Source organism: Loxodonta africana, chromosome 19, assembly GCF_030014295.1.
Source record: "Loxodonta africana isolate mLoxAfr1 chromosome 19, mLoxAfr1.hap2, whole genome shotgun sequence".
NCBI lineage: Eukaryota > Metazoa > Chordata > Mammalia > Proboscidea > Elephantidae > Loxodonta > Loxodonta africana.
In genome coordinates, this window is record NC_087360.1 from 12,459,189 (window position 1) to 12,529,953 (window position 70,765).

At 49.5% G+C, this 70,765-nt stretch overlaps 1 protein-coding gene across 2 annotated transcripts; it reads right to left on the reverse strand.

Annotated features, from left to right (window-relative positions):
- Positions 1-4,079: 4,079 nt before the first annotated feature.
- TBX3 (T-box transcription factor 3) lies at positions 4,080-16,204 on the reverse strand. 2 transcript variants are annotated; one of them, XM_064272252.1, is made up of 8 exons: positions 14,892-16,204; positions 12,996-13,263; positions 11,998-12,057; positions 11,582-11,728; positions 9,597-9,673; positions 8,349-8,506; positions 6,299-6,975; positions 4,080-4,626 (listed from the first exon to the last, which is right to left on the reverse strand). In XM_064272252.1, the coding sequence occupies exons 1-8, from the start codon at positions 15,278-15,280 to the stop codon at positions 4,165-4,167; spliced, it is 2,238 nt and encodes a 745-aa protein (XP_064128322.1). In that variant the 5' UTR covers positions 15,281-16,204; the 3' UTR covers positions 4,080-4,164. The 2 variants fall into 2 exon arrangements, with proteins under 2 accessions (XP_064128322.1, XP_064128323.1); XM_064272253.1 differs by lacking the exon at positions 11,998-12,057.
- Between the last annotated feature and the right edge of the window lie 54,561 nt (positions 16,205-70,765).

The window sequence follows — 70,765 nt, forward strand, 5'->3', positions numbered from 1 at the left end:
AGGGGCGGAGGCGGGAGCTGGAGGGCTCGGCTAGCACCCGCACTTGTCACCTTAAATCTACATATCGCCAAGTCGCTGGGCCCCCGCAAGCCGCGGTAGCTGACCCCAGCTGGGGCCCTCACTGATTGCTGCTCCCGCGAACCCTGGCCTTTGTCCCTGTAGACGCAGCCAGATTACAAAATAAAAAATTCCAAAGTTATAAAGTAAGGAATGGGGCTTGCAGGGAAAGGGATGTTACATCCAGGGTAGATATCGAGGTGTGTATGTTGAGGAGAATGAAATTCTTTCTCTTGCCATCTATCCATCAGGAATTTAGATGCAGGGCGGGGGGGGGGGGGCTGCCGGAGATTCCTATACACAGCAGCAAGGTACTGGGGCCGAGGGAATAATGAGGGAAGGTCCCTTCCCTGAATTTCCTAACGTTCTTTGGAAATGCACGAGCTGGAAGGGCTGTTTTTCTCATCTGAGGCCCAAACAGGAGTGAAAGTGATATCCAGTAAAGAGACGACGGCTGCTTCTTCCGAGGCTGGGGCTGGGTAGGGGGAGAGCGCGGGCTGGGGGTGGCGGGGATAAGAAGGGGACCTAGGTGGAGCACCCAAATTCCTGAGCCCGGGAGGCTCTGGGGTGCCGGGCGAGCGGCGGCGACCGGGGCGCATTCGCGGATCAGACAGATAGGTGGCACTCGAAGCCCGGAAAAAAAAAAAAAAAAAAAGGCCAAGGCGCCGGTCCGGAGTGGCCTCCGCGGCGTCCGCCGCCACCATAAAGCCTGCGGCGAGATTGCGACCGGCGCCAGGTGAGTAATAGGCTACGAAATCCAGAGAGATTGCGAGCGGTTCACCCCTGTCCATCAGCGCCACAGGAGTTACTCATTAACATCACTATATACAAATAAGATACACAGGAGATTAAAAAAGAAAAAAAAGACCAGCCTGTAGGAGAGGCCGGACACACACGTCTGAGCACCATTCCCGATTTAGGGGGTGGGGAGGGAAAGAGGTGAGCGAATCTGGATCGAGAAAACCAAGCGTAGCTTTTCTTCCTTCTCTGAGGCTGAGCTATTTTCTCCGCCACCTGGGACTGCACCTTCTGGGGGGCGCAAGCACTGCGCGCGATGGTGGGGATAAGAACCTGCCCTGTCTCAAGGTGCCTCTGAGCATACGGCGCGCGCCCTGGGGATCTTCGGGCCCTCCTGGGTGCAACCTCAAAGGTCCCCATACTCTTGGCTCAAGTCTTCCGAGCCTCCCCCCCCCGCCCTTATTATCTTCCCTCCCACCTCTGGAGAGGCTGTGGGGGTCTCCACGCACTTGGCCGAAAATGGAAGGGGCTTTGCCCGCCTCTCCAAAGATTTCCCTTTCGGTCCCCTTCCAAGTACTAGATGGAAGAGCGGAGGGAGGTCCTCTTTGCCAGCCGTTCGGGCAGCTCGTAGGTGACAGGGACATGGGGCCGGGCTGGCGGGCTTTAGGGAGGGGGGAGGGAGGCAGCCGCCAGGCAGGCTCCGGCTGGGTCCTCACGTCACGGCCCCCAGGGCAAGAAAAGGCCGAAGGATTAACCCTCCAGAACCTTCCTGCCTCCCCCCACCCTAACACACACCTCTGAGAAGAGGCTGGGGGTGGGGAGGCTGAAGACCAAAAGACCGACACAGGCTTCACCATTTTTTATTGAATGTCTCTAAGATAAATTGAACTTCAAAAGGCAACTCCCCAAACTGCCTGGAGGCGGGTTGGAGGGGAGAAGTGAGGAGGGTGTTGGCCTCCAGGGTGACTTTTCTCCTGGAGAGGGTCAACTATGCGACCTGAAATTACCTTTCTCTTGCAAGGAAAAGTTCTCTCCTCCCTTGCTTGGCCCAGCTAAGTGTGCGCCGAGCGGGCCACGCTTCCCAAGCGCAACGTGGAGAAAGGATGCAGCCTCGTAGGGGAGCCTTGGGCCAGCCTGGTCCAACTGGGACAGCAGAGACTGCTGGGTTGGGGACGTAGTCTCGCCCATTTCTCCAACAACCTGGTCTGGCCGAGCGCGGATTCTGTTAGCCTTTTCCCGCGCCCAACACTGGCGCAGGGAGATATTTTTTGCCTTGGATTCCCCCAGATCGATGTGGAAAGGGAGAGCAAGCTTAAAACGAAAACGTCCGCAGTCCTCGAATTTATTTTTGGCCGTATTCGTGTGGGAAAAGCTGGCTTAGGGAGCGGGGCAGGGCAGTCTTTTTCCATTAAAACTTAAGTATCCGAAATTCTAATCAGCCTCTCCCCTTCCGTGTCCCTTTTTACTCCCAAATTTAACGGAAAAGTCATTTCAAATTGAAGCGGCTTCCCTGGCCTGAGTAAGGGACTTTTTGTTTTTAGCTTCCTAACTCCAGTGACAGTTCATCGCAGTTCACTGGGGGAGGTCTTAATTATTTAAGGGGGAAGGGAAGAGACGGAATCTCCTTCTTTCTTCACTCTTCACCTTCGCAAGTTTCCTAAAGAAAGCAATTAACGTGAGGCCCAAAGATATTTCAATAAAAATTTATTGAAATTTCAGTGATGTTTTTAGAGAGGGGGGGAAAAATACAGAAAACCAAAGAACTCATCAACAATTATAACACAAAATATACCTTCATGAATTTTTTTTCCTTCCAACCATCTCTCAAGCACCTGACTTTTGTACTGTGAATATCTCTCTGAGGCACTAAGTCAAAACACCATCGATATTAACAACAGCAAATTCCTCTTTGTTTTAAGGAAATCAGAGACCAGCAAATACAAATACAAAAGAAAAAAAAAATAGGAGAATCAAACCACCACCTCTGTGCTATCCCCAGTCCTCAGCAATGTTGGAATCACTCATGGGGAGTTCTATTTTAAGGAGCTGAAAGTGGAGCCTAGAAGTGGCACCCCCTCCCCAATTTTGGCTAAAAGAAGCAGTGGCATTTCTCCCTGCTCCTATTGGACATGTTTTAAAAATCGCTTTTTTTTTTTTTGCAGGCAACTCTTCTCAAAGTGTGTGGTGTTGGTGCAGAAAGTGTGTTTTCTCATTTTAAAAGCGGGTCAGGCGACCTTGAAAGAAAACTGACTAAAGGGAAAACAGAAAAGCCTGACAGTGTGAATTCTATTTACAGAAGAGCTATGTACAATGTCAATAAATTAAAATTTAATTTCCGAGCATTCATATTCCACCTATTTACAAGAGTTATCAAATAATTACATAAATACTTTGTCTAATAGTCTCGCTTCTTCTTTATTATTTTTAAAACCTTGTTATTGCATATACAGGAAAGAGAACTGCTGAAGAGGGAAAACAGGACTCCAGCTACAGAGCTTTGATAAAATAAATTCATTGGTTGTTGTTTCCCCCATCTCCCCCTTTAAGTTCCCCCCCACCCCCACCCCACAAATTGGCTGGGGTTGCCAATTTGAGGGCTAAAAATTGGAGAAAGGAGGGTTAGGGTCATGGTGTTTTTCTCTCTAAAAGCAAGCATTCAAAATAAAAACCACAAACTACATTACCGTGGGAACATGCAAATAGAGGCCTATAGCGGCTCTTATAACATCACAAGAATATGAAAAAGACACAGATTTCCTTAATATTGACTAAAAAAGGAGGGCAGGGGACCTCCCCCCCCCCAAGCAATGCTGTTCAGTAATTGATTTAGAACTGATAGGCAAGTCACAATAAACTTTTTAATCGCCACAAACAGAATCATGTTTATGTACTCATTTGTCCCCTCCCCCCCTTTTAAAAAAATTTGTGTGTTTTTGTTTTTCACTTGACACAGCGGAGGAAAAACAGAAATCCACCCTGGAGGAGATGCTTTCCCACATCTTCCCCTCCTTCCCTGGTGGGCTTGGCTACCTTTTTCTCCCTGGCCACAGCTCCCAGCCTGCCTCCCTGGTTGCTGATCTGGACAGAAATGCTTTCACTCCCACCCCCAATAGCTCAACGAAACAGATGCTTCTGGGCCCCCCAAATGTGGGCCAGATCCAGGATGTACACCCGGGGCATAGACGACGCCAAGAGGACTGGGTTTCTCTCTCTCCCACATTCTCTCAAGGGAGTCCAACACCCCTTCTTAGACAGGCCTGCCAAGAGGAAGGGCTAAGCTCATGGCACCCCCGTGGTTTATTTTACATCCAACAAAGTGCACTGCGAACTTGACTGGACTGGAATGAAGAGACTTTTCTGGGGAGGGGCTTACGGGGACTCGCTGCGGGACCTGTCCGGCTTGGCTTCCAAGCCGCTGACCAATCGCTGGATACTCTGGAGCTCGCTGGTGGCCGCCTCCTTCTCCCCGCAGAGTTTGGGCGACAAGGACACGGAACTGGAGGACAGCGTGGAGGAGCGGCTGTTGAGTTCCGAGCCCGAGTCCACGGCCACCGAGGCCGGGCTGGCAGCCAGGGTGGCGGCTTTGCCGTCCAGGGGCCCTGCGGCCGCTGCCATGGACGGCAGGGCAGTGGTGAGCAGGCTGCTGCTGTCCGGCACCGGCACGGGGATGGAGTAGGGGCTGTAGCGCAGCCGCGGGCGCATGGTGTTCAGGTTGAGGAAGGGGTGGCGGTGCACGGAGCTGGAGGCCGCTGCGGAGGAGGCGGCAGCCGCTGCAGCCATGTAAGTGTAGGGGTAGGGGAACAGGCTTCCGAAAGGCGACATGGCTAGGCCCTGGGGAAGGAAGAGAAACGCAGGCCGCGAGTCAGCCGAGCAGGGGCAGCCGGTGGGGACGGGCCCACTGCTCCCACCGCCGCCCCCATCCCTTGAGCAAACATTAATCCCTCTCCCTTAATGGGAAGGGGGTGGCAGGGAGGCCTCAGACTTCCCTAGGTTCAAATGTTAGCCCTGTCATCCCAGGCCTAGCTACTTTCCCTGCCCTGGGCTTCAGCTTTCCTGTGGGGGGAGAGGAACCCACAGGGGATTAATTCATATACTTATTGAGGCCTTGGGATATTGAATGAGCTTTGTCACTGTTGGTAGATGCTCTTGAGGCAATTTTGACTCATAGCAACCCCCTGTGACAGAACAGAACTGCCCCATATGGTCTTTCTGCCAGAGCCACTAGGTAGATTCGAACTAGCCAATCTTTCAATTAGCAGCCGGGCACTTATAGGCTTCATGCCATACTTGGCCCCAGGCCTGTTAAAAATTCTCACACAAGCGTGAGTTACTGTACCTGTTAAACAGAGCTACAGATTTAGATTTGGTCTACCCCACAAGGGTGGCTGAGGGGAAATCAGAGGACCTAAGTTATTTGACATAAATTATTTTTTCATTCTTGCTCTCCCCTCACCTCAATCCTAGAAGTTTCTCAAACGAAAAAAACCCAGGAGCGATCTTATGGAAAGGACAAACGGGCTGGGGTGGGGAATAAAAGGGTGTTTGCTACAAAGAACAACAAAGAAATCACCTAGCCTGGTATGCTTGTGTTACATGTGGAGAAACTGAGGCAAGCCTCAGGGGTGCAGGAAGTCACTCAGGTAATTAAGTGGCAGAAGCAGTATTTCAAATTCAAGGATCATGGCCGGGGCTAGTTCTCTCTCCGGTAGTGCTTCTTGGCCTGAACACCCCCTGGCCCACCTATCACCTACCCACCTACAACAGGGTCTCCAAGGGAAGCCAGCAGAGGAGATTGAAGAAATTGAGAAAGGCCAGAAGCCAGCTCTTTCCTCAGGGCACCCCCCCGCCCCCAGCCTCCCCATCCCTCCAGGGGTAAGCAAGATCCTGCCTCTTGGCTCAGAAAAGGGAAACGAATGTGCTCAGACAAAACAAAAGGCAAGAGGCAAGAGCCTGCTGCAGCCCGCAGAGCCTCCTCACCAGGTTCAGAGTGTTCGCAGCGGCCTCCAACTCATCCCAGCCACCCTCGTCCCCAGTGTCCCAACACAGCTGTCAGCCCTACACAGGCAGCTAGGCCTGCCCCAGCCCTGCCTGTCTCTCTCCTTTGACACTTCCCACATGTGCACAAATCCTTAACCCTTTGGAGAATAGACTGGCCTACTGGGGGAGGGGAGAGGAAAAAGCTATGAATTAGGTGGAAAGGTTGGAAGACTCAACCCCATCCAAGAAGTCACTCCCCCCCCCCCCCCCCGCCCCCCGCCAGGCCTCCTTTTCTTGTCCGATTCCTGGGGGAGGGCTGGGCAGGAGACACTTAGGAGACCTTTCAGCTCAGAAGTTCAAACAAACCTTGGAATGGGCCCTGGTGTCTGAATGCCTGGAGTTGTCTGAGCCCCACCACCCACCAGCTGAACGACCTTGGGCAAGTTACCCAACATCTCTGGGCCTCTGTACAGTGGAGGCGGGGGAGCAGTAGAGAAAGAGGAGGAGGGGAGGACGGTTCAAATACCTGAGAAGCCAGGACATGTTGCTGGAGGTGGAAGGGCAGGGTGGCTGCGGACGCTCCCGACAGTCCCTGTGCTGCGGCAGCGGAGGCCATGGCTGTGGAATCCAGGCCCGAGACTCCGGTGGAGGCCCCGGACACGGTGGCCAGCAGGGGCCCCATGCCGGCAGCCATGCTGGAGAAGGCGCCCCCCATGGCGAACTGGCCAGGGTGCAGGAAGAGCGGGTGCCCGTTGAAGAACTGCTGGCCCGCCAGGCTGGGGGCGAAGCCAAGCCCCGGCAGAGGGCCCTGGCCCAAGTGCGCGGCGGCCGCGTCGGTCTGCACGGTGAGTGGCGCGAAGGCCTCCTTGCCCGGCAGCGCGCGCGCCTCCTCGGCCTTTGCCGTCACCGCGCCCTCACGCCCCGGGCTCCGGCGCTCCTCCGCGCCCAGGCCACGGGTGCTGGACGAGATGGTAGCCGGGCTGTGGCGCGAATCGGGCGACGCCTTGTCCAGCCGCCCGCCGTCCCGGGGCCGGCCGCCGGGCTCGGCAGCGAAGAGGTGCGCCTTGGCTGCCGGACTGCCCTTGTCGCGGCACGGCTCTTCCGACGTGGTGGTGGAAATCTTGGCTGCGTCGCAGGCCTCCGGGCCGTGCTCCTCTTTGCTTTCAGCCTCGGCGTCGCTCTCGCCCTCGCTGGGACACAGATCTACCATCGGAGGGGGAAAGAGTGAGGCAGGAGGACATTTAGCTTCAGTCTGGGCCAGTGGGACTCCAGTTCCCTTTGAATCCCAGCTCTGGCCACTTACTAGCTGTGTAACTCCCAAGGAGCTCCTTAACCTCTCGCTACACCTCAGTTTTCTCATCTGCAAAATGGGAGTGATGGTATCTCCCAACTTTGCTGGGAGGATTCAATAAGCTAATAATGCATTAAAGTATTTGGGTAGAGCTGACCCCCACTCCCCCAAGTCCTCAATCACTAGGTCTTTTTGTTACAATGGATTTTTTTTAAACAAGCTCCTGCTGTGGTGGGCCCTGCCTATAGGTGCATTTTCTCATTTCACTGCAAATTCATTAAAAAAAAATTAAACAAAAAACTAGCTTACTCTAAATCCACTTCAGAAACCCACTCCAGGTACTTAGAAAGTCTTTGTTCAGTGAGTGATGCGGCTCTGCACCTTCCACCTATTTGTGAATTATTTCTGAAGGATTTGTTTGACCAGAACCCTGACATCTAAATCCGTAATTGCAGAAATGGGCACCTCTCCCTCCAGTGCACACACTCAATGGAACCTTCCCTGTGGTTGCCCCCTCACTGCAGACAGAGATGGGTGATGGGCCCATCGCTCACTGCCAGGAGACAACCACAGATACCTTTTTTTTTTTTTGCCTTCACCACACCCTCTGTGGGTGTCCTATCAGCCAAAAGAGAAAAGGGGATGCTATTTGATGTTCAAAGCTTAAATGGATTGAAGACATAAAGGACTCTTCATTTTATTTCACTTAGAAACAAGTTTCTTCTGTTGAGAGATAGTGTGTGTCTTTCCAAATAGAGAGTGCTCGCTCTTTAAACACAGGAAACCAGCTGGGGATTTGAACCATCTCACCCCCTCCCCACCCACCCCCAACTCAGATCTACCTTCCTCACCCCCCCAAACAGGTCAATTGTGGCTCTCCAGCTAGATGTTTTCTTGGCCACCTGTTCCAGGTGGCAGAGAATCCCCTCACCGCCCTGTCTCCCTCAGTCCAATACACTTTAACCTTGAGTTCAAAAATAGCCAAAAAGTCAGTTGCTTAGTTGATGAGACAGAGATAGTCCAGGCACATTTCAAAATTGTTCCCAGAGAGAGAATATACAGACACATCCCTACCCAGCCAAATCAAGGCGGGGAAAGTGGTTCTGAGTTCTCTTTGTACTAGCTTAGGGAGGGCAACACACATTATCACCCTCATTGATTTGGCTCCTGTTTATGGAACTGCTACAAGAGTTAGCTTTTGAAGGGCCAAGTCCCCTAGCTGGTGTCACCCACCACCCCTTCAACTCCTCCCAGGCCATTAGGACCTGCAGGTGACCAGGCTCACCTTTGAGATTTGATGTCCCCACTGTGGAGACTGCAGGGGACGAGGACTGAGCGAAGCAGTTGAAGGCAGCCTGCTCACTGGAGGACTCATCTGAGGTCCCATTCTCCTTCTTGTGCCTTTCATCAAACACCCTCATGGACTGAAGAGTCAGCTGTTTTCTGTGGCAAAACCCCACACCATTGTTACGCTTCCCCTCTTGGTTTTCCTCCCTGGTTTCCCAAAGAGGCATACACACAAGTCACCCTGCCTGCCACCCACTGACACCACCACTTCTCTGAATTGCTTGCCTCAGGCCAGCCACACTGACCCAACCATTGTCCCTGATCCACACAGGACAGGGTAGAAGACTGTGCAATGGGAGGACAGAGAAAAGAACGCGGCTTTGGTTGCATTGATCCAAAATCAGGGTTTCATTAAGGAGGTGGCATTTAATTGAGCTGTGAAATCATCTTTAAAAGCAAGAAAGGAGGTTGGAGCTGGCAAGAGACAGCTGAGCTGCCAGCGTTACAGAGGGAGGGGAACTGGGTTCCCAACTCTGAGAATAACGTCTGTCCCCAGCCTACCTAACTCCTGAATGGTTGCTAAGATTGCAAGGAAGTGGTTATTTCATGGTGCACTTGACTGTAATCGCTTCACCAACACATTAATCAGAGTAAAAATCTAGTTAGATTTTAGAAGCAACTCTGTAATGCTCACCTCCCCCACAGGGGATAGGTTAAAAATCTGGATGATTTTAGAAATTCTTGGAAGGATAAGGAGGAGGAGAACTTCTTTCATATACTCTTCAGCTGTCTCCATAATGCAAAATGATCCGTAGACACATCAAGGAGAAAGCCATAGATTTCTCAAGGGGCCTCAGTTCTGTCTGGTGGCATTTGGAAGACAAGATTGCAAAAATTCCAGGGCATTTTGTGAATGGCCTGGTCCTTTTTCTGGGACCTGCCCAGGATGAATTGAAATTAATTAGGAATTAATAAACCTCCTTATATAATCTGTTATCCCTGAGATTTTCTTCCAAAAACAGCTGTGGTCTGGGCTAGTTAATTTCCTTAAGGATAACACGTAAACCACCCAAAGCCCAAACCCATTGCCGTTGAGTCGATTATTGAAATCGGTAAGCTGTTGGCAGGAGGGAAATAAATTATATCTACCCACCTTCCTCACCCCACTTCTAGCACTTTAAACTTGGGGCCTGACAAAAGAGGGATTTTTTTCTAAGCCATCTGGCAAATAAATGTCTCAACTCACCTTTTTTCTCTCCTGCCATTTCCAGTGTCCCGGAAACCTTTTGCAAAAGGGTTGTTGTCTATTTTTAACTGAGTTATCTAGAAAAGGAGACACAGGGAAAAACAGACATTAGCCTTATTTTCCACAATGTTTTGGGGGTGTTTCCTCCAATCTAACAGTCTCCTAGAAATTTGACTGGCAACAAAAGTCACACGCATCCACCAAGTCCCAGGTTGAAAGAGAAAGGAAGAGGTGACGGACATATAGTTTGCAGGGGGCCGAGAGAAAAATCAAAGAAAATTCTACAACTGCTTGTGTCTCCCAGAGAAGGCCAAACCAGAGATCTGAGGGAGAAATTACCCAGCCTGGAAATGCCTCATTTTTTTTTCTTTGGGCAGACGACAGCTTGAGTTTGACATGGAAAAGTTGTTGAACAGGACAACCTGTAGATCTGAAAATTATGCTTTCGTTTTGATTTTTTATCCAGTGCGATTAATCATAACCTACATTATGGTGTACTCCCTGCCCTCAAACATGCACGCACGTGTGCATACACACACACACACGCCGATCTTTTCCCTGAATCTAATAAAATAATTTATGGGGTTTCACTACGCTTGCTTTTTTTTTTTTTTTGGCTTGGGCGAGGGAGGGTTTGAAGAATTACAATATTGACAAGTACAGATTAAAAAAGGACAGAATGACCACAGGACACATTTGTTTTCGTTTATATGTCCTTGCCACCGCCATGAAGTGGAGTCGACCAGTGGCCTCTGTCTGTGATCAAAAAAGTTCCATTTATTACTGTATTAACAACTCAGTTTTGCAGGATTCTGGGTCCTGAGGGAGAATGCACTTGGCACACTGAGGGAAAAAAAAAACGCCGTAGTATGTAATCTCTCCAATCTGTTACCTTTGGGGGAAAAAATTATGTACGCAGAGTTCCCCTGAGGTAGAAAAAGGGCCCCTCCGTTGGGTTCTTGTTCTTGGAGTGAAATGCTGTGTGCAAACGTTCAGATTTGCATTCGGCAGGCAAAGAGGTCAGGCTTAGTCCCTAGGCTACAGAAACATAGTTGGGACACCCCCATTAGCCGTCCACAGAGGACCCACCAATGGTGAGAGTGAGCAAAAATGCAGTGCTGTGGGGTGAGCTGGGCTCTCACTGGGGTCCAGCCTTCAGAAGTTGAAGAGCTGGGGGTCCTCAGTCCCCCGTCCCACTCCCGTAACTGCCACGTTGGGGACTGGTGAATCAGCTGCAAGGGTCATTTTCTCTATGTCTCTGGACTGCGTGGCCATGACCTTCAGGCCACCATAACCCTAGATCCCAGGGGCTGCCTGCCGGCCCCATTTGGGAATGGGCCTAATCCCTAGCCTCAGGCCCAACGGAGAAAAAACTTCAGATGAAGTGGTCCCTTTGGCTACCTCCTCTCAAAAGCCTCCAACAACTGGATTAGCATGACCCTGTGATCAGGGTAGGTTTTTCCAACCCCCCCCCCCAAACACACACACACAAATCATAAAAAACACAGCAGCATAAAAGGTAATAAAAACCAGACCAGCTACTCAGGATTTCTGGCTAGGGGAGAAAAGCTGGTCTCCACTAGGATTCTCCTCCCAGAATTCCCAAATGGCTTGGGCTTGAAGTCTTGAGCCCATTCATTTGGAACTTGACTTCTTGATAGTTCTTCTTGAAAGGGACATTAAATGAACTTCAAAACAAACAGGACAAAGGAGGGGGGCGGGGGGGCGCAGCACAAGCGACAACAGTTATAAGGGTTAGTTTGGCTTTTTTTTTTACCCATTATTGGAATCCTCGCTGGTCAATAGTTTTTTTCCTGCCTGAGAAGGGCCAGCAGCCCCTGCCCCAAAAGCCCTACGAAGGGTCAAATCGCAAAAGAAAACCCAGACTTCCATCCCAGCTGTCTCATAACTTCCTCATCCTTACCCAAAGCAGCTGAAAGGAGAGGCGAAATAGCAACATTAAAAAGAAAAGCCACTTTGGTTACCTTATCATTCTGGTAGGCAGTCACAGCAATGAATTCGGTTTCTGGGAACAAGTATGTCCGAAATGTACTATAAGGAAGCTTTAAGATGTCATTGGCTCTTACAATGTGGAATCGGGGCTGGTATTTGTGCATGGAGTTCAATATAGTCTGCAGGGACAGGGAAGGACAGAAAAACACATAAAAAGAGGATTTAGCAGGACAAAAGGGATCTTAGGACCCCTGCCAAGCTGACATCTTCCCCACCGCAGGGTACCAAGGTTGGACCGAGCCCACCTCCTTGGGGTACCTCCTTGGGTACATTTCGCTCCACAGATGTTATCTTCTGGAGAATTCAAATTGCTTCTCAATTTCCAAAGGGTCCCCCCACCACCACCCTCACCATCTGAGGTTCATTGATACCTTGAACCCTAGCCTACCTGAGTACCAAAACTATAATTCCCCTGCCACGTTGCGTGATCACTTGGGAAGGCCAAAGTCTTAAAAGATAGAGAAAAACATGCATTTTAATTTACAAAATGATTCAGTACTTTAAGCGCCCACTAATTGACGAGCCCAATCCACTTAAAGGCCCCTGAAAGGCTGAACTCTAGAGAGGAATATTTATGCCTTAATCAAATCAAGGCTGCAAATGCAATTCCTGCCCGCTGAAGATATTTCCGCTCCATTCATGTCTTCCTGGGTCTAATCTTTCTGCTTATTCCCCACTTATCACTTTGTTTGTTTTATTGAAATGTTGGGGAGGGGTAAGGGAAAGGGCAAAAGGTCCCTTGCCTTACTGTTCCAAGCAAACCAAGTTTGCCACACACTTCTAAGGACTCTACCACTGAACCTAACACACACAAGAGCACACGCATAATTCTTATACCCACGATCCGAGTCTCTCAATTCTAGTCAACCTGACTTAAACGTAAGCCCAATTCTTTTGTCATTGTTGTTTTTAATACCAGAAAACCAAACTTCTAAAAACTCCTTCACACCCTTTAACCAAGGTAGTCAAGGTTCGGAAGCTGAAAACTCTCCCAAGAAATAATATGGCTGGTTTCGAAATCGCAGCATAATATTTTAAAACAAATCCATTAGGAAATCCATTATGAAACTGATTTGAAAGTTGAACGATTTGTTTTTAAATTCACTAGCAGGTCAGGAATTTGCCAAGGACCTGCAATGACTGTAGAATGGGGGCCGGTAAGTTTTCTTGCCCCCCTCGCTTTTGGAGCGCCAGGCCTTCCATTATCCAAAGAGAAATACCCCGCAATTGCTTCTCTCGCTCTATTGCAAAGCAAGCGACTTTGCTACACTTAGGAATAGAAAGCAAGGGAGCAGAAACACCGTGATTTTAGAGGGAATTGGGGCGCACTACCGTGGCTGGAGGGCAGAAACAGGAAATTTTACTGCAGGGAACAATGAAACTTACAAATCCATGTTTGTCCGAAATGTTGTTGGTGAGTTTCAGTTTGTGGAAAGTGACGACTTTGGACATCCACTGTTCCCCGGTGGCGGGGCTGTCCGGGTGAATGTACATTCTCTTTGGCATTTCAGGGTCAGCCTTGCCTGCCACCATCCACCGAGAATTGTGAAATTTATATCGACAGTCATCAGCAGCTATAATGTCCATCAATAAAATATATTTGGCTTTTTTATCCAGCCCAGAACATCTCACTTTAAACGGAGGAAACATTCGCCTACAGTTGGAGAAAAGAAAAAAAGAGTAAAAAAAAAAAATCACTTCAAACCCCAGATTTGTATCCTAAAATATTTAAACCAAGTGGAAAACTTTCTTTGGTGAGGAAGGAGTTGAGCTTGTATTTTTTAAGTGTAGGACAACTGGGTTGCAACATTGTTCCCTTCTACACTCCTTTTAAAGGCCTGAGATTCAAAGCAAGTAAATTAGGGCACTGCATTTTTCTGCCTCTTCTAATAAGGTTTTTCAAAAACTTTTGCTCTGGATGATTTTATAGATTGTCCTTCTTTGCATGGAAATTCTTGCCCACCTCTTTTTCTGTAGGTGTCTAGTTCTACACAGCCTAGAGTAGGATTTAGCACAGTGGCTAGAATTTTCTGCCAACCATTGATAAGAAAATGTTCAACTTAGCAAGGGGAGAAAACGTCAAGCTCCACGCCTCCCTGCTGGGGAACAGCAGTCCCGCTGCTAGCGAAATGAAACTAACTGCCTTTCAGTGAGTTCTCAACACAAATTTTGTAGACTGGGGCTTACTCCGGGGCCTGATAACCCATCTGCCCGGCACGCTGCTAACCACATTCCCGGACTCCCCAGACCTGCCCCACACTGCAAGATTGTGCCACCAAATCGCCATTTACTTCATCCGAGTGCTGGTATTCTGTACTCTTGACTTAAAAAGAAACCCTTTGTGGGGAAATTGACAAAATAGCTTCTGGATTTGAGGAGGATTTTCTGCCAAATTTGTCCTCATTTAGCATGAAAGGAGACAGACCTGAAGATGTCAAGAGGGGGATTTTATTTTTGTTCTTTCAACTGTATGCCTTTCTAGATTCCAATGCCATAAAAAGAAAAATCAGCGATTTTGAATGACTGTCGTAGGCTCTTTTATTCCAGGAAAGTCTCAGACAGGCAGGGACATATAAACATTATATAAAACCCGGCTTATAATATCCCTACACAAAAAGAGCAGTGTGTATCTGTCCACCGGCTCCTTAGGTCTGCAAACATAACGTTAATTATCCAAAATTGCCTGCTGAACTCTCCCTCGGCTTGTGGACACCTGAAGTGGTGTGAGCAAACAGACTCAGACACCCTTAAGGTTTCTCCTCTGCCCCGTCCTCAGGGCCCCTCCAGACCCAGAAACCAGGCTGAAGGGCAGAAAGGGCGGGGGACAAGTGCCAGGCCTCCCACTACCACACAAAAGAAAAGGCCTTTCAGGTTTTTTTTTTCTTCTTCTTCTTCTTTGCAAGATAAAAATGAAACACACAAAACCCCACCCCCAACAAAGAAAGAAGGCTGTTCCAAAAAGGTTGAAGAGTGAACTTCCTGCAGTGGGGTGGTTTTCTTGCTTCCTGCAAAAAATGTCTCTGCTCCTCTAAAAAAAAAATCCTGTTCTGCAGGGAACCCAGGACCAAAACCTATGCAGCACAAACCGCCAGCTGCAGATGCCCAGGTAAGCTGAAATCTCCTGCGGCTGGGGCAGGGCCTGAGTCTCTGTACCCAGTTCTAGGGAAACTAAGTTTTCATCCAAGCCCTAGTAACTGGCAAACCCACTATTCTGGGAGGAGAAAAATAAAGGGAGGAAAAACCGCCAACAGCTTTGGAGAGGGGCCCCGGTAGCTTGCTTACCTTCCCGACTTGGTAATCACCATCTCGGTGCCCCGCTTGTGGAATTGATCCCAAAGTTCTTTAGCCTCCAGGTGCACCTTGGGGTCGTCCTCCACCTCCTCTTCGGGCTCCATCGTCTTCAGAGGCCTCAGATGCGCCTGTGGCCCCAGGGATGAGAAAGGGATGCCGGTCTCGGCTGCCCCCACCAATTGATCCATGATCGGCTTGGCCAGGGCGCCCGGGAGCGAAAGCGCGGCGGCACCGTTGGGAGGCAGAGTCAGCGCGGGGAAGAAGGGCGGCTGGTGACCCAGTACGGCGCTCATGGCGAAGTCCGGCGCCCGGTGAGGTAGGAACGGATGGTAAGCCATGCTTGTCCCAGGAATGACCGGATCTCTCATGGAGAGGCTCATCCACTCCAGGCGGGGCGCTGGGCTCCAGCCGGGGACAAGTCCGCAGCTGCTGCTTTTTTTTTTTTTTTCTCCCTTAACAGCAGCACATACTTAAAAAAAAAATGGAGGAAATAACAACTAAAGCACCTCAAAGGGAGGGGGGAGAGTGTCTTTTGGGGGGAGAGAGGACTGCCCCTTTTAAAGATTGCAAGGCGAGAAATCAGGAGACATAGTCGCTTGGGGGACTGTCCTTGTACCCTGCGTTTTTAAAAAGCCGCTCCTGGAAGTCGACCTAGCAGGGACTCGACTCGCGCCCGAGCTCTGCAGTTCAGCTCGAAATAGACACGCCAGCCCTTAGTCCCCGGAATCTCTCCCCAGCGCCCAGGTTCTTTGTTGCAAATGCGAGCGAATCTCCTAGAAGACTTTTTACCTTTTCTTCTTCTTCTTCCCCCGCCCCCTATCTCTTTTCTTTTCCCTGGTTCTCGCTAGAGGCGTCTGCCGTTGCGCTAGCCAGGGCTTTAACTCGAAGCAAGAGAGCGGAAAAAACTCTCTCTCCTTCGCAAAGAAAGAAAAATCAGATTTAAACGCCCTCTCCCAGCTCTATCGAAACTTGAACGGCACTGTGGCTTCGGTTCGCTCTTCTCCTCCTTCCTCGGCCCGGAGCTCCGGAGAGTGTCTCGGTTGCAATCCGAATCCTGCTGTGCTCTGCTCCCCGTGCCACTCTTCCTTGTCCTAAAACGTGAGCGAATTCACTTCCTAAATCTGCGTCCAGGCGCGTAGGGCAGGGAGGATCCAGGGGGGCAAAATGGCAAGGAGAAGAGGGAGCGCGAGAAGGAGAGGAAGAGGGAGCGCGAGGAGAGGGAGGGCGTGAGGGAGGGCGCGAGAGCAAGCAAGCGAGCGAGCGAGAGCTGCTCTCCACCCTCCTCGCCTCTACAATTCCCCGGGCGTCTGCTCGGCGGCTCTAGAAGGTCGGGCTCTGCTGTGGGCTGCGGGGAGCCGGAGGCCTCTTGATTGGCTCTTTGACGCTTTCGGACCAATTGTGTGGCTGCATAGGCGTGGTTTTCACAGGTCGAGTGCTGGGGGATAGAGCCGAGTTATAAAAAGAAGGTGTCGGAAACTGTAACGTCGCTGCGCCGCATCGGTACTACTGCCTGTCCTGTGAATATGTCAACATGATCAGAGGGAGGGCGGGGAGCCACTGGGGAGCGCGCGAGCACACAGAGTCGCCTCTAGGTGGCTTATCGAGAGATCACCGCAGCCCCTGAGCTTGCTCGGTCGGCCCACATCTGAAATGCCTCAGTCGTCCCGCCCGGAATCAAGGGGGGAGGCAGGGCTAGGGAGGAGCGAGCCAGCCAGCCGGCGGCGAGAGCAGGGCGGAGAGCGCGCCCCGGCGCCGGGCAGGGGCGCTCGCCTCCCGCGCGCTCGGCTCCCCTCTGCGCTTCTCTCGGCGGCTCTCTCTCTTCCCCCGGCCCCAGCCAAGCTGGGCGGGCGGCGGAGCCTCTTGCGAGCTGCCATTCGGCCGCTCGGCGCAACAAAAGCCGGCGGCGGAGAGGCAAGCGCCGAGACGCCGGGCTTGCCCGCTCTGCAGCTCCACGTGGAGCCAAGCTCCGCCAGGCGGCGGCTGAAGGGCTGCCGAGCTTTGGGGATCCTCGGTGTCGGCCTCCCCTCTATCTGCGCTCGCGGACACGCGAGCACACGAATGCGACCGGACCTGGGCACACGCGTGTGGGCGCTCCCTCTCTCCCCTGCCTCACCCGCAGCGGTGCCTGGAGACCCCAACGCCCCCAGCGCATCTGTACGCGATCACGCTCCAGCACACTAGGACCGAGCCACACGCCGAGAAACACGTACACGCCAACACTTACACAGCCTGCTTCACCGGCCCTGTGTGCGCACTCCGGGAGGCAGCCTCCGGGGTTTTGTGAAATGCGTTTAGCAGCCCTTTTAGCTGGCTTGGACGCGGGCTCCCCGTATTCCACCTGGATGTGTTGAGCGGGGTTGTAGAGGGATGATGATTGAGGATCTGGACAAAGTAAAAAGCGAAGGACTGAGTTCGAGGCCTGTCCCCGCCTAGCCTCTGCCCTCACCTCCGCGGCCCACTCTGTGCGAGGCTGCTCGTCCTAGGAGGTGGGCGAGCTGGGAGGGGGAGGTGCGCCGGTAGCCTTGTCTCTTCTCCAGGCATCGCACTTATCTCCCGGTGCCTCAGTTGTTTCTTCACCCGAGGACTTATCTCGGCAGAAGTCGGGGGCGCATTTGTAAAACAAACCGTGAAACGCCCCCAACCCAGAGTCGAGGTGACTGGTTCCAGTTCAGGTAGGGTGGGGGCCGCAGCGAGGGCGGAGGGGAAGACGGGAACCGATCATACTGATCAGACCTGTCGCGGATTTGGTCCCTCTGTTACCGCAGCTCCTTGCCCAGGTCAGGGGAGCCCCTAAACCCATAGGTCTCGCCGTTGCGGGGCAGTGGGTTGGGCCGTCGTAGCTTAGACCGAGGGAAATCTGTGTAGGATCGTTTTTTACCTTGAGTTGAGAATGCCCTCGGTTGAAAAGGGAAGGAGAAAGGGTTGATGGGGGGGCGTTAAGAGCCCCAATGCTTTCGATGTGTGTGTGTCTGTCTGTGAAATGCAAGAAACAAAGCAGTTTGGTACATTTTGCAGTGTGTATTTTTTTATCCCCTGAGTCCCTGGACCCCGGACTCCGAAGTGGGGGCAAGTGGAGGGTGAATATAATTCCATTGTGGGCTAACCGCGCCGAGATAGGGGCGGAACTGGTGAGGCGACTAGCTTTTCCAGCTTCGCATTTTTGACGCACATGCTTAAGAGCGCTTGGCGCCAGCGCGGAGAATTCCCTGAAGTCACCAGAGAGAATAAAGTGGTTCTGCGAACTCTGTCTGGCTCGCCATCCCTCTCCCCTTTCTTTCCCTTTCGGTCCCTCTGTCTCTGGTCTGCCCTCTCTTTCTGCCTGCCGGTGGTTGAGAGAGAGAGAAGAAAGGGGCGGTGGGGGCCCAGAGTGGTGGCTTGGTTGAAAGCAACTCACAAGGTTCCCTCCCGCGTCCCCGTGCACTGGATCCTGAAGGGTGCGAGAAGCCACGGAGGTCACTGCTGGGTTTCCCGAGTCTCTGGTGGCAAAAAGCACCCCCTCCCCACATTTCTCTGGGCCTGGGGCCACTTCGTTGCTTTGTGGAGCGGCCCAGACTCCTTGCGATCTGGCTTTGCGTGCACTGGCGGTCCAATGTGGGCCTGACCTCTTAGTGTGTAAGAAAAATAATTCTCTGCACCCACTCGGTGCCCCAAGCGTCCAGGTGCTTGGGAGAGCGGGACATTGCCACCCGTCTGTCCACACTCCCGCCTCTGTTGGGCTTTGGAAATAAAAGGGGAGTTTGCTGATTTCACTTGTAAATATCTCCACTCGCCTTTGGCTCTGCGGAGGACGGAGCGTGGCGTTTGCCCTTCACATGCCCCCTCCGTCAATTGGCTGTTTTTGCCTGTAGCTCTAACCTAACCCTGGGGTCATCCCACTTCGCCCCCCAGACTCCTACCCGCACTCTAGCGAGCATCGGACTGGGGAAGAGGAAAGTTTGCGGGGTTCTACCTCGAAAATGTCGACATCTTGCTAATGGTCTGCAAACTTCCGCCAATTATGACTGACCTCCCAGACGCGGCCCCAGGAGGCTCATATTATGCAGGGAGGCCGCTGTAATCTGGGATCAAAAGCAGGAAGGTGCGAACTCCTCTTTGTCTCTGCGTGGCCGCCGCGCCCCCCTCCCGGTGGGTGATAAACCCACTCTGGCGCCGACCGTGCGCTGGGTGATTAATTTGCGAACAAACAAAAGGGGCCTGGTGGCCACCGCTTTCAGGTTAAACATTGGCCAGCATGTTCCGAGGACTTGGGCCAGGCCTGGCCTCGAGAGAACCCACAGAGCTAGTGCGCCCCTGTCTGGGCTTTCGGCTCTAGCAGGGGTCTGTGCGTGGTGGTCTCTTTGCAGACCTCTTGGATTTCCGTTCCCTCCGCCTTATGCTCAACAAAAGCCGCGGAGGAAACCTCGACTGCGCCTGCCCTCAGGGTCTGAGGAGCCTTAGGGTGGAAGAAGGGGACCAAATTATGGGTCAGGCAGGATGCTCAGGCCTCCTGGTGTCTCCCAAATATTCCCCCAGCTTTTGCAAAAAAAAAACTTTTCCCTTAATGGTAGGCCCAGGTTTTTTTTTTGTTTGTTTAATTAAAAAAAAAAATCTGTAGATCAGCAGTGGCTGTGACTTTTATGGTAGGGTGTTGTGTGTATAGAGGTGTGTGTTAAGGATGGGGAGGGGACAGCAGGGTCTCAGAATAAAGTTTATATGTGAACACAACAACAAGGAAACACACCAGCTAACTCTAGCCAAGGCCACAGCCAGTGAAGAAGCTGGCCTTTCCCAAGAACGCTGGCAAAGTCTCTAGGAGAGTGACATTTTTCCCTACAGCAAGGCCAGCATCCAACCATAAGGGGGACAAAACGACCCTTTGGTGACCGAATGTTGTTTATCTGAAGTTAACAAAAAAGAGGGGAGGAAGGGGAGAGGATGGTGGGTGGGGGGCGGGGTCGTTTACTTTGGAGAATTTGCTGTAAATACTCTCTTCAGCGTGTGTGAGGTCTGATGGGAGACTGTTACACGCGTATTCTCTCTTCAACTTTCACCCCGTTTGCTGCTGAGCCTTTTGCGATCCAAGGTGTCGCTACATTGGGGACTCTGTTGACACAAGGGCATCCATATTTCTCCCGGGGTCTGGGGCCTGATTAAGAAGTTTCTTACGCGGGTCAGTCAGTGTATAAACTTTTGGGGCGGGTGGCTTTCTGGCCTTCTGGCAGTTTAGCAATGGCTTCCCCCCTGCCCCGTTCTGATCCCAGCTTTGAAACTTTCTAGGTGCCGGCGTTCAGTGTCTTCTCTTCCGTGCTCAATTTCTCCAACTGAGGACTTGATTTTTTTTTTTTTTTTAATTGCTGAGACAAGGGGAACAGCTCCCTCAGGGTGCCTGGTTTACTTCTTTTCTGGATTCCTCCGGCAAAATGCCAATAGCACACCAGCTGCTCCCCCCCATCACTCCTGTGCTACCCCAAACCCTAACTCTCCTCCAGGCAGTTCTAAACTCAATGGAGGACCCCTTTGTAGACCTGGGAGACTTGTTTTTCCTCTTGGAGCCCAGCACTCCCATCCCCTGCCCCTCCAGTCTTGCTTTAAGAGCTTAGTTCTTCCCAGGTCAGAAGGCTACTTGCTGGTCAGTCTGTGCTTCAGAGAAGGTGGGCTTCCCCACACTTGCTCAGGCCAGGGGCAGGCACAGGCTCTTGGTTGGACAAGGCATGGCACCCACAATCGGTTTCCTTTCCCCTTTCTCTTTTCTGTTTCCCTCTCTCTCCTTCTATTCAACTTGGGAGTCTGCGAATATAGGTCTAGGGTCTTTCTTCCTCTGTCTTCTTCAAATTTCTCTTCTCTCCCTTGCATCTTTCTGGTTCTTGGTTTTTATTTGCCCTTCTCAGCTGTCTCTGTGTCTAGCCCCCAGCCTCTGGCTTGTTTTGCTGTTCTTTTTAGTTTTGATTTAGTCGTTTCTCAATTCTTCTTCCCTCTCCTCCCTCTCTACTTTCACTGTCTTTCTTGATTCCCTGTGAATTCTCTCCTGTCTGACTCGGCCCCCCCTGGATTTACCCTTCTTTCTCTCCCTCATCTGTTCCAGAACCCTGGCAGCCTGGAGAACCTTTTCCCTGGGGCTCAAGCAAACACCTTCACCTCAATTCCTCGGCCAGGAAGAGAAAATGTTCTGAGAGAAAGAGTTGGGCTCACTTGTCTAGGTTTGAAGTTTCACCTTCTCTTGGCATCCACAGTCACCCTTTCCCCAGACTTGGCCCCCATCCCTGCTCCCAATGGTCAGATCTCTGTCACCCTCCAGGGTAAGAGCTCAAGGTGAGGGACTACATGTCCAGGCCCCTAAGCCCCCGCTTCTGGTTTCTGTCTTGCCCCAGCAGCACTGGGCTTTCCTGTAACACACGTTTCTCTGTCCTCTGACAGCCCTCTAAATTATTGATCAGGGCAATTCAGTGCAAGTCTGAAGCGTGTGTGTGTGTGTGTGTGTGTGTGTGTCCCTGTGAGAGAGACAGCAGATTATAAAAATTGTCTGTCTTGGGGGAGCAGTGTTTTTAGTCTAGAAGCACACCTTGGGGCCAGGTGGTTTAGGCTTTTCGTGGGTCATCACTCCTTATACACGTAATCCTTGCTTATCATACCTCCTTTTCATGTAAATATGTTTTTGGCAGAAGCGAATTGAAAAGATTTCACCCTCCATATTATTCTTATTAGCACCTCGCTTTCATCAAGGCTGATCGTCCTGCAAATGGCAAATTTGTACACAGCTAGTGATTGAGATCTGTTGGAAGGGAAACGGGAGGGAGGGCAGAATGAAGAAAGCGAGTGTGTCTGGGGAGGGTGCCCTTTATACATCTGCAAAGGTTTTCTTCCTCTCTCTCAGGAAAAGGAACTAATTGTGGTTTCCTAATTTCAAGCCAATCTACATCTTCAATGCTCTCTTTGTGTGTGTGTTTTACCCAATTACTTAAAAAAAAAAAAAAGATAACGCAATGGATGTTCCTTAGTCCGGCAGAAATGAGTTCACAAGGAAGGGGCCAAGAATTTCCCCTCTCATCTTATCTAACCCAGAATCAGCGAGATGCAGGCCAGAGCTGACTTTTGCCCCAGGCACTTCTGACCACCCAACACCTTTCTTCCTTCAACATCCTCTTTCCAGATTTGCGATCCCAGACAGGTAAGGGTTCCTAAGATTTGTGCCCGGAATTTGGCTTTGGGGTGGGGGTGGGGGTCAGAATATTTTGAAAGGGAAGAGGAAAAAAATATAACTATACCCTCTCCAATGCCTATCTGTAGATTGAGGGGACATTTGGACCAGAGACTTTGCTTTTGTGGTTTGCTGCTGTTTGAGCCTTTCATGATTATTGGTGTGGTTGTTAGATGCTGGGAGCATGGGGCCAGTGAGATCTGGCCTCGGGGGAGGATACAGGGCAGGGGGGACAGAGAGACCTGTAAGTGAGAGGGCATGGCAAATTAAATGGTCGCTACTGTCAGGAAGGTTGACAGGCCAAAGAAAGATCGGCTCTTCCCAATCTCCTGAACTAACTGTCCCTTCGTTGCCAGGGACACGTTTTCTCAATTTGAGCAGAATATCCATTACTATTTCCCGTACTGGGTTTCCATTAAAAAGGGTGAGAGCAGAGAGGGAAAGCAGGAGAAAAATGTGATACAGCTATCGGCCCAAAGGTTGGGTGCTTCTTTTTCCTCTGCCTTCTTCCCATTTCCTTCTTGTACCTTTGCTGCTGGTCAGCCAGCGAGCTCACCTGTGCCCCCAAAGTTAGAGAAGAGAGGGAAGGAGATAACACCCTTAGCAACCTTTTCATACCCAGAGGGAAGCCCCCAAAAGACATAGTTACCCCTGGGGTTGCTAATCCTTCCAGAAAGAGTTTACCTTCCTTTGGTGGACATGTATGAGCATTCGAAGGGTTCCACATTTTACACTGAAAACTGGTAAAACCCATCCTCCCTGGCACATCCCTCTGAAAGACAGACCCTTCAATGCAGTTCAACTTTTGCTGTTCTAGGACACGAGGTGGTGAGGGGGTGATTTCACCTGCTTCTCTGGGCTGGCTGGCAGGTTGGGGACTGGGAAGCCTGCAGCCAAGGCCCAGAAGCAAGTTCCGGATCCAGGACTCTGACTCCAGGCCCCAGCCGCCTCTGAGCAGCTGCCCAAAGCCAGCTACGCAGACTCTCCAGCTAAACTAGCTTCTCCCAGATTTGGACCCAAGCTCCCTCTCTACCCCCTACCTCTTCTGTGATCACTGACCCTGCACCCGGGCCACCCAGATTCTGGAAGGAGGGGTAGCTGCGACTCTGTGTCAGTCTTAATTATCTGACAGTCTGGATAGCTCCCCCACCCCCAACATGTCTGTAAAAGAAACTAGAGGCCTCAACACTGTGACTTTATTTTAAATCGGGGATTGTCCCCTTCAAACAATGCATCACAAAGTCCTGCATATTTTTAAATACCCCAAGTCTTGTGGCATACCCAGGGAGCGATGGGGTGACTTTCGGAACTGTTCTCTCTTTGTGGTCTGAGCTAGTTTCTCGGGTGAAGGTTTTGGGTTCCAAGATCCCAGAAGCCCTTAAAAGTTTCCAGCTTAGGCTTGGAATACAGGAGGACTAGGGATATCTTTCTCTTTCTCTCTCTCTCTTTTTTTAAAATTTATCTTTTAGAGGAGGGAGAGAAAGGGAAGCAGAGACACGCACATACATAGAATGTTTGGAATTGTGAGAGCGCTTTTCCTAAGGGTTGCTTTTGCTGACGCCCAGGCCGGGATTCATTTCATCTCCGAGCCAAACACTAAAAATTCTTCCGGCAGGCCGAAAGGAACGGCCTTCCCAGAGCGAGGAACCTGCCCTCGCCTTCCCTCGCAGCGTCTTTTCCTCCTCTCCCTTGGGAAAGGAAAACCTGGCGCTCCAGGAAGGAGTGGGGGCGCACGGCGGCCCAAGGCGCCCCGCAAGGCCCACTTGGCGAGGGGCTCCGCCCCGGGGGGCTTCGCCTACTCTGCCCCCTTACCCCCTTTCCAAATCCGGAAGCTGGACGTGCCTCGGTGCCGGGCCAGGCCTGGCCGAGCGCGGACCCGGAGCAGGGCGCTGGCTGCCTGGGATTACACTCGCATCCGGGAGTGGGCACGGGGCTCCGAGCTCGCCCCAAACAGCGCACCGGCCCGCGGGAGTGAAAGCGGGCCTCCGACAACCTGGCCTTGTCCGGGCCTCGGTCGCGACAAGGTCCCCACCGGCCCGAGAACCGGCGAGCCAAGGGCACTGGCTCCCTGCGCTGGTTACCTGCCTTCGCTCTACAGTTACCGGGGCGGGGCGAGGCGGGCGCCTGGAGTGGGAATGAAGAAAGTGCCGCCGACCCAGTCCACCCGGCTGAGGTCTGTCTTCGCTTTGAGAACGAAAACTGAGATTGCAACCAGCTTCTTGAGCGCAGAAATTCAGATAGAAACTCCCTAGAACATTCTAGAGCCCCCACTTTGCCCACCGTAGTTCGACTTGTCTCTTTTAGCTGCACTGATTCCTACCCACCCCCCAGCCACCTCCAGCCTCTTCGGTTGCAATGGACATATTGGGGGGTGGATGGCGAAGACCCTAGCTAGGGAGAAGAGGTGACCAAAAAATGAATGAGCAATGGAGCACTCATTTCTCCATCCCAAAGTGATGGAAGAAGCATTTGTAAGGAGAAAGCCTCCCGGGAGGGAAACTAGCTGCAGAGAAAAGCAAGCTCAGCCGGAGGAGGAATCTTGCAAACAGGGAGGGTGGGGTGGAGGGAGCGTTCTCCTCTTCCACCGCTGGGGTGTGTTTTTACATGTTTTCTTAGCAGCGAGTTCTGTAAACAGGTCAGCCCAATGCTGTCAGCCCAGGGAGTTTGGGGCTGTTTCTGGGGTCGAGTGTAGGCGCCCCCCTTTCCCACTCGCGCCCCCCAAGCCAAACGCGCAGCGGGCAGGGGTAGGGTGGGGAGAGGGACGCTGCCTCCCACTTCTGACTTCCAAGGGTACATTTGCTTTTGAAATGGCTCCTCTTGTCTTCAGACGGTAAAATATGAGTTCCCCCACATGTCTGAGTCTCGTCTTCTGGAACCTCAAGCATGGTTTGGGGAGGAGGGGGGTGCCTCCTGTAATTACCTCTAAACTGAGTGGGGGCGGGGTGGAGGATTCTCTCTTTTCAGCCCGGCCCTGCTGGGGTGCCGGGGCGCATTATTAAACCCAGACGCTGGGTCCAGGAGTTGGGGCCATGAGGAAAAGATTTACAATTAAGCCAATTGGGGCCGAATACAGCCATCCAGAGTTTGCAGGTGTAAATAACGCTTCGCTCGTTTTTTTTTTTTTTCCTTCCAAGCAAAACTTCATCCCCCCCCCCACGACTATGGTCCCTTGGAGAAAAGGGGGTCACAGGAAGAAGGGCAACAGAATTAGGATTTTCCTATTAGACAAGTTAAAATATGATGTTGCACTCACTTTTATGTGCTTAATACAATGCCGTGAATAACCGGGACGGCTGTCTCTATTTCATTTCTCCGTCTAGAATCCGAGAATTGTTGGAGTCAATGAAGGCCTTTTGACTGTGGGTTATGATTTTTTCTTTTCCAGGTAATGGGACAGATTCCTATGTAACAGGAGCATTGGCGTGGGATTATTACAAAGTTTTTTTTAAGCTGTACAGATGGGGTGAGAGAGGGATAAGGGGCAGAGGAAATATCCTTTAGTTGGGATACCTGGAGATGGTCCACGTGGAATCCTGAGAAATGGGCCTGGTTTTCAGAGTAGAGCTTGCTGAACTGTGTAGGTGTTCAACTTGGAGACTCTTCCATTGCATCATTGCAACACAAAAGAATATGCATGGATATTTCTAGCATGTTCTGTGTGGGCACAAGTATGTACACATGGGCATTCCAAGCTGCCCCAAATATGAAATTTAAATCTCAGATTAAAAAACACATCGCAGTCACACCCCACAGGGGGACTCCCATTTGATCAATATAGACAGAGTTAAATTTGTTTTACCGCTACACAGTTACTCCTTTTGTCTCCGAGCAATAAAGTCTGTCTGTTACAAATTACGGGGAATTGGAGAATATACCCCCCCAACCGTTGTTCGGTGTTTTTAGTCTCACAGTAACCCGCTCAATAATATATGTAATATGTGTGTACACAGGCACTTTTCCAAAAAATTAGCGATAACATTCCGGGTGTATGAAGAGTGGCATTTTTCTCCCCGTGCGTTGAGGAATCGGTGCCCACTAAGTTGCCACTCTGGGAAGCTATCAGCAGGAGGATGGACACCCAAGGGGGTACAGGGAGGAAGTTTGCAGTCTGGGCTAGAGGCAAGGCCCCCTGACCCCAGCCAGGGTAAGGTCATAGGTGTAGAGTTAGGAAGGCAAGACTGAACTTGTCCGCGGCGAAGGGAGATGCGAGCTTTACCCAACACGGGAGGAAACCGCGGAGGCGCCACTAGAAAGTTTGCATGCAGCGGTCGCTCAAAAACTTTTTTTTTCCTTTCTTCCCCCACCCCCTCTTTTTTTTTTTTTTTTAATTCCCTGTACAGTGCACATGTTTTGCATAAATAAGTAGTGGGGAGACTGAACGCTGGGTGAACCCGAATCGGCCTTAAGCAGGGCAGGGAGTACGTAGCGAGGCATAGGGGACCGAGGTGCCCTAACGGTGGGGGGGGGGGTGATATCGTGGGGGAAGGGATCGCTTTCCGTTTGCAAACCTCTGCGCCTCCTCTTCGGGAGAGCCTACCTAGGAACCTCTGAAGAAGGTGCCCTTGAGGTCTTGACGCTGGATGGCGCTCGGGGGAGACGTGGCGAGACCACTGTGGCTTTCTGTGAGCCTGGCAGGGTCTGCGGGAATCCCCGCCGACGCGCGGCGCTGGGGCGAGGCCTTAGTTTTGGCCTCTGTGGTGGTAGTTCCTGTTGCACCGGGAGACTAAAGCTGTTCCGGAGGCTGAGGCGGGAGAGGCCAAAGAAATCGCACGGGTCTGGGTTCACCACAGCCATCCAAATCTGGAAGTTGGGCCAAGAAAGGCTGGGAGAAAAGCGGGGTGTGGGAAAGAAGAGGGGCTGGGGGAAGGGGCCGTGCCGTATTTCCCAGGGGCCACCTGCACCAGCTCCAGTTTACTGGGAAAGCTGTGGGGGAGGGGGAGAGGGGAAGGTGATCTGGAAAGCAGAGCTGCCAGATAGGTGTGGAGATTCGCAAAGGACGCACGGTTTGCGGATCACGGTCCCGCGCCCCTACACGCAAAGGCCAACCCAGTGCCCGTCGAGTCCGTCCACCCGGCTAAATCTCAGTGGATGGCCTTACCTAGGGACCAGTCTGAGTTGTACTTGGAATTGGGAACCCCAGGGCAGGGGTACGCTCCCGTCCCACGGGCATTGGGCCCCCTGGAGACTGGGCACTGGGCACTGTGCACTGCCAGAGGGGCTGGAGTCGTCACTGGAAAGGCACGGAATACCTCAGACTGGCTGCTTCATAGGCAATGCAGGAGCTGAGGCTACAAAATTGAGGCAAACTTTTCACCTGACACTTATTGATAACGTACCAGGCACTTCGCTACACTTCACCATCTTGTCAAAGGCTACTTAAAGAGCTAGAGAAGAAAAAACAAACAAAACACAATCGACTGCAACTAAACGAAGTTCACAGGCTGCATGGTGTAGGTGGGAGTATCTTAGGTTAGGTCTCCCTCTATCTTGTGAGCAGTTGGAGAGGATGGGACTCTCTGTGTTCCCAGCTCTGAGCACAGTGATTAGGAACTAGTAGTTGCTTGATAAGTAATCATTCAATATAGGAATGAAATGAAACCCAGAAAGAGAGGAAGGAGGCTAAGACAGGGTTTCTCCATACATTTGAAAAACAAATAACCGTTTCTAAAGTCCTTTTTAAAATTCGGCATCAGACAAATTCCTTCCCCCAAACGGATTCTGATTTGCCCAATGAGCCAGGGAAAAGCAGACCTATCCTAAAATGGTAGTGGAAGAAAAGTTCGGTATAATGGGTAGAAAAATCCATCTGATCATTCTACAAGTATTTTTTCAAGGACTTCAGTGTGCCAAGTACTATGTTAAGCACTGGAGACACCATGGAGGAGTGCACTAGAGAGAGGTCTGAGTTGGTACGAATTTTTCCCATTTTGAAGATGAGGACAGTGGAGGCCCAGGAAGAGGAGGGTGGGGAAGGACTTCAGTTCAAGGTCTCAGGGCAGCAAGGCCAGACTCAACCTGGGTGGTTTTCCATCCAGTGAAGAGGCAGTGCCAGGGAGCCCTGGAAACCCCAATAGACCTACTGACCCAGCCCTGCGAGGTCACCGCAGGCACCAGGCATAGGCGGAAGCCAGAATCTACACCCATCCTGAGCTACTCAAAGGACTTCAGCAGACCTGCTCGCTGTAGCTCAAAGCTTGGAGCTGTAATGAAGGGTCTCTAGCCCCTCCCTCCGCTTCTTCCATTCAGCACATACATCTAGCCTGGGAAGCCGGCTGTGCAGCATGTCATCACAGCGGTGGAAACTGTGTGAACAGATAAGAGGGGAGTCTCCACAATGCTTCATTGCTAGAAAGTCACAGCCAGGAGGTCTTTACAACCCCTTCTCGTCCAGGGTTTTATGCTCCAGTATGGACCCCTTCCCCTGTTAGTACCCTCAATGCTTCCCCTGTTAGTACCCCCAGTGCTTCCCCTGTTAGTACCCCCAATGCTTACTTAGCAGCCTCTGGCACCTACAATACCTCCGTCAAAAGTTTGTTGATTGACTGAATAAACTAATCATTGTTTTGTTTTTCTGTTTTAAAAGTAAAAAGTAGAACAAAACTAAAAAATGAGTCAGTGATCGAATAAGGGGCACAGGGAGAGAAACTCGATTTCCCCGAGCGCGGCATGGTGGTGCCACCGGCTCTTTTCCAAACCCCGGGTTTGGGTCCCGGTGCGTCCTTCCGCATCGGCTGGGCCGCTTCCCACCAGCTTTGCAAAAACGAGCGTGACTTCCAACCGTCTGCATTTTTGACCTCGACTTCGTTCGAATGATCGATGAAGGAGACAAGCCGGCCCACGGGGAGGTCAATACAATCGATGCGGATCCCGCCAAGGCTCCGAAGTGGAGAAATCACCCCCCATTGCTGTGCGGTGGGTTCCACCCAGAAGGTTTCGGGATTTGCGGTTTCTCGGTCTTCGCTGTCATTAGGGACCTGGAAGGAGGATGGGGCCGGGTGGACGGGAAGAAGCCTCTGGCCCCACCCGGACTGCCCCTCTGGGACACCAGGCCCAGAAAGGCAACCCCAAATCCCCACCCTGAGGGAGGAGCGCTTGCTTTACCGTCGAGTCATTAAGTCTTCGGAGCTGACTAGTAGTTTTCGTTCTGGAGAGCGGGACATTGGGATCCGAGCCAGTTGGCTGTGCATCTGGTCTACTCTCCTTAGTCCTGGGTTCCTCATCTGCGAAGTGGGTTTGTTATGATGTGATTTTTTATTAGAGAACATTTGTGAAATAGTCAAGAGGACACTACTTGTTCTAACGGCTTTCCCACACATTGGCTTATCAAAAACAACAGTCTTAAGAGACTGGCACCTTCTCTGTGATCTCCACTTTCCAGATGAGGAAACTGAGTCATGCCAAGAGGTACAAAGAGTTGCCCCAGGTCATGTGGCTAGTTGGTTGAGCTGGATTCAGCATTGGGCTTGTCTAATTTGGAGTCTGACTTTTAACAAGCCAGTAGGGTGAGGGCACACACAGTAGGTGCACAGGAGATATCTGTTCCCTTTTTTTTTTTTTTTTTTTTACCCTTTAGGAGGAGCAGTTCCATTTGACCCTTTCCCAGGTGGCTCTGGGAACCAAACACAGTTTGTGGGTGGGTGGTTGGAGCTTGACAAAACCTTCTCAAACGCTGGAGAGCCAAATCTTTCAAGACTTTTTTTTTTTTTTTGCACTAAGGAAGGAGGGGGGAGTGTTTGTGTGTGTGTGTGTCTGTGTGTGTCTGTGTGTCTGTGTGTAGAATCAATATGGCCCAGACAGCCCTTTACAAAGGGGCTCCAGGCGGGCGCCTTGGCCACACGCTCCCCCCCCCCCCGCCCCCTCGCCGCCGCCCTCTGGCGGGTTAATTGGGCTCTGAAAGAAGGGGCAACGTGGCTTCCAGTTAATTAGTCAAGAAGTGAATCAAGCCCCAGCGACCTGGCAATGGCCCCTGGGGCGCGGGTTTAGTGCAAGTCAAATTGGTCGGTGGGGCGCTCCCTCTGGATGAGGTGGGGCACGGCGGGGAACGCAGCCTGGGCGCCTTGGGCTGTCCTGCGCCGGGCGCCTGGAGCCGGCCTCGCGCGCTCCCGCGGGCTCTAGCTTTTGTTGTCTGTTTTCCTTTCTCTGTCTCCCCTCGCTTTTCTCTTCTCTCTTTCCGTCTCGACCTCCCTCCCACCCCGCCCTCTGGTTCTCTCCTGCTTGTTGAACTTTGGCCCTGCTTCCTACCCACCCGCGCCCCCACTTCCTTGCCACGACCCTCTCCAAAATCTTCGCTGCCTCAGGGGACATTGTCTTCCTAAAGTCCCAGCCTCAGGCTAGCAAGATCTGGGCTAGGTGGTGGAGGACAGCTCTGGGGATGTCGGGAACCCCTGACTTAGGGAGGCTGGGTGGAAATGAACACTAGCTTCGGAACCTGGGGAACCGCTGTGTGGTCCTTCGACACCAGTCTCCATTCTGGGCTCACCTTAAATCGGGCACCTGACGGCTATTAGAACCCCCTGAGCTAATGAACTGCTTTGAAGGCTCTTGGTCATCGGTGACCTGTGTCCCCACACGATGGGGACTTCGAATTAAGGCAGACCTTCAACACGAGAGCTGTGCGCGCTTCCTGCGGTCACCTCGCCGCAATCCCAGCGGTGAAGATCCGGGCGTTTCCATCAAAAGCAGCTCTGTTGCAGGCGAGGCAGGGAGACAGCGGAGGAAGCGCAAATCTTAAACGGAATTATTTCAGGCCCTTTTGCGCCACGTGCCAGCTGCTCTCTCGTGAACTAAAGGGACAGAACTCGGCGCCCAGAGAAATGGAGCAATTGGAGTCACACAGTAAAGGGGAGAAGAGGCTGAGGATCCTACCCTCTACCCTGGCTCTGGTACCCCACGAGGGCCGCGGGGGGGCTAGGAGTTGGTGTTCTCCAGGCTGGCCTTGGCACCGAACGTTTATGAACAGAACGAGGGTCGTCGGAATTGCATCGCCTCCTCCGCTGGGCGCTAAGGCCGAATCTTACTCGTCTCTATCTCCGTTTCGTTGTCTCTGTGTTTCTCTCCCGTCTCTCTATCTCTGTTACTGCTTTGGCTTCTTTGTCTCTATCTCCCATCCCTCTTTTCGTTTCTCTGTCCGAGAATGTACACGGAACCCGGACTCGGAAGCTGAGGCCACAGCTTACCCTCTTGAAATTATCCGGGTAGCTGCCCCACGTCTCGCGGCTTGGGGCTGCGTAGACATCCATCTGCGGCCAACTGCCAGGATCCAAGAGGCAGAAGCAAACCCGATCGGATTGCTGGCCCTCCCAGCCGTGCAGACCACCCAACCTCTCCCAAAGCCATATTCAAGAGGTCCAAGTAGAGACTTAAGCCGACGACTCCGAGAATGCAAGCGTCCAAACAGCTCTTGGCTTCGCTTCCCGCTCCGCGCAAGCGGCCGAGGACTGTGGTTTCCTCTGCCATATCCCTGCCCAGCGCGCACGCAACAGCTTGGCGCGCTTCCTGCACGCACCGAGAACCAACTCTTTGAGCTTCAGTTTCTCCGTTTATTTGGGATCAGAAAAGCGATGGACAAAATGGCTGGGGAGGGGGGACAGTGAATGAATTGGTTGGTGGCGGGACCGCAGTTGGTGTGTGTGGCCGGGAGAAGAGACAAGCCTGGAACCTTGGCTACTTCCAAAGCCACCCTCTGGGAAGCTCATTCCTCTCAGGTTCTTTCACCCACCTCCATATGCAGGAGAAGAGATGAAAACATTGAGCTGTGTTGCTTTGGGTACTAGGAATGGAGCCCACTAAGGTCCATGGTCCAAGTCTCCCCCAAGTGGGACGGACCCACACCCTCGTGGAGCTTCAGCTGGCAGCATGGGTATGCCTAGCTACACGTGTAGGTGAGCACAGACCAGGTCCTAGCCAGCAGATTCACACTCGGGTGTGGGCAGGGCTGGCCAGGGTTTGCCAAGAGCAGCATTGATGGCGGGTTCCTTGTGTGGCTGCCTGCTCCATGGTGATTGCTGTTGGTATGGGTTCATTTGCAGACTCTAGGCTGTGCATTCTGGCGGTGGGTTTGCACACCTCCTGCTAAGCATTTGGATCATAGGAGAGGGCACATTAGAGACTTGAAACTTGGATGAGGCCATGACCCCTTCTAAGGCTCAGTTTCCTCCTCTGAAAAACGAGGATAGGAGGCCCTGTCATCTAGGACCATTGCAGGGAGTAAATGAGGACCTGTGTGTGCATAGCTCAGCCCAGCCCCTGCCACATAGTAAGTGCTCACTAAGCATTAGCTGTTAGTGCTTGTTAACTTCTCTGTGCCTCAGTTTCTTCATCTTTAAAATGGAGTTAAGTGAAAAATTCATGTTCTTAGAAAATTACCTGACATCTGTCAAGCCCTCTCTCTATTATTAATAGTCACTTGCCCAGTTCTGCTCCCAGCTCCCTCTTCCCATGTTGGTACTATAGCAAGGTCCTTCATCAAGCCTCCCAACTCAAGGCCTGGGACCACTGTAGGCCCCCTCCCCCAATCTGAGAACCTCGAAACTTCAAGGGACCATAGAGCCCACATGCTCCCCTCCTCCGGTGGCACTGGAGTTAGGGTCTCAGCCTGACTCGGAACCCAGGTGTCCTGGCTTCCAATCCCATACCTTTCTACCACTTCCACTCTGCCCTGGGTTTTCTCCCTCTCCTGAGGCAGAGGAAAAATTTTCTCTGCTCTCTGGTGGGAAAAAGAACTTACAGAGAATGAAGGAACATTACTGGGTGCCTGGGATCTGCTCTGGGTAGAACCCAAGCAGAGAGGTGACCCGTGAATGAGAAGGGGCTGGAAGGCATTTCTGGCTCCTGGAGGCTCCTAGCTCTTGGTACAGCTGTGTGTGACTGATATCCCCACTCTCAGGCCCAAACTGCAGCCACCCAACTGGTAGTCAGCAGCAGGAGCCCCCTTTCCCATCCAAATCCCTAGTCCTCTGGAGCACTGCAGACCCACAGAGGCAGGAGTTGTGACCACTCCTTCCAGCCTGAGAGCCAGGGAGGGTGAGGAGGGTGAGGGGAAGGGAGAGAGATAACTAAAGGAAGGTGGAAAGATGGCAAAGAACAGTGAGAGGAAGTGATAGCGACAGAAACAGAGAGTCAGAGATGAGAAAGGGAAGATGGAGAACGGGAAGATGAGGTAGGAGTTAGGTCTAGTGAGGAGCCTGGGCAAGGTAGAACTTCTCCCCAGCTTACTGCTCCAACTAGTTCAAATAAACTTCAGTGAGAGGAGGGAGGAGAGAAAGAGAACAGAGACAGGGAGAGAGAAAGAGAGAGGAAGCACTTGGGCAAAGGGAGGGGATAGAAGAGGGAGATAGACACTAGTAGAGGGACAGAGACACTGGGAGGGACACAGAGGGGAGAACAGATGAAGGAGAGAGACAGACAATGATAGTGGGAGGGAGACACTGAGACAAAGGAGAGAGAGACAGTCCAGGTAGGAGTGGAGGGTGGGACGACAAAAATCAAGAACAAAAATCAAGAGCAGAGTCAGGACCAGACACAGAGACCGAGAGACACGAGTTGACAAATGGAAGAGACAGACAAAGAAGAAACTAGAGGCAGGGAAAAGGGACTCTTGGTAAATAAGGAAAAAAAGGAAGGAGTGTGGAGAAGGAATGGCCAAAAGGAGACACAGGAAAGATGTGGGGGACTGGAAGCCTAGAAGAAACCAGCAGCCCCCCTCCTCTGGCCCCCTCCTGATATATTACTTAACATGCGTATAAGATTAGCTAGCACAGTATAAATGCCTCCATTAAATCATGATTGAGCTGCTCAGACCAACCAATTCCCGAAGCAGCCTTCAGCCCTTGGGGAATATGGTTTTCAAAACCATATAAAGCATCAGATACCAGCAACTTAGGAGATAAGTTATCGTTCATTAGGGGTTTCCAGGGGCCCCCTACAAGGCCTTTGGGGTGGTGGGGGAGGAGAGCGTAGCTGAGGTCTTGCGCTGCAATGGGAAGAAGACATTTCTCTCCTTGCCATTGGCTTTGAATTGAATAGAAACCTTCCTCCTCCCCCAGTGCACCACCGCTTAGACCCACAAGGGAAGTCTGGATGGTAGGGTCTAGTTGGCCAAGAAGGAGAAACCGGGATTCCTCTACACTTGTCCGGATTCCCAGAGTGCATTTGGCCAGATGGGGAAGGGTCGCACAATTTCCTAAATGTTCCCTGGGGAGTGATGGGGGCGGGGGGAGTGCCTGCTGCCCCCTCCTCTGCAGACCAGGCAGCAAGGCCAGGAGGGCAGAGATCGATGGGGGGAGGACAGTGGGGAGCAGCCCCCAGTATTCCTGGGAAAGCACATCTTGGTTCCACCAGGGCAAACTGATCACAATTGTTGGATCCACAACCCATCCTGGGGATGGCCCAGAACGGGGCAGCGTTTCGTTGTGTATGGAGTCGCCAGGAATTGGCATTCGCCATGAGTCGGGGAGGGTTAGATACTAGAGAGGAGTCTGGTTAAGTTAAAACCTCTCCCCAACTCATGGCTCCAATGAATTCAGATAAACTCCAGCTAGTCTGCCCTCTTGCTCCACCTCCTTCCCTCCCCACCTCCTAGGCTTCTGAGAAAGGTATTTTAAAAGGGACATTTTAATGGTAGGTAGCAAATAAAAGGATTTCTATTCCTTTTTTCTTTTCTTTTTTTGTTGCAAGAGCTGGTGTTTGCTTTGCTTTAACAAACAGCTGATGGAGTTTGCTTTAAAAGAACACTAAAAAAAAAAAAAAAATCGTACCCACGGGGCAGACCAAGAGTTAACAGCCAGCTCGTTTGTTTGTGTGAGTGTGTGTGTGTGTGTTTAGGCCTCTGAGCCGGCTTGTAGTAATAAATGGACCTGCTTCAGGTGCGGAAAGCTGGGAGGGGTCGAGGGAAGAATGCCCGGACAGATTTACACCTGTCCTTACAGCTGCCATCCACAGCACTTACAGCCTCCAGAAATGACCCCTGGTGCCGACTTGTCTGGAAGCTGTCAGTGTTAGTTTTGAAGGAGGAATCTTCAAGTGGACCAGAGGGCGAGCCCGGCTCACCCCCTCCAGCCCCATTGCGGTCCGAGAATGCTACCCCATCGAGGCAGGCTGGTTGCCTCCGGTCCCCACTGCCCACCAGCCCCTCCCTCTTTATTTCCTCTGTCAGACAAATCTTAGCACTGCCTTTGGTCCGCCGCCTAATGAGGGCTGGGCAGGGTGCAGGCTGCTGGTGAGCCCTGCCCCCTGCCCATCCCAGCCACCCTCCCCCCAGCCCCCGGGAGCTGGGTCTGGCCCCAGGAATCCATGTGGGATTCCTACTCCACCCTCCAGCCAGCGTCTGCCCCCTGCCACCAGCCCCACCCCAGCCCACTGGCCAGACAGTTGAGTGACTGATACTATCCAGACGCTTCTGGAATCTCCATGTCTGTTCTCCCAGCCCTGCTGCCTGGCCTGCGGAAAAGGGGGGAGTGGGCAGCAGGCACCCTGCCCTGAAATGTGTTGCCACCTCTCAGAGGCTGCTGAAAGCTGCACTCAGCTGGGCCCTTCAGGACTGGGGACCCTGGAGCCAGGGCACTCAGAAGGGATGTTTGACACCCATGCCGGGAACTTAGAGTCCCTGGCTTTCTACCTCTGGCCCCACAGAAGTCTAGGGGGGCCAAGAGGAGGCAGATTGCAGGCTGCCAGCTGTCAGAGAAGCCAGAGAGAAAGGCCCAGCGCTTTGCTGGGAACAGCAGGCCCTGGGCAAGGATTTGAGCCTCAACTGCCTTCCTTGTAAAAATGGGCGGGATTAGGCTATACCATGTCCTATGTAAGAATCCCTGGTCGCGCAGTGGTTAAACGCTCAGCTGCTGAAAAAGTTGATGATTGGAACCCACCAGCCGCTCCGCAGGAGAAGAGACCTGGTGATCTGCTCCCATAAAGATTAACCCACTGCCGTTGAGCTGATTCCGACTCATAGCAACCCTATAGGACAGAATAGAACTGCCCCGTAGAGTTTCCATCTGCCAACCTTTTGGTTAGCAGCCGTCATCACACTTAATTACTAGGCCACTAGGGTTTCCCGCATAAAGACTACAGCCTCGGAAATCTTTTGGGGCAGTTCTACTCTGTCAGATAGGGTCACTCACTGAGTTGGTATAGATTCAATGGCACACAACATTGACAGCATGCCCTATATATGTGATCTTCACGCTCTGTATCTTGATATTATCTTTATAATTATTTTCTTAATATGTATTTTAACAATCAACACACTTAAAAAAAATCACTAATCGAAAATGCCAGTTTTATATGCTGTTGCTATTGTTAGCTGTCGTTGAGTCAGCCCCGGACTCATGGTAAACTCCAACTCATGGCGACCCCATACACAATGAAACACGGCCCAGTTCTGGGCCATCCTGGTGATGGGTTGTGGATCCAGCCATTGTGATCAGAGGGTTTTCATTGGCTGATTTTTCAGAAGTTGCCAGGCCTTTCTTCCTAGTCAACTTAGTCTGGAAGCTCCGCTGAAAACCTGTTCAGCATCATAGCAACATAAAACATGAAAGCTCCCACAGACAGATGAGTCGTGGCTGCACATGAAGTACAATGGCCGGGAATTGAACCCTGTTCTCATGCATGAAAGTCAAGAATTCAACCACTGAATTACCACTGCCCCCAGGAAAATGTTATGTATTTATATACCCATTGCTGTTGAGTCGATTCCAAGCCATAGCGACCCTATAGAATGGAGAACTGCCCTGTAGGGTTTCCAGGGAGTAGCTGGTGGATTTCAACTTCAAACCTTTTAGTTAGCAGCCAAGCTCTTAACCACTTCGCCACCGGGGCTCTGTATATTTATATTTAAAAAAAAAAGCCTGTTGCCGTCAAGTGGATTCCAACCCATGGTGACCCTAGAAGCTACTGTAAGTTGAACCCTTGTGGTGCAGTGGTTAAAGTGATTGACTGCTAACTGAAAGGTCGGTGGTTCGAAACCACCAGCGACTCCTCGGGAGAAAGATGTGACAGTCTGCTTCCATAGAGATTTACAGCCTTAGAGACCCTATGTGGTAGCTATGAGTCGGAATCGACTGGACAGCAGTGGGTGGGTACTGTAAATTGAACTCTCGTCTCACTTCCCAGAAGTAGGAGGAACTGTAAAACAAGAATTGATGAAAACAAAGCAACATTATAATATTCGGAGCCTGATAGGTCAGCCACAGTTAGAAAGGCGTTAAAAACAGGTGAGCACTAAACTGAGACTGGATTTAATAGGCAGAATGAAAAAGAATTGAGAGAGCGGTCGTTCCATCTAAAGCCATGATGATTTCTCATACTTGTCCCCTGACATTTTGGGAGCATAGGTCATGTGTTTTTCTAGGACCTTGTTAGCATTAAGACATAGGTGTTCAGAATTTGGTTTCTACCTCTTACTCTTCTCAGGCTGTGTTTTTTCCCATCATCCAGGTAGGGCGTTGTCACCTTTTTGTGCCATGAACCCCTTGGGCAGTCTGGTGAAGCCTATGGTTGAATTACCACCTTGGAATTACCTCTTTAAAAGACATAGGAATTACCCAAGACCCTTGAAAATAGGGACTCAAACAGATACTTGTATACCACTGTGGCCTGCAGTGTTATTCGAAATAGCCAAACGGTGCAAACAACCCAAGTGTCCATTAGCAGATAAATGCGTGAATAAAATCGGGTATATCCATACCAAAACGAGTTGCTGTAGAGTCGATCCTGACTCACGGTGACCTTATGTGTGTCAGAGTAGAATTGCACCCTATAAGGTTTTCAGTGGCTGATTTTTTAGAAGTAGATTGCCAGGCCTTTCTTCCAAGGCACCTCTAGGTATACCTGAACCTCCAACCTTTTGGTTGGCAGCTGAGCTTGTTCACCGTTTGGACCACCCAGGGACTCCAAGGCACAGGTCTTGCTTGTTCTCCTGTGGTTTGTCACTTGCATTCGTAATAAAAGAAGTGCTAATTTTGCTGTGAGTTTAGTGAAAATGAAAGTGTGATCATTTTTTTTCCATTCAGATCCCTGAATCCTCTCCACGGCATCCCCCTGCCCCCAGGAAGGTTTATTGGAGGACACCAGGTTCAGAACTCTTAAACGGTGGAGGGATGGGCTTGGTCTCTAGGTATCATGGGCAACAGGCAGAGCTGGGAAAGCTGGTGCAACCTGCTAATCCATTACACCAGGGCACGTAGATGGAGTCAGTCTGTGGAATAGGGAAACCACTCAGTAAACAACATTTCAAGGACTATTTCCCAATGGGTCCAGCAGGGAGTGAGGTTTGGCTCAGGCCTGTCTTAGTTCACATCTGGGACCTAGGAAGGGTGGTTTCACCTAAAAGTGTCCCTCAACATCCCCGTTCCAACACACCCACACTCCACCTTTGGGGTGAAACTCTGGGCAACTCCAGCCCCCCTCAAACTTTAGTTTTCCCCCCTAGAATAAAAACCTCTGCCTCCACGCCCCCACTCACTCCCCCACTCTACCGCCCGTAAACATGTTTGTAGCGCTTTTGCCCCAAAGGATGTGTACACAAACCCTACTTTAGCATTGGGTAATCCCTTCACAAAGATTAAGTCCAGTTTTCTGCCTTTAAACAAAGCACTTAGTTAAAAGTCTTCGCTCACAGGAGGGATGTTGCAAATGGCCCCAGGACACTGGCTCTCACTTTCCTGGGTGAAATACAGCTTAGAGAACTGGGAGGCACTAGAGGCAGGCACCTGGAAGCTGATTTAAGGGACAGCTAAAAAGCAAGAAAGGTGGAAGCTACCAGAACAGTCACAGGTAAATCGAGTGTAGCCTGAAGTTGAAAGGGGTAACAGTGGATTCTGGGGCCCCCGGTGACAGGACAACAAAAGCATTTCTGCTCTGTGCCATGACCCCTGCCATGCTCTTTGCTTGTGTTAGCTAAAGATACCAGTACTATGTCTGGTATGCATTCATTCACAAACTCATTCATTCATTCCACAAATATTAACCCATGCCTATTAAACCTCTGTTCTTTTTCTTTTTGTAATTTCTTTTTCTTTTTGTAATTTTTTATTGTACATTAGGTGAAGGTCTACAGAACAAACTAGTATCTCATTAAACAGTCAGTATTCACGTTGTTCTATGACCTTGGTTAACAGCCCCACGACATGTCATCACTCTCCCTCCTCAACCTTGGGTTCCCTGCTACCACCTTTCCTGTTCCCTCCTGCCTCCTAGTCCCTACCCCTGGGCTGGTGTGCCCCTTTAGTCTCCTTTTGTTTTATAGGGCTGCTCAATCTTTGGCTGAAGGGTGAACCTCAGGAGTGACTTCATTACTGAGCTGAAAATGTTTCCGGGGGCCATACTCTCAGGGTTTCTCCAGTCTCTGTCAGGCCAGCAAGTCTGGTCTTTCTTTTTCGAGTTAGAATTTTGTTCTACATTTTTCTCCAGCTCTGTCTGGGACCCTCTATGGTGATCCCTGTCAGAGCAGTCAGCGGTGGTAGCCAGGCACCATCTAATTATATGGGACTCAGTCTGGTGGAGGCCTTGGTAGATGTGGTCCATTAGTCCTTTGGACTAATCTTTCCTTTATATTTTTAGTTTTCTTCATTCTTCCTTGCTCCCGAAGGAGTGAGACCAGTGGAGTATCGTAGATGGTCACTCACAGGCTTTTAAGACCCCAGACGCTACTCACCAAAGTCGAATGTAGAACTTTTTCTTTATAAACTACGTCATGCCAATCGAGTTAACTGTTCCCCGGGACCACAGTCCCCACAGCCCTCAGCCCAGCAATTCGGTCCCTCAGGGAGTTTGGATGTGTCTATGAAGCTTCCATGACCCTGCCTTGTACAAGCTGTGCTGACTTCCCCAGTATCGTGTACTGTCCTTCCCTTCACCAAAGTTATCACTCATCTATTGTCTATGTAGTAACCCTCTGTTCTTTTGACTGACCCACCACTTTACCAAGCACGATGTCCTTCTCCAGGGACTGGTCACTCCTGATAACATGTCCACAGTACATGGGATGAAGTCTCGCCATCCTTGCTTTTAAGGAGCATTTTGGCAGTGCTTCTTCCAAGACAGACTTGTGCGTTTTTTGGCAGTTCATGGTATATTCAATATTCTTTGCCAACATCGTAAGTCAAAGGCATCAATTCTTCCATCTTCCTTATTCATTGTCCAGCTTTTGTGTGGATATGAGGCAATTGAAAATACCATGGCTTGGGTCAGGTGCACCTTACTTCTAAAGTGACATCTTTGCTTTTGAACACTTTAAAGAGGCCTTTTTCGGCAGATTTGCACAATGCAAAACGTCCTTTGATTTCTTGACTGTTGCTCCCATGGCTGTTGATTGTGGATCCAAGTAAAATGAAATCCTTGACAACTTTAATCTTTTCTCCATTTATCATGATGTTGCTTATTGGTCCACTTGGGAAGATTTTTGTTTTCTTTACGTTGAGGTGTAATCCATACTGAAGGCTGTAGTGTTTGATCTTCATCAGTAAGTGCTTCAAGTCCTTTTCACTTTCAGCAAGCAAGGTTGTCTCATCTGCATAATGCAGGTTGTTAATGAGTCTTCCTCCAATCGTCATGCCATGTTCTTCTTCATATAGTCCAGCTTCTCAGATTATTTGCTCAGCATACAGATTGAATAGGTGTGGTGAAAGGATACAACCCTGACACACACCTTTCCTAACTTTAAACCACACAGTATCCCCTTGTTCTGTTCCAAAAACTGCCTCTATATGTTCAGGTTCTGCAAGAGCACAATTAAGTATTCTGGAATTCCCATTCTTCACAATGTTTTCCATAATGTGTTATGATCCACACAGTTGATTACTTTTTCGTAGTCAATAAAACACAGATGAACATCTTTCTGGTATTTTCTGCTTTTAACCAAGATCCAGCTGACATCAGCGATGATATCCCTCTTTCCATGTCCTCTTCTGAATCTGGCTGGAATTTCTGGCAGTTCCCTGTGGATGTCTGCTGCAACTGTTTTTGAATGGTCTTCAGCAAAATTTTACTTGTGTGTGATATTAATGATATTGTTTGATAATTTCCACATTCTGCTCAATGACCTTTCTTTGGACTGGGCACAAATAATGCCAAGTAGCTGTCTTCCAAATTTCTTGGCATAGATGAGTGAACACCTCCAGTGCTCCATCCGTTTGTTGAAACATCCCAGTTGGTAGTCTGTCAATTCCTGGAGCCTTGTTTTTTGCCAGTGCCTTCAGTGCAGCTTGGACTTCTTCCTTCAATACCATCGGTTCTTTTTTTGTTTTCTTTTTATTGTACTTTAGATGAAGGTTTAAGAACGAACTAGCTTCTCCTTAAACAATTAGTACACATATTGTTTTGTGACACTGGTTGCCAGCTGCATGGCACGTCAACACTCTCCCCTTCTCGACCTTGGGTTCCTTATTACCAGCTGTCCTGTCCCCTCCTACCTTCTAGTCCTCGCCCTTGGGCTGGTGTGCCCGTTTAGTTCCGTTTTGTTTTATGCGCCTGTCTAATCTTTGGCTGAAGGAACCTTGGGAGTGACTTCATTATTGAGCTAAAAGGGTATCCGGGGGCCATACTCTTGGGGTTTCTCCAGTCTCGGTCAGACCAGTAAGTCTGGTCTTTTTTTTTTCCTGTGAGTTAGAATTTTGTTCAGTACCGTAGGTTCTTGATTATATGCTATCTCCTGAAATAGTTGAACATCGACCAATTCTTTTTGGTACAGTGACTCTGCGCAGTCCTTCACCCTCCTTTTGATGCATCCTGTGTCATTTAGTATTTTGCCCATAGAATCCTTCAAAGTTGCAGCTTGAGGCTTGAAGTTTTTCTTCAGTTCTTTCCCCTTGAGAAATGCCATTCTAATTTTCTTTGTGACCTTGGACAATTACTTGTCCTCTCTGGGCCTCAGTTTCCCTAGCTGTAAGATGGTGCGGATGATCCAGAAGGGGGAATTTTACTCTTGCCTCCTCTTCTGCCAATCCTCCATCACTTTTCCTTCTCTTTCTTTTCTCTTCCTGGGTGTATGTTGGAGGCAGCCTAATGTGGATGAAAGAAAAATTGAGTCCTTGACTCGAATCCTAGCTCTACCTTATGCTTTCTGGGCAAGCCACTTAACCCCTCTGAGCCCTCACCTTCTCCAACTATAAAATAAGGGAGAAAATAATAATTACCATTTTGTATTGCTGGGATCATTAAGACAACGGATGGAAGATGCATGAAGCCAAGCACTTCATCTACTTTTACCTGGGCCACGTGGCCATCCTTCTGTTGAAATGTGGTTAACGCGTGGACTAAGCCCACATGCCCAGTCATCCAGCCAAAAACAATGACTGCAGCCTAAATTCCAAACACCAGAGACCAAGATCTTCAACCTTGCGACGGGAACACCTCCATCTTTGAACCCTTATTGTGGTTGTTTTGAACAGGGCATTCTTTGTACCCTTTTATTGTGGTTATAAAACCATTAGCAAAATGACTTACATTTGTCTTTATTTTCTATTGTATCCTTTTCTCCAGCCTCATGTTTTTCTTTCCTCCCAATTCATTCCTTTCTAAAAAAATAATAAATCTGTGGTGGTGGGGCACTGAGGAAAACAATGGATAAAGAGCCCCTAGCTCAGAGCCCAGTATATCACAGGTGTTCAATGAAAGGTGGGTCTCTTGTACCTGTTGTTCCTCGAGCTTCCCCCAGAAGCTCCCATGGCTCACCTCCCCCCCGCACCTCCTTCAGGTCTTAGCTGAAATGTAACCTTCTCAGTGAAGCCTTTCCTGACCACCCTTTAAACTCAAGTCCCACCCCTACCACCCCACATTCCCTTACTCCCTTTTCCGCTTCCTTTTCCTTCTATCACATACCACCATCAAATACATACTTCATCTATTTGTTTTGTTTATCATCTCTCTCTCCCCCACTAGAGTGTAAACTCCTTCGAGCTTCATTGCTGTCTCCTTATCCCCAAACACATAGTCAAGAACCAAACCAGTTGCTGTCAGTTCCAACTCATGGTGCCCCCATGTGTGTCAGAGTAGAGCTGCGCTCTGTAGGGTTTTCAGTGGCTGAGTTTTCAGAAGCAGGTTGCCAGGCCTTTCTTCTGAGGCACCTCTGGGTGGGTTCAAACCACCAGCCTTGCAGCTAGTAGCTGGGTGCTTAGCCATTGCCCCACCAGCGCTCCTTTCCTGTAAGCTAGTGGTTAAGAATAGATACTTGAGCCGATTCTTACATGAATCTTTTGGCAAGCCTACTTCATATGGAGGTGTGTACTTCTGTGAGTAGGCTAACAGTATTACTTTTATTTTGGTTAGCAGCCACTGATGATCATATTATGAATGGATCCATGATCTCATTAGGGCTTTGCAAAATGGTGATATTTTTCTTTTTTCCAGTTCTTCTTCATTTATTAAGTGGAATACTCCCAAATATCTTGAGAGGACACCTCTTCATTAAAAACTAAGTTTGGGTATTCATAGACCAATATCTATATATCTATGCATTTCTAAATTATATACCTAAGAAGCCCTGGTGTTGCAATGGTTAAGCGCTCAGCTACAAACAAAAAGGTCAGAGGTTCAAACCCATCAGCCACTCTAGGGGAGAAAAGCCCTGGCAACCTGCTTCTGTAAAGATTACAGCCTAGGAAACACCATGGGGCAGTTCTGCTCTGTCTTACAGGGTTGCTTTGAGTTGGAATCAGGGCTTCCAATCAGTTCGTTCTGGTTCTAGTCCCTGCTGAGTGTTTGCATTTTTAACAAGTTCTAATGCTGCTGCTTAGGGGCCAATTCTGAGAACCACTAGTAGAGCCAAAGCAAAACCAAACCTATGGCCGTCGAGTGGACTCCGACTCACAGCGACCCTATAGGACAGAGTAGAACTGTCCCATAGGTTTTCCAAGGAGCGGGTGAATTCAAACTGCCGACCTTTTGGTTAGCAGCCTGAGCTCTTAACCACTGCCCTGCCAGGGCTCCACTAGTAGAGCAGTGGTTCTCAAAATTTATTATACCTAAGAACCACCTGGAGATCTCATTAAACTATAGATTCGGATTCAGTATATCTGGGGTGGAAATGCAAATTCTCAGCAGGGATTCGAACCCAAATGAACTTGTTAGAAGCCCTGGACTCAATGGCACACAACAACAACAAAATTATATACCCATCCTGCTGGATTGATTTTTTTTTTCACATTAAAATTCATTGAAAATGGAAATTTAAAAAGGGAGAACATTTACCAAGATAATCAAATCTTTATTTAAAATTTTTTTTTTGTACTTTAAGGTTTACAGAACAAACTAGTTTCTCATCAAACAGTTAGTACACATATTGTTGTTTGACTTTGGTTAACAACCCTATGACATGTCAACACTCTCCCTTCTCAACCTTGGGTTCCCTGTTACCAGCTTTCCTGTCCCCTCCTGCCATCCAGTCCCTGCCCCTGGGCTGGTGTGCCTCTTTAGTCTTGTTTTATTCCATGGGCCTGTTCGATCTTTGACTAAAAGGTGAACCTCAAGAGTGACTTCATTACTGAGCTGAAAGGGTGTTGGGGGCCATCCTCTCAGAGTTTCTCCAGTCTCTTGTCAGGCCAGCAAGTCTCGTCTTTCTTTTTGAGTTAGAATTTTGTTCTACATCTTTCTCCAGCTGTGTCCGGGACCCTGTATTGTGATCCCTGTCAGAGTAGTCAGTGGTGGTAGCCGGGCACCATCTAGGTGTACTGGGCTCAGGCTGGTGGAGACCGTGGTAGATGTGGTCCATTAGTCCTTTGGACCTTGTATCTTTAGTTTTCTTCACTTTTCTTTACTGCCTAAGGGGTGAGACCAGGGGAGTATCCTAGATGGCTTCTCACAGGTAAAAAGGGAGAACATTTAAAAATAAATGTGCCTAGAAGTTTCTTCTGCGCTCAGTGGGCCGTTGGTGCATGATTCAGAGGGTGTACACACCCCACATGGGAGACAGCGGGCGTTCACAGCCTCATCACTGACGCCATAAATGGCAGGACCAGGCCAAACTCCTTTTGCAAACCATATGAAAAAGGAGGACTGTGGAACTGCGCGAGTGTTCATTGACTGTTTACACATTCTGTCCTGGGCAAGTGAAAGAAAGCCCCTTCTGAAAAACAGCACCCATCTGGGGGGTCCCGGGTGAGGATGTTTACAAATCCAAGGCTGCCTTATTAGAGAAGGAAATCCCCCTCCCTTTTTTAATTTTTAATTTGAAAACAGTCCCTTGGAGCAAACGAGAGGCAGGTCCATCGCTCAGCCAGAGACTTTAAACAAACCGCATTGCCCGCAGGTCTGCTTCGCACAGGAGGGACTTATTCTTCAGCCCTCCGCCTGACGAGTGTTAACAGCAGAATTAGGGCTGGGAACTTGGCAGGGTCTCTTCGAGGCCGCCTTGCTGCGGGGGAGGTGTGTCCATGCCTTTACATGGAGGCATTAATCACTTGCTTATAGAGGAAAAGAAAGAAAGAAAAAAAAAATGACCAACACAAGGAAGAAAGTGTGGGCTCCCGTGTCTTGGGTTCCCTCCGAGGCGAAGTCCTCCCCTCCAGGACTTCCCTGGGACAGCTCAGCCTGCCTTTGTCCTGGGTCTCAAAGCAGCGTGGGGTGGGGCAAACTCTGAGAGGTGGGGAGCCAAGAGGGACAGGGTCATTCATACCTGCACGGCTGGGATGGAGTTGGGTTGGTTGTGAGGGTGGGGGTGTTAGGGGGATGCAAATCTGCAGGTGTGAGCTACCCGGAGCACGTTTAAAGTACAATATGCCCCCCTCCTCCTCGTCCCCACCCCCTCACGCCTGTACTCCCCTTTTCATCTATGTACACTCACCATTATCAGTCTACATCTTGCCATTTGCAGTTCTGTAGTGCCGCTTATGGGGTGGTGCAGATGGTTAACACACTCAGCCACCAACCGAAAGCTGGGAGGTTTGAATCCACTGAGAGGCACCTTGGAAGAAAGGCCTGGCAATCTACTTTTACCTTCAAATAATTTTTATTTGAAGACAGTACTTCCGTATGGGGGGCCGAACTTGGAAACCGGACTTGGAGGTCAACCTACTCTTCACAGTAGATGATTTGGAGTTGTGCATCCTATGGTTGGAAACCCTGGTGGCGTGGTGGTTAAGTGCTACGGCTGCTAACCAAAAGGTCGGCAGTTCGAATCCGCCAGGTACTCCTTGGAAACTCTACGGGGCAGTTCTACTCTGTCCTATAGGGTCGCTTCGAGTCCGAATCGACTCGAGGGCAGTGGGTAACCTATAGATTACTATCAAAAAGAAACGAGCTTTTTTTTTAGATAAAAAAGTTAAACACAACATGATGGGCATAATTAATGTCACATGGGAAAATTGTAGACCTGGCAAATGTTTTGTTACCTATGTATTTGCCACAATTAAAAAAAAAAAAAGTTAGACACGCTCATTGTAGAAAATTTGGAATCTACAGAAAAACTCAACCACAATCCTAAAATTACATTTGGTTGACTGGGGCGTTTTCTTTTTTTCCTTATGCATATAATTTAAAAAATGCTGCTTCCTTTTGAGTAGGTTATATATATATAAGGTATCAAATCCAAAAGGTGCAAAATGATAAAGTGAAAAGTAGCTGTCCTTCCCGTCACTCTCTTGCAGTTCATCTCCATAAATGGCACTGTGTATCCTTCTAGTTATATTAACATATATGTGTATGTACATATTTCTATGGAGTCCCTGGGTGGTTGTCTTAGTTAACTAGTGCTGCTATAACAGAAATACCACAAGAGGGTGGCTTTAACGAACAGAAATGGATTTTCTCACAGTTTAGGAGTCTAGAAGTCCAAATTCAGGGTGCAGGCTCAAGGAGAAGGCTATCTCTGTTGGCTCTGGGGCAAGGGCCTTGTCTCTCTTCAGCTTCTATTCTTCGGCGATTGTGATGGTTAAGGTTTTGTTAACTTGGGTAGGTCATGATTCTCAGAGGTTTGGCAGATATTACATAATCATCCTCCATTTTGTGATCTGATGTGAGCAGCCAATCAGTTGAAAGGCCAATCAGTTGAAAACCTATCAATTTCCTTGGGGGTGTGGCCTGCCAGCCAACATATACGAATGTCTTGGCAAAGTTCTCTCAGGATCCTGCATCTAACTTGTCATCCTCTGACCTCTGGTTCTTGGGATGTGAGCCAGCAGCCTGCCGCCTGACCTGCCGATTTTGGGGTTGTCAGCCCCTGCAACTACACGAGTCAGGAGAAGCCTCCAGCGTGATGCCTTACCCACGGATTTGGGACTTGCTAGCTGCAACAACTACACGAGCCGTTTCCTTGAGATAAGTCTGTCTCTCTCTACACACACTCTTCATCGGTTTTGTCTCTGTAGAGAACCCAGCCTAAGACAGGGATCTTCATGTGGCATGGCATCTGCCTTCACTTATCTCTGCTTCTTTCCTAGCTTGTTTAATATCTTTTATATCTCAAAGATGGTTGGCTGAAGACGCACTCTACACTCATTAACGTAACAAAGAAAACGCATTCCCAAATGGGATTATAATTGCAGGTATAGGGATTAGGACTTACAGCATATATTTTTGGAGGGACACAATTCAATCCGTAACAGTGGTACAGATGGTTAACACATTCAGCTATAAACAGAAAGGTTGGCAGTTCAAGTCTACCTGTGGTGCCTCAGAAGAAAAGCCTGGCAATCTACTTTCAAAAATTCAGCCACTGAAAACCTTATGGAGCACAATTCCATACAGCAATGAGTATATGCATATATCTGTATGTTGTTGTTGTTAGCTGCCTTTGCGTGAATTCCGACAACAGAATGAAATGTTGCCTGGTCCTGATCCTTGGTAACCCTGAGTCTATTTTTGAGCTTTCTGTGTATTTTGAATTCTTTTCAACCTAGGGGGCTCATCTTCCAGGACTATATCAGACAATATTTGATATATGTACGCACACACGCACATGCACACACACAAACACATATGTAATTTTTAATGGTATGTCACTTTCCTTTATGTTTTAAAATACATCATTCATGCCAAAGTTTATACTCTTTTTTAAAGGATTATTTTTACTATCAATTTATTTATATGGAATATCTTTTAATAGTTAACAATTAATTCTGCATGTAAGGAAACGTCCTTATCCAAAAAGAGATTGTTGTTTGCTCTTGTTGGGGGCTGTCAAGTTGATTCTGATTCATAGCAACCCTATAGGACAGAGTAGAACTGCCCCATACGGTTTCCTAGGCTGTAATCTTTACAGGAACAGGTCGCCAGGTGTTTTCTCCTCCTGAGCTGCTGCGTGGGTTTGAACCTTCAACATTTCGGTTAGCAGATGAGCACTTAGTCATTGTGCCACCAGGGTTCCTTAAAAAGAGACTAAGTTAGACAAAATGGGCAGTTCATAGGGAAATGGTGTCACATGGCTACTGTGGGTAAATTACGAGTATCAGCTACAAAACCAGTAACAGTGCCAGGCCAGGTGTTATCAATAATAGATGTAGTCCCCCATCAGCAGGACCTCCAGACTTTTGCCTACACTGCAAGCAGATTTTGCTAAATGGACAGAAACTGCCAGGCTGAGCCAGTGAACAGAAAACATTTGGGTTTTGAAACCCTCAGCAATTTGGCCACGTATTTCACGGTGTCGGCCTCCCCGGGTTCCAACGGAATCCTTCGTGTTCTTCCTTGGCAAAGAGTACAACTTTCTTGTGTCCGTGATGTCGAAGGGGCTTTAACACGAGCTTCTACAATCCCTCCGTGGTCCGTTCAGCCTAATACCCTACTGTCTCCAATCCATTTTCTATGGCTGTAAAAGGCTGTCCACTGATGTTGGCAGTAAATCTTGCCCTTTCGTTGAGAAAGGCTGACAATTGAGAAAGAAGCAGCTTGAGCTTGCATCCCAGCCTTGCAAACATGCACTCCTGCTGTGGCTGCCTACTTTCTCACATTCGACAGTGCCCGAGTCTTTTTTTCCCCCCATGCTTTTCCCCCATGATGGGCTAGTGCACACTTGAGCCACCGAGGCTGGTGTGTGGTTTTTCATTCGTGGAAGAAAGAAGGTCAGAGGTATTCCTTGTTCCTCAGGCTGATGGCTCTTCAAATCACACGGCCCTTCTCTTTCTGTCTTTGTGAAAAATGGTGAAATGTTGCTGGCAAACAGGTTTTTCTGGCTGATTACCTTTAAGATGAATGCTTCTCTTGAGTGAGGGAAGCTAGGGACTGTCAGGAATGTTTGCATTTGTGGTGATGTTTGGAGGAGCCCGGGACATAGAGGCAAGAGACTTCACCGTAGGCTCATTTCTGAACCTAGCCTCTTAGGCTAGTCAGGTCTCCAACTGGTCAAACAGTTCTAGAAAAACAGAGCATCAGCTGGCCTTATTGATTGGAATTTCGTGACCAGGTCAGCCAGCCAAACTGGGTTTTGAGTGTAAAACACTGAGTTCAGACTCATCTATTTCTTTCGTGTGTGTGTTTCACATAGGTTTTTGATATTTTGGTCTGCATTTTAATCTCTCTGTATCCATTGGTAAAAATATATAGAGTGTGATGGTTAAGGCTGTGTGTCAACTTGGCTGGGCCATGATTCTCAGTAGTTTGGCAGTTATACAATGGTATAGTTTGGCAGTTATGGAATGATGTAGTTATTCTCCATTTTGTGATATAATGTAATCATCTCCATGATGTGATCTCATGTGATCAAGCTGATCAGCTGTAAGGTGAGTTTCCTCGGGCCTGTTGCCTACACCAATATATATGGAAGTTCAGGCAAAGTTCACTGGCTTTTGCTTGCTCTGGATTCCACATCTGGCTCATTGTCATTTGACCCCTGGTTCTTGGGACTTGAGCCAGCAGCCTGCCGATCTTGGGATTTGTCGGCCTCCATAACCTGTGAGCCAGCAGCCTACTGTCTGACCTGCCGATCTTGGGTTCGTCAACCCCTGCAGCTACATGAGTTAGGAGAAGCCTCCAGCCTGATGCCTGACTCACGGACTTGTGACTTGTCAACTCTACGACCGAGTGAGCCATTTCCTTGAGGTAAATCTCTCTGTATTATATATGCTTCATTTGTTTTGCTTCTCTAGAGAACACAGCCTAAAACACGCAGCAAAACATAAACCAGTTCAACAATTTCTAGATGTACGGTTCAGTGACATTGCTTACTTTCTGCAAGTTGTGCCACCTTTCTTGACAATGTTTTCCAAACTTTGTCACCATCATTAACACAAACACACGGCCCCCCTAAGCTCCTCACCTATCCTTTCGAGTTGCTGTTATCAATTTGATTGACTATGGTAATTCTCTGAAAGAATATACGGTACTGCTGTTAATGCAAACATTCTTTTTTAATTAGGCTAAACTCTGGTTTAAAGATGACTTCAGAGGATAGTTTTGGTTCAAGATTGAAAGATTTCCTCAGGGTAAAAGTTTTTTAGGGGGGGAGTCATCTGGCCTCAGTGGGTCCAGAAACACTCATCTCTTTCTGATATTTTGAGCGAAGCCAGGCAAACTCCCCAATCCTTAGTACCTCGTCTATGCAATGAGACTGAAGCTTCCTGCTCTATCTCCCCTGGAGAAAACCGTTGGAAAACTTCAGAGTGTGGAATGTTTGGGAGGGTATTGTTATTACGGTAATTACGACGCGAGGGAAAACACCTCTCTGGAGTGGAATTAATGGACATTTCTAAAACACGCAGAACTCTTCCAGCTCTCCATGCTGGAGAAGTGTGAGTCCCTGGGAGCTTTCGAGGTGAAGCGACCTAATGGTTGTTGTTCCAGTTTACGTGCAGATAAGCGGCTTTTGAGACATGTGGAAAGAGAAATCCTTCTCCAAGGAAGACCTAGGCATGTGGAAGTATAAAAATACACACGCCCACGCATGTTCACACACATGCAGAATGAAAAGCCATGGGGCATATGGAATCTTTAAAAAATTGACTTGATTTTTTTTAAAGCAGTTTTAGGTTGACGGAGAAAATTGTTCAGAGAGTACAGAGTTCTCATATACCCTGTCTTCCCCCCACACGCTCTTTCTCCTATTATTATCGTCTTGCATTTGTGTGGTACATTTGTTCCAACTGACGAACTGATGTTGATACGTTATTACTAACTAAAGTCCATAGCAAGGAGTCCCTGGGTAGCGCACATGGGCAAGCGCTGGACTACTAACAGAAAAGTTGACAGTTCAAACCCACCCAGAGGTGCCTTGGAAGTAAGGCCCGGCGATCTCCTTTTGGAAAGGCCACACTTGGGGTCGCCATAAGTCAGAATCTACTCGACAGCAGCCAACAACTACGAAGTCCATAATTTGCATTAGGGTTCCCTCTTTGTGTTACACAGTCCCATGGGCTTTGACAAACACATTATGTCCTGTCTCCGCTATTACAGTGTCATACAGAATAGTTTCAGTGCTTCAGAAATGTCCTGTGCTCCATCTATTCATCCCTTCCCTCCACCACCTGAGCCCCTGGCAACCACTGATCTTTTCACTGTCTTTGGTTCTGCCTTTCCCAGAATGTCATAGAGTTGGAATCGCATACTACGTAGTTTTTTCAGACTGGTTTATTTTGCTTAGCAATATGAGTTTACGTTTCCTGCATGTCTTTTTGGAGCTTGATCTTTTTTTTAATTGCTGAATAATACTCCATTTTATGGATGTACCACAATTTATCCTTTCACCTATTGAAAGATATCTTGCCTGCTGCTAAGTTTTGGCAATTATGAATAAGGCTGCTATAAACATTGGGTACAGATCTTAATATGGACATATGTTTTCAATATCATGTTGCTATGATGCTGAACAGGTTTCAGTGGCGCTTCAAGTCTAAGACAGACGAGGAAGAAAGGCCTAGAGGTCTACTTACTAAAATCAATCAGTGAAAACCCCATGGATCACAATAGTTTGATCTGCAACTCATCAAGGGGTCAACACAGGACCAGGCAGTGTTTTGTTCCGTTGTGCATGGGGTCACCATCAATTGGGGGGCTGACTTGATGGCAACTAACAGCGATATAGCACCATGCCTCTTCTTCATGGCACTTCTCTGAGTTACAACTTCATGTGATGATTCACTTGTCTCTCTTCCTCCTTAAAGCTTTATGACGGCAGGGACCCTATGTCTGGTTCACATTTCTATCCCCAGTACCTAGTATAGGGCCTTGCCAGGCACATGGCTGGTGCTCCATACAGTTTGCTGAATGAATGAATGAAGACATTGAGCACAATTTCTCCAGGGTGAAAATATTACAAGGAAAAAAATGCACAGCTTATATGGCCTTAAAGACTGGTATAGAACGAGACAACAAAGCATTTAACAAAGAGTACCCAGCAGCATGTCTATGACAGTGAATGAACCATGTTGAGGAAGATGTAGGGTAGAGAAGAAAATAAGATTGGGTTGGTTGCATTCATCATTCATTCATCAAGTAACTGTTTAGAGATGCCCATACATCAGCCCTTAGATTCTGCCTCACAATACTAGGGAAGGCTTCTAGGATGTGCCTCTAGATGCTAAGTGCTGCAGAGACTTGGAGGAGGGAATAGTGAACTCTGTCTAAGGACATCAAGGAAGGCTTCATAAAGGAGGGGCCTTTGAGCTGGGCCTTATAAATAAATTGGCTTCACCCAGTGTGTTGAGTGTGGAGGTGTTCAAGACAGAAGGAGGCACATTGAACAATAGATAGGAACATGAATGTATTGTGGTTGTGTGCCATCTAGTTGGCTCCAACTATAGCGACCCCATGTGATAGAACAGAACTGCCCATGGGGTTTTCTTGGCTGTAATCTTTACGGAAGCAGATCCTCAGGGCTTCTTCCCACATTGCTGCTGGGCCAGGTGGGTTGGAACCACCAACCTTTTGATTAGCAGCCAAGTGCTTCACCATTGCACTACCAAAGCTCCTTATGAATGTGTTGTTGTTGTTAGGTGCTATTGAGTCAATTCTGACTCATAGCAACTCCACGTGACAGAATAGAACTGCCCCATAGGGTTCGCTAGGTTGTAATCTTTACAGGAGCAGACTGCCAGGTCTTTTGTCCTGTGGAGCTGCTGGTGGGTTTGAACCACCAACCTTTTGGTTAGCAGCTGAGCACTTAACGGCTGCGCCACCAGGGCTCCTTATGAACGTTAGAGGATGGCAGATCCTTTGGTGGCATGAACCAGGGAAGCTGAAGTTATAAGAGCACATGGCTGGGGACTGGAATAGTGAATAATGAGGGTTAGTATTTATTGAGCACTTAACCTGTGCCGGGAGCCCTGGTGGCACAATAGTTAAACCATTCATCTACTAACCAAAATGTCGGTGGTTCGAACCCACCAAGTGCTCTTTGGGAGAAAGCTGTGGCAGTTTGCTTCTGTAAAGATTATATCCTTGGAGACTCTCTGGGGCAACTCCACTCTGTGCTACAGGGTTGCTATAAGTCGGAATCAACTGAAGAGCAGCGGGTTTGGTTTTGGATAACCTGTGCCAGGCACTGTGTTAAGCACTTGATATCTACTAACTTATTTAATCCCTTTAACCACCCATGGAGGTTGGTACTGTTGTCACCTCATTTTACAGATCAGGAAATGGAAGCACAGAGAAGTTGAGTAACTTCCCCAAGGTCACAAAGTGAGGAAGTGACAGGGTCAGAATCAGACCTCAACCAGCCTGACTCCAGGTCCTGTGTTTTACTCATTAGGCAATATTCTCAGGGGCCTTGACTGAAAGCTTGGCGGAGGGGTGGAAAGCCACGGCTGCTGGCTGAGGAACTCGCAGGCGCTGGGTTTTGGGGAGTAGCTCAGGGCATGCATTGGCTAAACTGAAACAAAAGGAAGGGGCTCTCAGGGGTGACGAGTCAACCGAGTTAAAGGTCAATTTAACAAGCAGCCGGGGCTCTATTGAGAAGTTCTCAGATGCAGAAGAGGCAAGATTGGCAGCTTGTTGGAGAAAAGGAGAAAAGAAGAGAGATGCCCAGGGATAGATAAGGAGGATCTAAGTAAATATTTCGATGGGAGGTTGCGAGGGAGTCCGATACTTTTTATGCCCAGACCTCAGTGCAGGAACTAATTGGAAAAATACTAACCCAGGGTTATGGAGTATGGCTGGAAAGTAGTCAGATGCAGAAGATAGAGGTATCAAAAAGAAAGGCTAAGGGAATGACATGGGAGATATTAAAAGCCCATAAATTTGGCCGCCTGCGTGGTATTCACCCAGGAATTCTGCAGAAGATGGTTAACGCTTCAAACTCTGCTCACCTGGGGCTCGGGCTGAATGGGGCCCCACCCAGGGCTCCGAGCAGGGGTTTGGACCCATTCTGAGAAGACTCAGACCCAAGAGATGTGTTTCAGCCTGGGAGACGCCCAGGGCATCTTGGAGGTAGAAGGGAGGACCAAACTGTGGGAGTCTGGGCTGGCCAAGGGGTTCCATCACCTCATTCACTGGGGGCCATTCCCTGTAAGAGTTAATCAGCCCCAGGGGAAGAGGGAACCAGGGGATATAATTTATTTACTGACTCCCTGACAAAACCCTTCCCAGAAGGCTATGGATGGTAATTCTCCGTAATTATATCTCAAGTGAGGTTCTCAAGGCTCTTAGTTAACTCATTAGTGCTCAGAGCACACCTAGGAAAAGTATGAGGGGCGGGTAATCAGCCTCACCAGCCACATAGGGAAAACGGAGTCACCTTAGGTGGGCAGAGTAGAGTTAGGACTTAAAAGGAAGAGAGAAAGCTATTTCATACCAGGGCCCTGAGTTCGTATCTCTGCTAGCTAGCTGGGCTCTCTGTGTGAGCTGAGGAAAATCACTTAACCCCTCTGAGCCCCCATGTCCTGATCTACAGCTGAAGAGAGCTGCTGGGCGCAACAGACATGAAGGTTCTTGACACAAGAGGCTGTTTGGAAATTTAACCTACCCATAAAAAATATATATTATTATTATTATTTTTATGAGTTATGGGGGGTCCCTGGTGGCATAAACAGTTAAGCACTCAGCTAGTAACTGAAAGGTTGGAGGTTTAAGTTCACCCAGAAGTGCCTTGGAAGAAAGACCTGGCAATCTACTTCTGAACCCTGTGGAGCACAGTTCTACTTTGCCACACAGGGAGTCTCCATGAATTAAAGTCAACGCAACGGCAACTGCTGGCAGGGTTAAGGGAACAAACGAGGGTTGCCGAGGACCCAGGGCCAGCAACGATGGGAGCCATTACCACCTTCAGGAAGGGCTGGAGCCATGGAAATGAGGTTGCCCCTAGTCACTTCCAGCGGGGAGGAGGCCAGGGAATAGAGACTCTGTCATGACCTCTCTGTGCATCCCTCTGCCTATATCCTGCTAGTGCCTCCCATGAGCTGACCCCAAACAGAGGCCAGAAAGCAAGGATGACGCACTCTAAGGGGCAGAGAGAAGAGAAGGATGGAGAATGGGCCTGTAGATGGGGGTGAGGGGTCAGAAAATAAGCACAGACTGGGTGCTATTCTCTTGCCCTCTTTGAGCCCCAGCTGGGAACACATCCAGTGACCTTGAGTCTGTTTTCTGCAAAGAAAGGGGACTCTTGGGTGAATTTCAATAGGTGCACTGAGAATTTCCTGGAACTGCGGCGCGTCTACTAAGCTCTGTGCAAAACACCCTCTCCACCTGTCAGCGCCCCGATAGGCTCAAGTGACTGACTCACAGTCGCACTTGGGGAAGAATTTGGAACGTGTGTCTCCAGCCCCCTTCTACTGAGAGTCTTGTTTTAAAGGTAGTGCTTACTAACTTAATCCGCTGATGCGTATTGTTTAATAGCTGTGTGACCTTGGGGTTGTCATGTAACCTCTCTGGGCCTCAGCTTTCTCATCTGTAAGATGGAAGACTATAATGACAATCCAATAAAAAGGTCCATGTATAGCATTTAGAACAGGGCCAGACATCTGTCAGGCACACAATCACTGAATCTCCTTGTTCTTCTCCTTCATCTCCTCCTCCTCCTGTTCCTTCTCTTCTGTCCACCCTTTTGTTGTGGAGGACAGACCTTGAGTATCTGAGAAAGCAAAAGAAAGACTCTGACATGGAAATCCATTTACCAATTTGGATAACTACTTAATAAAAAACCAAAAACTGGAGTTCTTAATTTGTTGACTCTTTTCTATGTTCGAGTCCTATGGTGGGACCTTGGTATATATGGTTTCTAAAAGTCCCTGGGTGTGCAAATAGTTAATGTGTTTTGCTGCAAGCCAAAAGGTTGGAAATTTGAGTCCACCTCAAGGTGCCTTGAAAGAAAAGTCTGGCAATCTACTTCTGAAAACTCAGCCATTGAAAACCTATGAAGCTTATGTACATATAACTTTAACCTCTGCACAGCCCTGTAAAGGAAGTGCCATCATTGTCCCTGTGCTACAAACGGGGAAAATGAGGCACTGAGAGATTACATCACTTCCTGTTGTGGGTTGATTTCTGTCCCCCCAAAAGCTATGTTGAGGTTCTTATCCCCAGTGCCTGTAAATGTGACCTTATTTAGAAGTAGAATCCTTGCAGATGTAACTAGTTAACATGAGGTGGGCCCTAATCTAATATGAATGGTGTCCTTATAAAAACAAAAGAAACACAGAGACAAAAGATTAGGATGATGATGCCACAAACCAAGGAATGGCTGGGGCTACCAAAAGCTGGAAGGGACAAGGAAGGATTCCCCTAGAGCCTTTTACAGAGAGCCTGGCCCTGATGACAACTTGTTTTCAGACTTCTGGCCTCCACAACTGTGAGAGAACAAAATCCTATTGTTTTAAGCCATCCCATTCATGAAGGCAGCCAAAGGGACCTAATAACACTTCCCTGGTAGTAATTGGCAAAGCTGGGCTTTGAACCCAGGCCGACTAGTTCTAGATGCTGTGCTCTTAACCACTAAACTGTACTACCTTTTTCAGGACTGATGAGTCCAGCAGAGGACATCAGCATGAGGACATGATGAACTTTGGCTCAGATAGGTCCTTGAGAGGCAGGATTCTCTTCTCCCAGCATCCATCTGAAGGACAGCTTTCCATGTTTTAGGACTGAATTTCCTCCAGGTCCTGTAGTCTCCGGGGCAACCTGCATATCCCTGGCGTCTTTTCTAGGGGACAGCGAGTGACAGCTGAGACCTGCTTAGTGACGTGACATCATGGGAATTGGAGAGCACAGGCTTTGGGGCTTTGAGGTTGGCGTGTTGAGAGTAATTACTAGCCTCAAAGCGTGACGGGAGGATGAATGAGATAACGCATGCAAAGAGGTTGGCGCACTGCCGAGCACTTAGAAGGCACCTGGTGTGGTGGTTCTGGTTGGGCTTTCAGGTTCTTCCTTAGTCTGCAGATTTCTAGGACTAGAAACCAAATTCTATGGCTTGATAGTATCTGATGGAACTGTTTTTGTAGGAAGGAAGGGGGAGTGTGGGAATTGAGATTTGCAGAGCACATACTGTAAACCAGGTACCTAGGAGGCACTTGGCATTTATCATCATCTTGACAAAAATTATAGGGAGCAAGATACCTATTTGACTGACAAGGAGATTGAGGCTCAGAAATGAATGTGCCAAGGTCACTGAGCTAGTAGGGAGTGGAAATGGGTTTCTAATCATCTCTTTTGTAGCTCTTTTCTTCAATCCCTTTCACAGCCAAGCAGAAACAGTTCCCAATGTCGGGGTTGTGGGAAATCTGGGTACTCGGACTTTCTTCTTTTGCTAACTCTATTCCATCATTTCTTTCAGCTTACAAAAGCACTCTAATATATCCAGAACTTTTTTTTTAATTGAGGAATTATTTATGTCCAGTAAGATCCACTTATTTTAATGTACAGTTCTATGAGTTTTGATAAATGCACACAGTGTATCCTCCACCACCACAATCAAGATCTAGAATATTCCCACCAGTCCAGTGTCAGCCCCCACTCTCCCACTCCCAACCCCAGGCAACCACTGATCAGATCTCTGTCACTATAAACCCATTGCCATCAAGTCAATTCCGACTGATAGTGGCCCTGTAAGACAGAGTAGATCTGGCCCATAGGTTTTCCAAAGAGCGGCTGGTGGATTTGAACTGCCGACCTTTTGGTAAGCAGCCAAACGCTTAACCACTGTGCCACCAGGGCTCCTAGTTCTGCCTCTTTCAGAATGCCTTATAATAAATGGAGTCATACCTGACCCAAGCCACGGTATTTTCAATCACCTCATAGGCATGCGAAAGCTGGACAATGAATAAGGAAGACCGAAGAAGGATTGATGCCTTTGAATCATGGCATTGGTGAAGAATATTGAATACACCATGAACTGCCAGAAGAGTGAACAAATAACTGTCCTGGAAGAAGTACAGCCAGAGTGCTCCTCAGAAGTGAGCATGGTGAGACTTCATCTCACGTACTTTGGGCAAGTTATCAGGAGGGACCAGCCCCTAGAGAAGGCTGTCATGCGTGGTTAACTAGAGGGTCAGGGAAAAGAGGAAGACCCTCAACAAGACGGATTGACACACTGGCTGCAACAATGGGCTCAAACATAGCAACCATTGTGAGGATGGCGAAGGACTGGGCAGTGTTTCATTCTGTTATCCATAATAAGGTAGCTGTGAGTCAGAACTGACTCGAGGGCACCCAAGAACAACAACAGGGTGTAGACTTTTGAGTCTTGTTTTTTTTAAATGCATTTGAATAGCCTCCAGTCTAGAAGGAAACAAAACAAGAGTTATTTCTCTTTTTTCCTTAACCCTTTCGAGCCAGAGTCTTATTTATTTGCTCCTCTTCGGAGTGATACTTCTTTATAAAGTTGTCAGGTCATGCTGGCTCTGCTTCCTCAGTTCCATTCTCTCCTCCACACTCTTGAATCTGATGTCTGCTCCTAGAATGTCACTGAAGGGGCAGACTAGAGTCACCAATAATAGGCTCAATGTGATGGGCTGTTTTTAGCCTTCGCCTTATACCCCAGAACCCATTGCTGTCTAGTCAATTCCAACTCATGGCAACCCCATGTGTTACAGAGTAGACCTGCTTCACAGGGGTTTCTTGGTTGTAATCTTTAAGGAAGGAGGTTGCCAGGCCTTTCTTCTGCAGTGCTGCTGGCAGGGTCCAAACTGCCAACCTTTAGGTTAGAGGAGTGCAAACCATCTGCACCACCAAGGACCTTAATCCCAGGGATGAGGCAATGCCTTGGCTTCCTCTTTGTGTCATTCGGTATCTTGTCTTGGCTGCTTTTCATCTCTTCTCCCAAAGCTTTTCTTCTTCCCATCGCAAGGATGTTATGCGACTGCATCTTTGTTTATAACGGCAGTGGAATAACTGAATGGTTATTGGTTTGGAAGGCAGTGAGAGCGGAGGAGAGATTTTTGCTAAATTATTTCAGTTTGGATAATGCTCATCTGCTCAGTTGTGATTTATGTCTGCTGTTTTTTTTGTTGGCAGCCTTGCTTTCTGGAAATTAATTCTTTTATTGGAATGGAAGGGGAAGTTGAATGGAGAGAGGGGAGCTTCCTCTTGGACATGAGGACTAGATGAAGTGTTAGTCCCAGTTTCTCTGCGAGTGGCTGAAGGTCGTAGGTGATCGGCTGTTGAGAATCTCAGCTTGTCCACTGCGAGCTTCCACCTTGTCTGGGCTGCACAACGTGTTCTCATTTCTGGAACCCAGTGGTCCTCAGGGCCTGGTCAGCTGCTATTTGCATGATGTATTGTACTGATGAGGTCATCTGCTATATGACGGTGTATTTGCATGAGGGCCACACACAGAGACAGAGATCTCTCTGAAATGGACAGTTAATTGTCTCCAGGCCTGGAAGACCTGCAGAATTAGGTGGTTTCCGGACTGGACCAGGAGACATGGTAGGCTGAGACCCTGGCCACTCTCATTTCCTTACCAGCTCTTCAGAAACCCAGGTCACTTACAAAGCCTGGGGCTGTAGTCGATGCGAGCATGGGGTCGCTTCCGGGGTCACTGGCTGGACAAGCAGGCCAATTTCAGCAGGAAATTTGGCATGTAAGAGGCACTGTGTAAGTCAGGATTCTGAAAGGTGGCTCTGACCTCTGGAATAATCTAGTATTTCCACTTCATTTTACACTTGACACACGCAAGTACTCCAGAAACTGCCATTGATTAAACACCCACGTTTATGCCAGGGACATTAGGAGGTGCGTCCATATAAGTCATTTGCAATTCTCATGACCCAGAGGAGACCTTTTTACAAATTCCCATTTTGTGGATGAGAAAACTGAGTCTCAGAATGCTGAAGGCGTTCAGTCAGGATCACTCAGCTGGAAACTGGCCAAGAGGGACTTGAACTCTTGTCCTTTGGCCCCCATGAATGGTCCTCTTTTTGCTTTAATCTTGAACCTCTGACCTTCAGAGCAGATAAGAGGATCCCGCTGGAGGACCAGATAGAAGAAACCCATCGGGTCGTCTGATTGCAGGTTCCCCTGCCACAGGGGCTTCCCAGGTCTAGAGAGGAGGGAGTGCAGGCACTCACTAGCTCGGCTCACCTAGCCACCTACCCGAGGTGCCATTAAAGTTAACTGCTTTTACTGCCAGTTTAACATAGTCTTGTAAATCTTTTTACGATGTGGCCTGAGAACACCGTGCTGCGTGCAGAACTCGGGGGACTAAATATAGTTCCATGACTGGACGCTCCGGCCCTACAACGACCTGACGACCTGGAGGGAGTAAGATGGAGGCTCCCTCTTCCCTCAGCCTGGTGCGGGGACTCTGGATGCACAAGTCTTCCCTGATGCCGGCCGACCCCGCCCCATTTCTGCCATTACCTGTCCGGCCTTCCCCTCCTGTCCCTTTAAGGGGCCGCCCCCCCACACTCCCCCCCCCCCGGCTTGGAGGGGTTGTGGGGAGCACAGAGGTTGCTGACTGAGCCCAGGGCATACTTTGGCTTTCACGTTCCTGGGGCCCAGGCTGACCCACCCAGAGCCTCGTCTCTCTCAAAATCAGTTCTTGACATCCCCATTCTGAGCCTCCGTTTTGGCACCAGCGAAACGGGGGCGAGTTACCTTCCAAGGCTGTGGCTAGCGTTAAACGATATATGCTACTCCGAGTGCACCCGGAACAGCACCGACACACTAACCAGCTGCAAACGGTCACCTCTTTAACCTTAAGGATTAACCCCGTTTACTTATTTTTAAGCACTTATTGTGTGCCCAGCCTTGCATTAGGCTCTGAGTATATAAGACCAGCGTCCTGTCTTCAAGGGGGTTTTAATCTACTAGTAAGGTACGCTATTAGGCGTTATGAAGAGAGGGGCCCAGACAGCAGCCGCGCAACACACAGAGCAGTGAGTGGCTTTCCGCTTGTATCCCTGGACCAGTAGCGTCGCCTGGGAACCCATTAGAAGTGCGAATTCTGAGGCCCACCCTCAAGCTATCCAATCAGGAGCTCCGGGGGTGGGGCTTAGCTGCGGTTCGAATCCCCTCGTTTTCTGTGAGGATCTGGTCGAGAAATGGAACGGAATTTGGCTGGGGGGAGAGGGGGGTGACACCAACCGAGTGAGGGTGAAATCAAGGGAAATAACCAGTTCTCTCCCCTCCAGGGCGCCCAGGTCAGAGGACGAATTTCTCAGGGGGATGGACCACTGGGTTCGACCCATTTAGGGTATGTCAGAAAGGTGCCTCAGAACGAGCCCTCATTTGAAACGTGTGAGCCCGGCTTTCGCTACAACTCCGTCTCTTCCAGACAGCGTGCCTTTGGGGCACGTCAACCTTTCCGAACCTCAATTTCCCACCTTTTGCGGGATTCCTGCGACACAAATGAGACTAGGAACTCTGGAAGCCCTTGGAAGCTTCCAAGTTCCAGGTCAAGGCCAATCTCTTCGTTACTCCGGTCAGTGGTTTCTTAAAAACTTCTCTCAGGCTGGGGCCAAACCAAGCCTGAGAGAGAGACATTCGCCGCGGGCGCACCCGAACAAGGGCCTGCGGGAACTTTCGAAGTGGCGCGCTTTGATTTTTGTCTGCCTAGAATAATCCACTTGGGGTGCTGTCAGGCAGTACGAGAGGGGCTTTTCTTTAAAGCATTCGGGAATTATCGGAGGAAGAAATCGAGTGTCTGTCAAGTTAAGGAATTGTACAAGGAGACCGAGGGTGGAGGCTTTGGTCCGGAGAGCCGGAGCCTCGTGCGCCTAGCGGTGCGCAGCAGAGGGCAGAAGGCACGGCGTGCGGTGAAGAATCGAGCTCATCTTCCCAAGTGAAAGAAAGGAGCGATGAAGAGAGAAATGTGTGTGTATGTGTGGTTGTTTGGAGGGCGGGGGGAATGTCTTGATCCTACTCCATGCCCCTGCCTAAAACCTTGAGGCTTTCCAAATGTGTGAGTAAAACCACACTCTACTTGACCAGCAAGAATGATCTAATGAATGATCCAGTGAGTGGCCCACTGAATGAATGATCTAGCCCCCGCCTACCGGTCAGAATTCAATCTTTACCCGCGACATTCAGTTGGGAAAGTCCTTCCCCAAACCCAGGCACAGCTTGGGTCCCAGCTCCGGCCATTCTCCTCGCCCCCTCTGGCTTCCACAGGCGAAGGAGGAGGCCAGAGGGGCGCTGGACCTCCCGGTTAGAGGAGATGGAGGTTTGCTCTATTTCCCCCTTCCAGACCCTGAATCTGAGAGGCCCAGGGGGCAGCGGCCTTGCCCCCGCGGCAGCGCCCATTCCCCGCCTCCGCGCCCCCAGCCGGGCTTTGAAGAGCGCGTTTTACGAACTTTTCCATTTTCCTTCTGGAGGCGTGTTTGTTCTTCTCAGTCACCTCGCTTTTTTATGAGCTTCAGAGCTGATCTGCACGTTCTTCCCTCCGTGTAATTTCAATTTGATCTCTCCCCGGAGCGGCCTTTCCCCTCTTGTTGCCTGCCAAGTCGTTTGAAGGCTGAGCGAACATTCTTCCTCCCTCCTGTGCCCGCGAGTCTCGGTCTACACCCGCGAGCGGAGGCGGAGGCGGTTACCCCTAGTTCGGCGGATTGGAGCCTTTCAGCCGACGCCTTCAGACCCTTTGGGAGGACAAATTGGGGGAGGGGGGGAGAGACATTGGAATAATGGCCCCCATGACCCCTCTTCGTGTGGTTTATGACGGGATGAAGGAGGTGTGGAAACGTTCATTAACCCATATTAAAAGTCTTGAGAATTCAGGAGACTCGAAAGGGCTAGTGCTCGGCCCCTATAGCGCACTTCTTTGGCTAGGAGGTGTTATCCTATTTTACAGACGAGGGAAATTAAGGCTCAGCACTGAGGTCAGTTTCTCAGCCACCCTGTTGAGATTCAAATTCAATTTTGGGCATATACTCTTAATAACAACCCAAAACTCAAACCCATTGCCGTGGTGTCAATTCTGACTCATAGCGACCCTATAGGACAGGGTAGAACTGCCCGATAGAGTTTCCCAGAAGCGCCTGGCAGATTCCAATTGCTGACTCTTTGGTTGGCAGCCGTAGCACTTAGCCACTAGGCCACCAGGGTGTCCTAATAAGAACCCAGGAACTTCTAATTATCATTACTTATGGCTTAATATAACATGATTAAAAAAAAAATAAGTACTTATAATAACTACCTAAGTGCCTACTATGTGCCAGGCATCTCCCTTGGTGGTGCAAATGGTAAAAACATTGGTTGCTAACCAAAAGATTACCGGTTGGCGTCCACCCAGAGGTACCTTGGAAGAAAGGCCTGGTTATCTACTTCCAAAAAACCAGCCATTGAAAACTCTGTGGAGCACAGTTCTACTCTAATACACATGGGTTTGCCATGAGTTGAAATCAACTAAATGGCAACTAGTCTGGTTATGTGCCAGGTGCTGTTCTAGGCTGTCCACTCATTTATTCTCATAATATCATTTTGGATTATGTACTTTTAGTATAATCCCCATATAACAGATAGGAAAACTGAGACACAGAGAGGTTGAATAACCAAACTCAGGCATAGGCACCTCTAAACATTAGTATTTCTGCTCTGACTTTCCTGGCTCTTTCCCTAGTCACATGAAAGAAACCCCAGGCTCACTGGCCTTGGGCTGCTTTTTCTTTCCCGAGGTCATGCTGGGGACAAACAGGAAGTTGGAGGGGGACAAGGGGGTTACGTAAGGCGGTGACTTCAAAGGTGGCCTCCACCAGGGTGCACAGCTTTGGCTCTGGGCGGCTAGCCATGGGCACCAATCTCCAAGCTGTCCACCCTCCATCTTCAACCCCTCTCCCTCTTAGGCCAAGCTTGGAGCAGGAGGAGAAGACTGAGGCTGGAGCTGTGGTGAGGGGCTGAGATCACGTGGGGATAATAAGAATAAGCCTAATTCGTTGAGCACTTACTATATCCTCTGGTGGTGTAGTGGTTAAGAGCTCAGGCTGCTAACAAAAAGGTCAGCAGTTCAAGCCTACCAGCTGCTCCTTGGAAACCCTATGGGGCAGTTCTGCTTTAGGGTCAGGAAAAGTCAGAATCAACTCAACAGGACAGGTTTGGATTTGCTATATGCTAATCACGATGCTAAGTACTTTTCTTATGCTCACAGACCTATAGTAGGGGCTTTCAATCTTTCCCTTTAAGGGACACAGAGAGGTTAAGCCACTTGTTAGAATCACACAGGCAGGACGGTGGTGGGCCCAGTACTCCAGCTGGGATGCCTGACTTTACTAGGAAAGGAAGGAGGCCCACAGTGGGAGCTAAACAAAACAAAACAAAAAAACCCAAACCCATTGCTACCCAGTGGATTCCGACTCACAATGACCCTATAGGACACCGCCCCGTAGGATTTCCAAGGCTGTATGAAAGGAGACTGCCACATCTTTCTTCTGCAGAGCGGCTGGTGGGTTTGACCTTTTGGTTAGCAGCCGAGCACTTAACCACTGTGCCACCAGAGCTCCTAACTCCATGTAAATTTGGCACAATCTGGGGCAACTAGGCTCTGATTCTGATATGAGCTGTGAAAGACAATGAGAGGATCTCAGAATGGCAGGCCCCGCCACCCTCTAGATGAGAAAATTGAGGCCTGGGCTGGCTGGGGGTGGACTACTACCTAAGTACCCACATCAAATCAGAAGGGAAAGGGAAGCAAGAGGGGAGCCCAAGGGGGCTGATGCCTCCCATCTGTGCTCAGGGTCCATCCCAAAGCTCTAAGCAAAAGAGCAAGGAGGTGGCCTGAGACAGGCCTTGGTTTTCATCTTTCCCCAATTTACTGTGTGACTTTATCCAAGTTGCTCAACCACTCTAAGCCTAACTTTCACCAACTGCAAATCATGGTGGTGCAGGAGGTTAGATTATTTAATTGCTAAGACATTCGGAGATCATAGGCTCTGAGAAGCTCATGAGGCCACAGCCAAAAAACAGACTCAGAGCCAAGCAGAAACAGTTCTCAATGCCGGGGTTGTGGGAAATCTGGATCCCCAGACTTCTGGAGGGTGGGTGGCAGCAGGAAGCTTGCTGGATCAGTGAAGAAGCCCTTTCTTTGATAGGCACCCAAAAGGCCTCTTGTTCTCAGCCTGGAGTTGGGTTATATGGGCTTCCACATGGGAAGTGGGTTATAACCACATCAATGGGTTTCCTTTGGGCCCTCCTTTTCTTGGGGCCATTGAGCCCAAGGTGGCCAGTGGGTATAAAAGGGCTTGGTGCGAGGCCTGGTGATCAGACTTGGCCTGGGGGTCTGCAAGAGCAGGCTGGAAAGCCCATAAGTTTTGCAGACCAACACCTGCGTGTATACCCTACCAGAGCAGCATATCGGAACATTCACCAACTTTAGGCCCAAATAGGCAGGCCCGGGACCCCTTCCCAACCCATCCTCCTCCTGCTCCTTACTATTATTATTACTGCTATTATTTAAAGGCTACACTCTTCCTAAGGTCCTTAGGTGGCATAAACGGTTTGCGCTCAACTACTAACTCAACAATCAGCAGTTCAAACTCACCCAGTGGCTCTGCGGAAGAAAAGCCTTGCGATCTGCTAGCCAGCTGTGGTGCAAGGTGAAGATATTTGACCGAGGTGTACAGCTGGAGAGTGGCCCAGGGACAAAGACTGCTGAGATAGTCAGAGAAGGCCAGAGAGGAGAGGAAACAGAGAAGAAAACTTCCATCTCCCTGACGTATGTCAGGTGCTGAGCTGAACCCTCCTGGACATGCTCACAGGTACCCAAAGCCAGAGTCCAAGGACATGGATTGTCCCTGCAACTATTAGTTTAATTGATGCTGGAAACAGTGTCTCCAAAACTCTGCAGATAACAGCTGATTCAGCCAGATATTTTCACTCCCAAGACTGTGTCGGGGAGCTGACCTTCTCACTACAGAAGCTGTAGTCTTGTGTCATCAGCTCCAGGAAGTCAGAGAGGGAGATGATGTCCCCCTCTCTGGGGAGAGGAGCCTCCCAGGGACACCTATGGTGGTTCACAGTGAATCAGCTACCCTCGAGGGCCGAACACTGGCTTGGGTGCTGGCGGCATGGGTTGAGCAGCAGAAAAACACCGTGTTCCTCTCCTCAGAGTCTCATGACCCAGAGAGGACACTGACTTGTCCAAGGTCATACTGGAGTCAGGCATGGGGTCCAGCCTCCAACCCCAGAGCCTTAATGTAAACTTGCCCTTGCTCAGCAGTGTTGGCTGCCCAGAGGTGTCTTGTGCTGCAGAGGGAGTGTGGTGGTGGGGTCTTCTTGATGGTTCGGGGGTCACATGGGGGGCGGCTCAGCTCTGTCACCTGTCTTTGGCCAGCTGCCTGCCACCCAACCACACCCCTGCCGGGTGCTGTTCCGATGGTGTGGGGGGCTGTTATGATCTCTGTGCCTCCTGCATGTGGAAGCTGGGGTGGGGGGACAGTGGGCATGCATTTTTCCACCTTCAGCTCTGGAGAGGGGGCCCCAGATCTCAGGCCCTGGGAAGGAGGAAGGGAAAGCAGGGCCTGGAAGGCAATGCGGGGGTGGGAGGGGGTGCAGTGGTGGGGAAGGGGCCGCTAGCAAAGGTGCCAGCGCTGGATCAGGCCGGCTGCTGAGTGATGATCCACAGGCCAGGGAGTGGGCTGGCTGCTGGAGCCAAGGGGGTGGGGGCTCGGGGAAACCCAGAGACAAACTCACATGGAAAAGAGAGACCCACAGCAGAGAAGAGATGGAGACAGAAGGTTTGAGAGGCGGACAGAGGGACCCAGGGAGATAGCGATGAGACAGACTCAGAGAGAGAGAAGCAGCTGAGAGACAGAGGCCCAGAGAGAGCCAGAAGGAAGCGTAACCCAAAAGAGGGGGAGAAAAAAGAAAAATTGAGAGAAAAGAAAAACCTAGAATTGATACAGCTTCCAGACAAAAGGACAGATTGAGTGAGAGAGAAACAGATAAACTAAATTAGACAGACAGACATGCACACAGACACACACACACACAGAGGCAACAGAGAACAGAGCTGGAGAAAGACAAGCGAACCAGCACTGATTTGTAGCCGGCAGTGGACAGAAAACTCGAATCAATGTAAATATGTTTTGGTGGCAGGGATTCGAGCTTATCTCTGCTGGGTTCTTGGCTGCCCCACCCCAATTCTAAGTTCCTGGGTTGGGGGACATCTGCCATCAGGCCCAGCTTAAGAATCTTCAGCCCCATTTCCTAATGGGGCTAATTTCCTCTCCAGACAAAGTGGGTTTTATAAGGGTTTTTCTTTTTACTTCCACTTCCACCCCAACAGACCCCATCGCCAGTTTTAAACTGCCATTTGCCAGGTCTGGAGTGGGCATGTGAGCGTGCCCAGGACTGTCTGCAGCTAGGCAGGGTCTCAAAGGCACACGCATGGAGCTGCAGGAGCCGCGTGCTTACACACCCACGCATGCTCTGGGGCACAAGGCTTCCCCAAGATACGAGCATCTTCACCTCCTATGCGTGCATACACCCTCAGGCAGTGGCAGCTCCACCACACACACACACACACACACGTGCGTGTGCACTTCCCTCCCACAGCACTTGCATGTGACCAAGTGCTCATGTAGTCAACATTTGTTGCGCATGTACCATGTGCTGGGTTGGGCGTTGAAGGTAGAAAAACAAGAAAACAAAGGGGCCTGTCTCAGTCTCCTGTAGGGTAAGGGGTGTTAGGGGCAGTGGGGGCCAGACAAGTCAGGGGGAGCCTGCTGGGGCAGTGGCCATGGGTACTGTCGCCCAGCATCCAGGAGACTGTCCTACCCAGTGGCTCCATGGAAGAAAGACCTGGCTATCTACTAGAAGACCCTATGGGGGTAGTTCTACTCTGTCACATGGGGTCACTGTGAGTCGGAATCGATGTGACGGCATCCAGCAACAGCAGCTGTAACAACAAGCTAACATTCGCTGAGTGTGCCACGTGCATGAGGTGCTGTGCTAGGTGGTCTGCAGACATTGCTTCATGGAAGCCTCAGACAACCTCATAGGATAGATAGGGGCTGCAGGCAGGACCAGGAGCACCCACCTCAGTGCAGCCAAGCGTGGGCTCAGCTCCTTGGAACACAGAGATTCTGTCCTTTCTTCACCACCATCCTCCCCAGCTGACATGCAAAATCGGAGGAAGGCTGGGAGTGTTCTCCTCCAGCAAGTCTGTTTCTCTGGGGAGTCAACAAGAACGTGCCTGTCCCCCACTCCCAAGTTGGGATCTCCCTTTCCACCCCGAAGAGGATCCTCTGGGGAGTACGGACAAAGGTTTGATTTCCTTTCCTAAGCTCCAGCCTCCGGGGAGGATGTGTGTTTCCCTCAAGCTGGGCTGAAGGTAATAACAGTTCCTGCTCCCAACCCCAGCTCTTTTCTTGAGTTTCATTTTCTTTCTTGAGTTTCATTTCAAACATCCTCATGATTGTAAAGGAGCCCAGGTGGCACAGCAGTTAAGCGCTTGGCTGCTAACCAAATGGTTGGTGGTTCGAACCCACAGGGGAAAGACCTGGCTATCTGCTACTGTAAAGATTACTGTTGTTGTTAGGTGCCATTGAGTCAGTTCTGACTCCTAGTGACCCTATGTACAACAGAACAAAACACTGACTAGTCCTGTGCCATCCTCACAGTCATTGCTATGTTTGAGCCCATCGTTGCAGCCACTGTATCAGTCCACCTCATTGAGAGCCTTCCTCTTTTTCATTGACCCTCTACTTTACCAAGCATGATGTCCTTCTCCAGGGACTGGTCTCTCCTGATAATGTGTTCAAAGTATGTGAGATGAAGTCTGGCCATCCTCGCTTCTAAGGAGCATTCTGGCTGTACTTCTTCCAAGACAGATTTGTTCATTCTTCTGGCAGTCCAGGGTGGGGTACGTACATTTAGTATTCTTCGCCAATGCTATAATTCAAATGCATCAATTCTTCTTTGTTCTTTCTTATTCATTGTCCAGCTTTCTCATGCATTGAAAATACCATGGCTTGAGTCAGGCGCATCTTAGTCCCCAGAGTGACATCTTTGATTTTTAATGCTTTATTTAAAGAGGTCTTTTGTAGCAGATTTGCCCAATGCAATACATTGTTTGATTTTTTGACAGCCTAGAAAACCCCATGGGGGCAGGTCTGCTCTGTCACATGGTGTTGCAATGAGTCGAAATGGACTCAATGGCACCTAACAAAAATGACTATAACAACAGCTAACATTTACTGACTGTGCCAAGTGGTTTGCAGACATTGCCTCACAGAAGCCTCAAACAACCCCATAGCCTGGGAACAATTATCATGAAGCCCATTTTATAGATGAAGAAACTGAAGCTCAGAGATGTCAAAGCATTTGTCCAAGATCATACAGCAAAAATTCAAACCCAAGGCAGGCCAGGTTTTTAACTAACATCCATCTGTATGGCAAATAATTGAGGTGGTGCAATGGTTAAGCGCTCGACTGCTAACCAAAGGTTGGCTGTTCAAACTCACCCAGCGGCTCTGTAGGAGAAAGACTGGCAATCTGCTCCCATAAAGATTTACAGACTAGAAAACCCTATGAGGCAGTTCTACTCTGTCACATGGAGATGCTATGAGCCAAAACTTGACTCGGGGGCACCTAGCAACAACGACAACCTCGACAGCCTACAAGATGTGATATGTGTGCGTGCACACACACCTGGGTGTTGTGGGTGGTTATACAGATACAAGGCATCAGCCAGGAGCTACCCTGGGATTCAGACAACAGAGACCCAGGCCTGGAAGAACTTTCCAAGAGAGCAGTCATTTCCTCTGGCTGCAAAAGGTACCTTGCTCAAGCCCACCAGCTCATTTAAACTCCGCTTGGGTTCTGCTGCCGGGTTGCTGAGCGGCCCCGGCTCTGCGCCCAGCCTGCCTGCCGTGTAACAAGATAGTTTATATTATACCGCCGGGCAGAAATAAAACTACTGAGTCAAACATTGCAAACAGATGCTGTGGCCAGAACCCAGGGTCCGTGGCCAGACGCTCTTGCAAGCACCCTGGGAGGGTAGAAGCCGGAGTCTGGTCCCTCCAGGCCCCGCAGGTTGGAGGGAGGGGGTACCGCTAGAGTTGGAGGTTTGGGGGCCACTAAGGGGCTCTCAGAAATAGAAGAGGGAGGGCAAAAAGAAAGAAAAGGGAATAGCTTTCCTCTCTCGTGTACTCTTTCCCCATTCGCATTCCAGCGGCGACAGGCCAATTTCTCGCTTTCAGGGTTCCTTCCTTCCATGAAGAGATGAAGCCAAAGGAGAGGGTTTTAGCCTCCCTACAATCCCTATTAGTTCTCCTAAAACACCCCAAATAAACAAGCACTAAATCCCCTTCTAATAAAATTCTGCCTCTAAACTCATGAGAAAGCTTTAGTACTTCCATCCTCGTGTGATCTCCAAATGTATGTCTCCCACTCGTGGGTTTTCCAATTCATATTCCTGACTGCAGGCAGTCTGACCTTCTTTAAACCCCCTGCTGATGAAGTCATGGTCTTG

Coding starts and splice junctions, on each gene's coding strand:
- TBX3 (XM_064272252.1), bottom strand. CDS start 15,280: ATGAGCCTCTCCATGAGAGATCCGGTCATTCCTGGGACAAGCATGGCT. Junction 11,729..11,997: donor ATTATAGTTTTGGTACTCAG/GTAGGCTAGGGT, acceptor CTGTCCCTGCAG/ACTATATTGAACTCCATGCA. Junction 4,627..6,298: donor AACATGTCCTGGCTTCTCAG/GTATTTGAACCG, acceptor TTCCTTCCCCAG/GGCCTAGCCATGTCGCCTTT.